At 43.0% G+C, this 67,550-nt stretch overlaps 1 protein-coding gene and 1 long non-coding RNA gene across 2 annotated transcripts; one reads left to right on the top strand and one right to left on the bottom strand.

Annotated features, from left to right (window-relative positions):
* The first annotated feature begins 14,447 nt into the window (after positions 1-14,447).
* On the top strand, positions 14,448-55,547 carry ATP1B3 (ATPase Na+/K+ transporting subunit beta 3). Its single transcript, XM_019532992.1, has 7 exons — positions 14,448-14,647; positions 34,949-35,077; positions 40,239-40,346; positions 45,468-45,655; positions 46,932-46,982; positions 50,238-50,324; positions 54,345-55,547. Exons 1-7 carry the CDS (start codon positions 14,539-14,541, stop codon positions 54,513-54,515), a joined length of 843 nt encoding a protein of 280 aa, XP_019388537.1. The 5' UTR covers positions 14,448-14,538; the 3' UTR covers positions 54,516-55,547.
* Positions 34,474-53,094, bottom strand: LOC109308596. Its single transcript, XR_002100646.1, has 3 exons — positions 53,084-53,094; positions 52,298-52,302; positions 34,474-34,538 (listed from the first exon to the last, which is right to left on the bottom strand). It is a non-coding gene; the product is annotated as an uncharacterized LOC109308596 (long non-coding RNA).
* Positions 55,548-67,550: the final 12,003 nt, after the last annotated feature.

Raw genomic sequence — 67,550 nt, 5'->3', positions numbered from 1 at the left:
GAGCCCCCAAGGTCTGGAACAGCCTGCCATCGGAGGTGGTTCAAGCACCTACACTGAGCACCTTCAAGAGCAAATTGGATGCTTATCTTGCTGGGATCCTATGACCCCAGCTGATTTCCTGCACTTTGGGTAGGAGGCTGGACTCAATGATCTTCCGAGGTCCCTTCCACCCCTAATGTCTATGAAATCTATGAAATCTAGCCTCTTTTTTGTAATTTATCCCCACCTTGAAGATAAATTTGTATTAATAGGTATTGTTAATTAAATTTCCATTCAGGCCAATGGCATTAGCATGGTCAAGTGAAAAATGTCCGGAAAAAAATTAAAATATTACACAGCAAAACTATGCTTAAAGAATATTAATGTTCCATAGCATTCAAAAAGTTAAGGTATGCCTTAATTCTGGTTGTCTGTGTAACCTTAATTCAGTCCATTTGTGTACATGCATTATGATAGTTTCTAATTAGAAAATAATATACAATTTTTTCATAGGATCCCTACCTCATGAAGTGTATAGGACTACTGGTGCTTTTTGAAGGAGCAGCTATACAATAGGGTTTTTTTCACCTTATTTGTGTGGCCCCATGTCTTATTTACTGTACGCCATTCAACTCCTGCTCTGAAGACAATACTAACTATCCTGGGGGCTTTTCCATGACACTTATTGCCATACTATCTCACTGCCTCCAAACATTAAAGATTTATGTTATAATTCCCTTGCATAGGTGGGAAACTTGTGGCACATAGAAAGTTTAGGTGGCCAAACTGGGACATGTCCTAAATTTTTGGTGTATTTACTATAATATACTTTCCTTCTTCAGTGTACAGTTCTCATAGACTTAGAGTACTCATTGTTTCTGCAAATTTGACTAAACGGCCTCAAGCTTAGCACCCAGAAATGAGGAACATATTATTTGTAGTTACCCATAAAAAGTCCATTCTTGGCAATTCCACCAGCTTCCCTTTGCATCTCCATGAGAGAAAGTACAGGATCCAGTTAGAATCAGAATCATAGAAAATTAGGGTTGGAAGGGACCTCAGGAGGTCATCTAGTCCAACCTCCTGCTCAAAGCAGGAACATTCCCAACTATATCATTCCAGCCAGGGCTTTGTCAAGCAAGGCCTTAAAAACGTCAGAGGATGGAGATTCCACCGCCTTTCTAGGTAACCTGTTCCAGTGCTTTGCCACCCTCCTAGTGAAACAGTTATTCCTAACATCCAACCTAAACCTCCCTTGCTACAAGTTGAGACCGTTACTCCTTGTTCTGTCATCTGTCACCACTGAGAACAGTCTAGCTCCATCCTCTTTCGAACTCCCCTTCAGATAGTTAAAGGCTGTGATCAAATCTCCTCTTAGTCTTCTCTTCTGCAGACTAAATAAACCCAGTTCCCTCAGCCCTTTCTCATAAGTCATACATCCCAGTCCCTGAACTATTTTCATTGCCCTCTGCTGGACTCTCTCCAACTTGTCCACATCCTTTCTATAGTCAGAGGCCCAAGACTGGCCACTGTATTCCAGATGTGGCGTCACCAATGCCAAAGAGCTTCATATTCATAGATGTTTGGGTTGGAAGGGGCCTTAGCAGACCATCAAGTCTGATGACCCCAGCCAGGTGCATGTCTAGCCTCCTCTTAAAGACCCCCAAAGTAGGCGAGAGCACCCCCTCCCTTGGAAGCCCATTCCAGATTTTGGCAGGCCTTACTGTAAAGAAGTACTTCCTGATGTCTAACTTAAATCTCCTTTCCATCAATTTGTGGCCATTGTTCCCAATTACCCCAAGGGGTACCCTGGTAAACAGAACATCTCCTATTCCTTGCTGTCCCCCCCGATGAATTTGTAGGTGGCCACAAGATCACTTCTCAGCCTTCTCTTGCAGACACTGAAGAGATCCAGGGCCCTCAATTTCTCCTTGTAGGGCTTTGCCTACAGGCCCCCAACCATATGAGTAGCCCTCCTCTGAATCCTCTCAAGGTTGTTCACATCCCTCTTGAAGTGTGGTGCCCAAAACTGGACACAGTACTCCAACTGCAGCCTGACCAATGTTGCATAAAGGGGAAGTATCACCTCCTTGGACCTGTTTGTCATGCACCTGTTAATGCATGATAAAGTGCGATTAGTTTTACTGATCACTTTGTCACATTGATGACTCATGTTCATCTTAGAGTCAACAGTGAGTCCAAGATCTCTTTCTGCTGCTGTGCTGCTGAGAAGGTCCTCCCCCAGCCTGTAAGTGTGCTGATGATTCCTTCTGCCTAGGTGCAGCACCTTGCATCTGTCCTTATTGGACTGCATCTTATTCTGTTCCACCCACTTTTCCAACCTGTGCATATTTGCCTGGATTCATTCCCTGCCCTCTGGTGTGTTAACTTTATCCCATAATTTGGTAACATCTCTGTCACAGGAAGAACACAAGGGATGGACCCCAAGGGGTCAAGGGGGACCCCTGGGGGCTGGAACACCCTGGGAAAGACAGAAAGAAAGAAAGAGTGAGGGAAAATCCCTTACCTGCAGCTGGAGCTGTGGCGAGACCGGAAGTGGCGGCAGGACCCACGCGGTTCGTTAGCCATGTCTTTTTAAAACTGCGGCCAGCTGGGGAGAGGGGGAAGGAGAGCCGGCACAGGGAGATAAGAGGCATGGCAAGCGAGGCAGAGGAGGAGAGAGCGGTAAGAGAGTCAACAGGGGAGGTACTCCCAGGACCCCTTCCTGAAGGCAGAGGAAGCAGGAACGCTTCTCACAGGGCAGAAGGCTGCCTCCAAGTCCTCCAGGAGGAAGACACCAGCAGCAGGCTAAAGAGAAAAGAAGCGGCCACGCTACATCCCGATGCAGGACCCTTGGGAGAGAATCCGGGGCATCAGAAAGTTGAGTGGGGTAACCTGGGTGGGTCCCAGAGAAGAAAGGAGAACTACGGGATTTGAGGCACCGAGTCAAGAGGGACCAATACAGGTTCAACCCAGCTCCAGGGACAATCCTAAGTGGGAGGCGGAAGGCTTAAGCAGTGACGGGGCTACTAGAAACAAGCCCCAGGACATAAAGCGGCCCAACGGGGAATAGAAAATAGCCTAAGCTGGAAAGGAGGTCGGGTTCTGCTTAGCTCATAGATCACTCTCCGCAGAAAAGGGAAGAGAGTGGGACTAGGGTGCAGTAAGGTGTGGGTCAGGGCTAATCAGGGAACGCTCGGACCAAGCTGGCTGATTTTGGTAGTTAGAAGGTCACGGGTGTTGTAAATATTCTTTTCTTTTGGTTTTGGTTTCCCACCTTTGGAGGGGCTGGGAGGTTGGTCACATAGAATCCTAGGGCCAACCCAGTAGGAAGAAGAGCTCTGCCATGTAAAGAATCGAGACAGTCAGGCAGACCCATAACACGTAGCTTGGATTTGGGTAATACAGTGAAGTCTAACATGTAGTTCTGGGAGAAACTAGGATACCTGCAAGTCAGGGTCAGGCCAAGAAAGATATCAGCAACCTGTACTGGCTGGGTTTAGGGTGAGGTACAGGGGAGGTTGGAGCCTTGCAGAAGACTTCCACCCCAAGGCCTTGGATATAGATAAGCCCCAGTAGTCAGACCCCACCACTGAAAGAATCGTCGAAGTCGTGGCAGGCGGGATTGGGGAATAGACTGGGCTGGGAAGGAACGTCTATTTACTAAGACCAGAGATGGACCGAAGAACAGCCATATATATCCAAAGCTGTGCAGCACAGGACCAAATGATCAAAGCCCAATGGGTGCAATCTGCAAATCTGGACAGAGTGCTTTCCATGTCCTCATTCAGTCACTGATGAAGACATTGAACAGCACCAGTCCAAGGACCAAGCCTTGTGGGACTCCACTGCCCACATCTTTCCAGGCTGATACTGACCCATCCACCACCATTTTCTTGGTATGACCTCTAAGCCAATTTGCCACCCACCTGACCATGTAATCACCTACATCACAGTCACTCAGTTTATCTATAAGAATTTAACGAGATATCATATCAAAGGCCTTCTTAAAATCCAAGTAGATGACATCCACCTTGATTCCTGCATCTAAGCATTTTGTGACCTGGTCGTAAAAGGAAACAAAGTTAGGCAGGCAGGATCTACCTGCTATGAATCCATGCTGGTTACCCTTTAGAATTGCTTTCCCTTCTGGACTCCCACAAATGTGATCCTTAATAATTTTTTCAAAGGTTTTCCCAAGGATAGAGATGAGACTAACCAGTCTATAGTTACGTGGATCCTCCTTCCTCCCCTTCTTGAAAATAGGGACCATATTGGCCCTTTTCCAGTCCTCTGGGACCTGACCTGAACACCAAGAGTGCACAAACAGCCATGCCAATGGCTAATGACACTGGCCAGTTTCTTCAGCACTCTTGGATGAAGATCATCCAGGCCTGTGACTTAAACACATCCAGCCCTTCCAAGTGTCTCTTCACTGAGTCAATGCTAACAGTTGGTGGGCTGGTTCCCCCTTTATGCCTGTCTATGATCCAATTGAGAGATTTCTCCTGATCCAAGTTCAGGAATACAGAAGCAAAAAACTCATTGAAGAGCTCAGCTTTGCCACCCCTATCCGTCACTAATTGCCCTTGTTTGTCTTGTAGGGGACCTGTGCTATCCTGCACCTTCTTTTTGCTCCCTATATACCTGAAGGACTTTTTGTTGTCTTTAATTTTTGTTGCCAGCCTAAGTTCCATTTCTGCTTTGGCCTTTCTGACTGCCTCCCTGCAAGTGTGAGTAAAGTAGGTATACTTTGCCTTTGTAGCTACTCCCTGCTTCCACAGCCGATAGGCCTCTTTTTTGCCCCAAGGCTTTCCTGGATTTCCCTGTTCAGCCAAGAGGGTTTCTTGGCCCCTTTGCCCCATTTCCTGCACAAGGGGATTGTCTCCTTCTGCGCCCTTAGGACTGTTCTCTTTAGGAACGATCCCTCTTCCTGGACTCCCATCTCACCAATTCTCCTCTTCTGCAGTGTCTCTCTAACTAATCTCCTGAGTGCACTGAAATTAGTCTTTCTGAAGTCTAGCACTTCTGCCCTACTGGTTATTTTTCCCACCCTAAGCCAAGAGGAATAATTACTTCCCTTGATCTGCTTGCAGTGGTCCTACTAATGCAGCCCAGTATGCTGTTAGCCATTTTTCACAAGGGCACACTCATATTCATTTTATTGTCCACTGTAACTCCCAGGTGCCTTTCTGCAGAGCTGCTGCTTAGCCAGTCAGCCCCCAGCCTGTACTGGTGCATGGGATTGTTTTATCCTAAGTCCAGGACTTTGCACTTGTCCTTATTGAACCTCCTGAGATTTCTTTTGGCTCAATCCACCAATTTGTCTAGGTTACTTTGAATCCTAGCCCTGCCCTCCAGTATATCTACTACACCCCACAGCTTGGTGTCATCCCATCTTCCAGATCATCAATAAAGATGTTGAACAAAACCGGCCCCAGGACCAAGCTCTGGGGTACTCCACTTAATACCGGCTGCCAACTAGACATTGAGCTATCAATTACTACCCATTGAGCCCGACAATTCAGCCAGCTTTCTTATCTACCTTACAGTCCATTCATCCAACTCATATTTCCTCAGCTTGCTTGCAATAATGCTTTTGGAGACTATATCAAAAGCCTTGCTAAAGTCAATGTATATTATGTCCACTGCTTTCTCTACATCCATGGGTGACTGGTGCCTCCCAAGTCTGGATGGGGGGGACCAGATCCCTGACTGAGGGTGAGGGGCAGTCCCTCAGCAGCCCATCACTGATCAGGGGGTGGGGATCCCCCAGCAGAGCCAGCAGCACAAAACGGCAAAATCAGAAGAGCACTTCCAGTGGCACTTCTAGTTTCGTGGCTGGCACTTCCAGGGGATACGTGGGTGATCTCAGGGGGTGCACCCCTTATGCATCACAAATGTCTACATCCACAGAGCCAGTTATCTCATCATAGAAAGCATTCAAGTTTGTCAGGGATGACAGTTCTCCAAGGCCTTCAGTTGCCATAACCATGAGACTTGTTTTGTCTACCTACAGTCCCCTACATTATTCACTCTGCACATTACAACTTCTGCACCAAATACAAGAAGAACAAGGGTTCCACAGACACAGCCTCTTTTCCTCCAGAAATCCATTCATTCCCTGAGCATGGTCCATCTCATGCAATGGTGGACAGTATGGCTACACTGGAATCCAGAAATGTAACTGTAGCTCATATGGGGATTTCCAAGCTAGTTTTTAACTAGCTGACTCAGATAGTAATGTAACTACAACAGCATGTGCCACATACTTATACATGGTCCTGCTTGGCTTCTGCAGCCATTCTGTCACAACTTCATTAGCTAGCTCAGGTACTGAGTAGCAGTTTAAAACTATCTCAGGAATCTCTGCCCAAGCTTTATAAACATCTGTGGGTTGCAGTGTAGATCTGGGTCCTGGGCAAACAAATATTGTGTTAAAGTAATTAATACATTTGCACAAAAGGGCCAAATTAACATTTGATAGGGAACGCTAATTCTGTCATTTTCAAACTTAAAAGTGCTTGACTCGGTAAGTTTAGCATTCTTTTAAAATAGCTTTTTTTGTGTCTAACCTATTTAAAAAAAAAGGCAAACTGACAAAAATAATCAAATGGATGCCACATATCATCATGTAACTGAATGTTTCATCAGCAGGATTGAAACTTGAAATCCATCCAGCAGACCTCTGCTACTAGAACTAATGGAGTAATTGTTAGTGATAGTAGGTTATCATCTTCTATGCAGGCCAGCAGTTGAGAGTCAAAAGTGGTCTTCATGGCTATTTGCTGATGATAGAGGAATGGTGAAACTTGAGGATCTTGGGTTCCATTCCAGGTTCTAGAGGACAATATGCATCGGTAAGAAAAGAATGTTGTAATTGTTGTCCCCATGCCTGACAGAGGCACTGTTCTGCCTCTGTTCCCTCTTGCTTGTCTCATTTTCTGTCTGTGCCTTCAACTTCAGTTTCTCATCCCCGTTTTCACCTGCAACGCTCCTCTGCCCTATCACAATCTCTTTGCCAAGTGAGTCCTAGTCTCCTTTCCTGACTTCTTGTCTGAATCCAGTCTTCACCCATAAGTACAAATATGTTACATTCTCCAATAAGTCTCCTTTCGCAGACAGACTTGCCATTCTCTCTGATTTTTCTTTCAACTACCTATCAGCTTAGAGCCTTTTCTTGTCTCTGTTCCTGCCTCACCATTTCCCTGCTCCACTCTCCTTCAGCCAGTTCTAACCTCCCCCACAGTTCTGTATTCTATCTCAAATCTGCATTGAACCTCACTGGGTGCATCTACATGTGCCATTAAGGTGACGTGATAAACTGCGGTTTGCACCAGAGAAAACTGGTCCCAGGCACAGTATTTGCATGTGCTCCCATCTATACTTTTCCCAGAGCCTGATAAAGGGACTTTGATCCTGAAAGCTTGCAGAAAAGGACAATTTTCTTGCTATTTCCCAGTTGTTCTAATAAAAGGTATAATTTTGGAACCAACAGTTCTAGTTTTTTGTATGTCTTCTTGTCTCAGACCAACACTGCTACCAAATACACTCCTAGGACTACAGCACTTTGAGTCAGAGCATAGCAGCCCTGAGTTGGCAGGAGGTCCAGGGGTCAGCCCCAAGCTTCAGGTGGTCACAGAGGACAGCGGAGGAGCTAAGTAGGGCACAAAAAGGGTGCTATAGTGCAGGGCTAGGTGGCAGGCAACCCCCACACTTTAGCACCCTGGTGCCCCAGCCAGCCCCTGTCACTGTCTACATGTGCATTTTGGTAGAGTGAATTACTTTGCCATAGGATAGTACTATCCCCAGAAGTACTATCCTATGGCAAAGTTATTTACTTTACTCAGCAAAGTTAATTACTTTACTCACCCGAATACATGTAGGGTGCACATGTAGACTGTGACACTTTATTGTGAAGCTAATTAGTCAATACCACAGTAAAGCACATGTGTAGATGTACCCACTGGCTCCAGAGCTCTCCAACTACCACGCCACCTAGAATGGATAGTTTCTGCCTAAATAATTAAAATTTGCAAACATTAGCTACAGAAATCAGGGTTCTGTGATTAAGCAACCTTAACTTCAGGCTACCAGCCCCGCTGATAATACTGTATTAGAGAAGTATTTTAGGGCATAGTGGGTACATCTACATGTGTGCTTTACTGTACAGCTGAGTAATTATTATCACCGTCTACACAGGCAGCTGTAAATTAATTAACTCCACAGTAAGATAGTACTGTCCAGGGACAAGTACTATCCTACACTGGACTAGTTATGTGCACTGAAACACATATGTCGACAATGATCAGGGCTGTCTGGGTCACAAGACTGCCACAGTGAGGAGGCTACCTGCCAGCTAACCCCTCACTGTAGCACCTTTGTGACTCAGCCAGTCCCTCTGAAGCATGTTGAGCCAGGGTGGAGCAGCCTAGCACTGGCAGGCTGACCCCCTGACTCCCTGCCAGCCAGGACTGCTCTGCCAGAGCTCAAACATACTGTGGTCCTGGGTGGATGTGTAAAATGCTTCACCTAGAAGCAAACTTCAGCACAAACTGCACCAGAGTTTATTAATATGTGCTAACTGCATGTGTAGATGCACCCAGTAAAGTGTTAATTTTCCAATTTTTCATTGGCTTAAGTGGTGTGACAATATATAAAAGCCTTAACAAACCTATACTGTGGCTTGTTGACATGTATCATAATGAAGCAAAAGAGGCATTTTTAGGCCCTGACTGTGCTACAGACAAGAATATGACCCATTTTAAATAGTTCTTGTTAACAACGGTTATGCCTGTGGCCTTCACTCAACTTTCAGCATTAGCTGAAAGTGTAGGTGAGATAAAGCTATTTTCAGAAATTGTGACGTACATCACAGTATTCCAAACCTTTCTCACATTTTAATGGTTTTGACAACACTCTTATTTATCTGCTTATCTTTATATCAAAAGCTGATTACATGGGATTTAATGTAAATTACAAAAATGAATAAAAACAGTAAGTCCTACAATGAACCACCTACAAAACAGAAACTCCCCAGTTCAAAACTCTAATTGCAAGAAAAGCAGCTAAATAACTTTCCACAGCAGCTAAGGGTTCAAGGAGATTTGTCACTGAGAATTGTCAGCAATGGGTCTTTTTCAAATTTGACACCCCAACAAAGCATTGAAGTGAGCAGGGGCTCATGAAAGCTTATGTTACCCACGTCTGATTTAGTTAGTCTATAAGGTGCAAAACTATCCTGCCTGCTGTCAGATTTCAGATTAACACAGCAAACTACCTCTCTCTTTTTTCTAGTATCAATCTACCTTGAGTATCTGAGCAACTCTCTCAGTAATGCAAGTCAAATCCCATTGGCTTGTCTGAGAGTTTCCCTGGTGTAACTAAGAGCAGAATCTGGTCTCTGTTTATAAGAGATGATGGTCTCAGTGGTGAGAGGATTTACACAATAAATCCATTTTATTTTACTATCAATTTTAGACATTCTGGCACTGGATTTATGACCCAGATACCTTGTTCTGGACAGACCTAAACCCTCAGACTGACCACAACCTCTCCATTCAATTATAGGTGAATTTTACTGACACACAATGATAGCAGATAAGAATTATGCAAACAGTTCTATATCTACCAGTCCCAGGGTTCACAGAGTCAAGGTATGTCTGGCCAATATGCAAGCTTCACTCTGAGGTTCTCTCTTGAATGTCAGATGCGAGCAGCCTGGAGGTCAGAGCCTGCACCCCCAGTGGGGTGGATGAGATGAGCTGGAAGTATGCCCTCTGTCCATGGTGGCCTTGGATTCCCCTCCTGGGGGCCCCTTGCTGCTCTGAAATCCCTTCTTTTGTATTCTTTCTCTCTTCAGATGATTCTTCTTCTTTGGGCATTGCTGATTGGTCTCTCTGTGGCTGTCATACTGTCCATGTTCTGTGTTGTCAGCATATTCCTTTGTTTCACAAACCCATCACATGCACACATCTTAATTTGGGCTTTTTCTGTTTTTTCCTAATTTGGTCCATCTACCAAAACTGGAAATCTTAAGGGCCCTGTAGTTGGGCACCATGACCTGGTGCCAATGCTGCAAAGTCCCTTATCTCTGTTATGGAACAGTGTGGTATATATTTTCAATTTCCCAGCCTGTGTGTCTGCTTGCCGCTTGCTTGTGTCAGACACAGTGGGCCTTGAAGGAATTTTGTCATAAACAGCTTTTTAGAAATCAATTAACCCTTGGTGTTGCCGTAGACCATTATTCTAATAGTGTCTACTTTACCTACAAGTGAATTCCCAAAAGCAAACTTCTAAATACCATTCTCTAGCCATCAAGACACAGTAGCAGGCTGCCAAATATAGGGAAACTGTTCCTGTGTTCTTTTTACTCATCCTAAAAAGTGGAAATTTTGTTATTATTTTTGATAGCTTGTAAAAATAAGCTTTCTACTTTACTGTACAAATAAGTGTAAGGCTGTCTCAGAGATTCTTTTCTGTCAACATGTTTATAAATGTCATCTTTCATGAGTTATGATTTGCTTTCTTTCTTCCCGATTCTAAGCTCTAGACTCAGCTGAGAATGAAGAGATACATATGGGTCTAACCTACCTGTTTACCTTCTCTCAGATTCAAGAGCTGGCTGGGCACATCTACATATGCCCCTGACTGATCAGTTGGTACTACCAGTACTGTGCAGTCCCAGTGGCGCATGGGTCGTTTTCAACCCTATATCACTGTAGCAATGAGCTACTGCAACATAGTGGCAGTGTCATTGTTGGGGTCCACCTACACTATATCACCATAGCAACGAGCTACGTCACTGTAGCTCATCATTATGGCAATATAGCATCTCGTGTAGACACGCCTGCTGGGAGCCAAATATGATCCCAGTGCAAGTCAGAGCAGTCCAGGGAAACATCATGATGACACATAATTGTCAGCTCATACCCTGCTTTGACTCATTTCCAAAACATACACAGGATGTATCTAAACATGCATTAATGTGCCTTTTCCAATGCGCATTAAATTTAGTACCTGCACTGTGAGGTACTAAATTAATACACATTAGGCTGTGCTAATCTACAGTAACATATTTGCACACTTTTTAGTGATGCTTAATGAACAGTAGACTATTTTACTGTGCATGAGCGTAATGTCATCGTTTTTTACGTGACACTTTAATATGCAGTAAAATAACTTAGCCATAGGCTTCTTATGGAATGCAAAAGGCAGTCTAGTTATGGATGATGCAGAGAAGGCTGATATACTTAATGCCTTTTTACTTTAGCTCTCACAGATAAAGGTAGCTACCTGATGAGTGTACTTAGCAGCAAAGATAGGGAAGGAGACGAACAAGTGAGAAAAGAAGAACAGGTTAGGGACTCCTTGAAGAAGCTAGATGCTTTCCAGTCAGCAGGGCCAGGTGGCATGCATCTGAGGGCACTGAAGGAATTGGCTGGAGTAATTTTACAGCCATTAGCTATCCTCGTTGAGAACTTGTGGCAGTTGGATGATTGGAAAAGGGCAAATGTATAATGCCTGTTTGTAAGAAAAGGGGGCAGGGAGAGGAAGGAGCTACCAAGAGCAACTGTGGAGTCTCCATTCCACTTTGCTGAAAAGTGCATAACAGTACTGGATATTGAAGTTTGACGATTTTAACCTTTGATATTTCCTAGGTGTAATGGTAATCAAATATTTGAATAGCAGAATAAAAGAGAAAGTGGATGTGCGTTGGGATCATAGCAAAGTAGGACAAAGTAGGGTTACAGTCATCTAGTCTAGCCTCCTGCTCAAAACAGGATCATCCCTGACAAAACCATTCCAGCCAAGCATCTGTCCAACCTGTTCCGGGTTGACCTTGTGTCCGACCCAGGACTTAGAGAACCATGCTCTCTTAACAGTGATTTAGATCAGTGCTCCTTTGTTATTTGCTACTTCCCTCCCAATCTATGTTTAGTTGCGGAAATGAAGAATATCCTCATCTGGGTCAGGGGTGTCAAACAAAAGGCTGTGGCCCACAGGTGGGTCATCTGGCCAAGGGGACTTTTCAGTAATGCTGCTGAAGCCACGGTGTCAATGTGGCTTACACCAAAAGGGTGAATGCTGCCACTAACTGTAGTGGTTTTGGTTGCCACTGGTGACTAAACGCTGCAGCATTTGCCCCTGGGTCCAGAGGTAGGCCCCCTGCTGGCTGGATCCAGAGGTAGGCCACCTGGCTTGAGAGGGGCCCTGTGGTCTGGATATGGCCCATCAACTTATTTGAGTTTGACCCTCCTGATTTAGATGGCAAATGAAAATATTAATTGGCTCTCAACCAAAGAACTGCTTGTAAATACCTTTCCATTGACAACTACACTTTGAAACGTCAGCAGACCTGTTTTTAATCTATGTAATATGTGCTTTCTTTAATTCCATATAAAGCAGGAAACTTTTAATCAAGGTACTACATGGTACTAAGCCAAATGGCTTGGAGAAAGCCAAGTGTACAAAAGCAGTACTGCTGTCTTGATCAACCTAACCTTTAATCCTGTCAAAAAAGCCATTTGACAAGATTTACATGCCATGAAAACATGCTGGCTGTTATTAATGTAACTTTTATCAACAAAGAATTAGAAAATAGAGTCTTAAACAGACTGTTCTATTTTATTTTACCTAGGATCAATGTTAGGCTAACTGGCCCACATTTCCTTTGGTCAACAACTTTAGATATTGGCAATCTGATCTTCAAAGGCAGTAAGTACTCCCAGTTTGAGCTCAAGTTAGTGAGGTCTGTCGAGATGCGCCACTTTTTTTGAAAAGCAGGTGGTTTTGCTCTTCCTATACTGAAAGCATTACACTTTGAACCTACTGAAGCAGGTCAGGTAAGGGTATTGTGTATTTTGTTTTAAATGAGGAAAATTCCAAAGACAACTTGCATGGTATTGTCTTATAGCTAACCTGATCTTCAGTTGTAACAAACTTGTTTAAAATGAACACGATAACATAATTAAAAATTTAATAGAGTATCTTGTTTTCCTTAAAAGCAATCTATCAAACCTTTAATGAAAATAAAAACTAGCATTAGTATCACTGTTAACATTGATTCCATTGCATTGTATGCCATATGAGAGATAACTAGCAGGGTGTACTATTCCCAAAGTGCCTCATGCAACACAACTAGCTGAGCAAAATGAGGGGAAAATGAATTTGGCAAAACAAATTAAGGGGCAGGAAGGTATTTCATTTGCTGTCCGTCTACATTTGCCAGAACACTGAGAAAAGAAGCTTGAAAACTTTCAACTTTGAAGTTGGATACACTGGTCAGTCAGACCTATAAGCCTGGAGTGATTTATTCTTTGCTGTTTGACAATGGTAGAAAATGGCATAATTTGTGCGATGCCTCTTTCCCTAGAAGAAAGGATAAAATGTTGGAATAGGAAGTTGGCAATTGTGGTCACAAGGTCTTCTGCTTCTCCTCTGGCACATATTTCACCATGAGGATCACTTAAAACAAAGTTTACATCAACGTATTTTTTAAGGCTTTGTTTTTTGTAATAAATGTATTGGTTTCCATTACAATCTTCTACATTGTAGCCCTAACTCTTTCAGACCCATCTTTACTCAAGATTTCCAGCTTATTGACTGAATGCTAAATGAGCCTCTCTTTTTTTTTCCTTACTAATATGGGAGCTCTCCTGCTACAGTAGCTGAATTTTTGTAGAGCCACTAATTAGTCATCCATCTAATATATAATGTATACAGCTAATATGTATCTATCTATCTGAGAGCTGATCAGAAGTTCTGCTAGGCTCTGGGCTGGCACTTCATGGGGTGCAATGGTTAAGGCTTTTTGAAAGGGGTGGGGAGCTCAGTCACTGGAGCCACAGGGAGTTACTTATCCAAGCCACTGAAGAAGTGGAGGTGTCCCTGTACCTTAAGGAGAGGAACTGAAGATGTACTTGCTGTCTACTCCTTGATTCCTTCATTCAAGGAAACTTAAAGGGAGAGCTGAGATATCCCCTGGCCAGTCATTTCTTTGGGTGTTTCTTTTCCCCCTTAGATATTTGTATTGGAAACAGAGCTGCCAGCAGAGCCTCCTCCTCACCCTGCAGTGCCGGCCTGGTCGCACCACCCCAGTGTGGCGCCACTGAGCTAGGGACCTGCCTCGAGGAGGAGGAAGGAGCGGTGCTGAGGCAGACGCAGCAAGCACCCCCCGTGCCAGCCCGGAGTTTCGGCGCAGATGCGGAGAGACGAGCCCGGCTGCGGGGTGGCGCAGGCAGAGCCGGGGCAGGCCAAGGTCTCTGGCTCCCAGTCCCGCTTGCCCACGGCTCTGCGGCGCGGGCAGAGAGCCAACTGCCCGTCCACCCGCCGCGCGCGCGCGCGCAGCCAATGCGGCAGGTCCGCAGCGCGCCCCGGCTGCCAGCGGCCTGCCTGCCAGAGCCAGCGCGGGCCCGGATTGGCTGGGGGGCGTGACGTCACGCGGCCGCGAGTTTTCTAGGCGCCTGGCGCCGACAACCGGGCCTTTCTCTCCTCCCCGGCGCCGGAGGGAGCGCGCCTCACCGCTGCGGCCGCAGCCTCCGCTCCGCGCCCGTCGCCATGTCCAAGGAGGAGAAGAAGCCGTTTCGCCAGAGCATGGCTGAGTGGCGGCAGTTCATCTACAACCCACGCAGCGGCGAGCTCCTGGGGCGCACCGCCAAGAGCTGGGGTAGGCGCGGGGGGCCGGGGAGCCCCGCCCCGCCCCGCCCTACCCTGCCGCGCGGCGCGGCCGTTACCCGCCGCGTTCCATTCCGAACGTGGCCTGAGCCTGACAGCTCCGGGGGGCGGGGCCGCAACCACCGAGCGCCCCTTCCTTCCTCCCCCCGGGGCCCGCACCGTGGGGGGAGCCGGGGTTGGTGCGGGGAGGGCGGCTGCTGCAGTGGGGCCGCTGGGCTTCTCCCTCCCTCCGCCGCTGCAGGAGCCCGGGGCGGGGGGATGCCGCGTGGCGCGCTCCTTACTGCTGCAGCCTCCGGGGTCCTCCTGGGGGGTGATCGGCAGTTCATCCGGCCCCTGAAGCTTCGCCCGGGGCAACAAAAAACCGCTGCTTTTGTTTTCCCGTCGACTCTCCCCCTTCCGGGAGCCGGGAAGGGGGTGAGGGAAGCGGAGGGTTTCTCTGCTGTGAGGCAAAATATTTGGCTCTTGGGCCAGTGTTTGTTCTGGAGAGAGCGGGGACATGAGGGGTGAAGCGTCATGTAGGCAGAGCGGCTGTGTTGGCTCCGGAGGGTGCCTGGGTTCTTTCTCCCGCTTTGGTGAAGCTGAGAGATTCAGGAATGGTGCTAAAACCAACAGACATCACGGCATGGCTAAAACCAACAGACATCACGGCATGGGGTAGAGAGAGTTGCTCAATGCAGCTGGGCCCAGATAAACTCAATGAATAATGATGTCCTGAAATAGTTAGGAGGAGCCAACATCAGAAAATGGGGGGGTGCTCTGCCTTTGTGGTGCCAAGGTCGCCTTGGTGTCTGTCAAATGCTGGGCTCTGGTGTGAGCTGCCCTGTATTCACATGGAAATGAGACCCTGCTGCTTGAATAGAGAAGGAAAGGAAATTTCCACTCTGCTGCTGTCAGTCTAGTGCATCTCTTCAGTTCATCAGCAGGTTTCCTTCAAGTGCGTGGGTTGACTTGAATGAGTGTGTGGTGAAATCCACTTGAGGCAGGGCTGGAGTGGGTGCTGGGCATGCTTCAGGTCTTTGAAAGAACCAACCATCTCTATCTTTTTAGCTAGACTGACCTTTAATACCACTAGCCTGGCTTATTTTTGTGCTAGTGGTCACATCTGGATTTCATTTTTCGTGACATAAATGACATGCCTAGCAGTTGAGTAACTATTTTGTAAACAGATTTTACAGTAAAGGATTCAGTCTCATTTCAAGTATGAATTTAGTAAATATATTGGGTAAAATACTCCCTGGACCTTTTATATAATGTTGTTGACTCTAATTAGTTCTGTAATAGGAATTCAGATAATAGGTGTATGGTAAGCAGATTAGCGGTTCCTTGGCATTGACATAATGGTGGATTGTTTGCGGTCCAGAGGGGTGGAATCTGTGCCTTTTCTGAACTCCTTTGTAACAGGGACATATGCAGCAAGGCAATAATTCTTCTTGCTCCTTTTGTGTTGCTTAGGCAGCGCAGGAGAGCATAGTGTAGCAGAGACACTGTCTCTGATTGTGGTCACCAGGGATCCTGGTTTTCTTTGTTTTAAATAGCAAAATTTCTGGTTTAAAAAAAAATCCAAAATTCTTATTAATTTCCAAATTCCGTGTTCTTCTGTGATTAAAATGAAACACTATTATATACGTAAGTATCAGTTGACCACAATATTTTATTGATATATTTACAATTGTAAAGCAATTTGGAATTCTACCAGTGCCTAAATCACTATCATAAATTATAAATATCTACATACTTTGGCACTTGATTTTGATTTATTGTAATTGTGGAAAATCAGAGCTCCCCTGCCTCCTTTCTCACCAGGATCTGGGTCCAGCTGTACAGAGGGGCCCCTAGTTGCCAGGGCTACTGGGACAGTGCCAAGGTCTGCAGCCACCTGCTTGTTCCAGCTGTTGTACTCAAGTGAGACTGGCTGGAGCAGAGCCCCGCTTTGGGGCAAAACAACTGGAGTGGAGCTGGGGGGTGCGCAGAAGGATGCGGGCTGCCCTGCAGTCTTCGTGGCCTAGTGGGGGGGACCCAGTGTGGGAGGGTAGAGCGATTGACACCACTACCAGAAGCCCCCGTCCACTGTGGGTAAGCTACTGCAGCTGCTTTCCATGTTGCCTGGCTGCCATGTGACTGTGTGCACAAGCGTGTGCACGTGGTGCCCCCTGCTTGATTACCATCCTTCTGCTTCTTCTAACCCCAAGCAGCCCCTTGCAGGTTGGAACTCTGCCAGCCTCCAAGGGGCACCCATGATTTCCCATGTTTTTCTCCTTTAAAGGAGAAAGTCTGTGGTTTTTCTCCCCCTTTTTTTTTTCTTAAAGGAGAAAGAGAGTCTGGTTTTTTGCAGTAAACGGAAAACCTGGATCCCTGCCAGTTACTCATCTCACTGAAATTATGCTTGATCAAAAGGCTGGACTTTATATTTGCTCTTGAACTGCAGATTTTTTTCCTTCACTTAGTATGTGCAACTCTTTCTCCTCTGTCTTTGAAATGCTAGGTTCTTTAGAGGGGAATCCCGTGGAAAAGGATTTCCTTAGCTTTAGGCTAGTTGCAAACTGTGTGTTCTTTGGGTGTTTAAGTTTGTTCTGTAAGTACAGTATTGGTGCAAGTCTTGGTCCTTTTAATGCAATGGAAGGTGTAAACAGGAAGGCTTATGTCTTGAAATCAGTTCTGGTGTCCCACTGGGAACTGATTTGTCAAGTGATGTACGCTGGTTCTGTCACTTGGTGGCAGATCTTCAGAAGTTCAACTGCTGCAGTTTTGGTCCAGTTGGACCATGTGTTAAAGCTGAAGTACTTATTCTACAAAAGCTAACTTGGTGAATGTAATGGAAAGGATAAATAGACATAAATATTCATTAGCATTCCTTTTGAAAAATGGGAGAAACTTTATACAAATAAATCCAGGTAACTTAAAAGATATTTATAATAACCATAAAATATATTGACTGTATTGAAGGATTATTTCAAGTGGCAGAAATGGGTATAAAATAAGTTAGTAGTCTGGGTACATTTAAAGAGAAGACTCACCAACTTTTTTTAGCTCTATGGGTTTTATAGAAGCTAAAGTAAGTTGTCTTGCTGGCTGAACCCAAAGAATGGGTAGAATGTGTATTGATGTCTTTACTATAGCATTTTTACCACTTTTTTTTTGACACCTCCAGCTTTCAAACGCCACAGGGATATATAATACTTTTACTTGAGATGTTCAGCTGTCTAAAACTACTGTAAGACAGGTGTACTTGCTGGACTGACTCCAAGTAGCTCTGTTATTCAAGTATCAGTCATTGTATAGCACATACTTTTCTTGAAGACATTCTGTTTATCTTCTGTGCACATCCTTGCTATAGTATCTTCAATAATAGTAATGGATTATCCATTAATATAGCATGTTAGGAAGTACTACAGTTAGATCATGATTGTTATCAATTTGTGGTACTGATTGCTTTTACTAATTTGTTTCTGTCCCCACTGAAGTGTTTTTCTTCATGCCATCTTGTTGTTTTGTTTTGAAACATTGAGCTATATCCCTTACTAATCAAATAGTGAAAAGTAATGTTACATGGATTCAGCATCTTTAAAAAAGGGAAGAGAGAGGACCCGGGCAACTATAGGCCCGTTAGTCTTACTTCAGTTCTGGGGAAGCTCTTTGAGAAGATTATCAAGGAGCACATCTGTGATGGGCCAGCACCAGGGATGATGTTCAAGGGCACCCAGCATGGGTTCATATAGGGGCAGGTCTTGTCAGACTAACCTGATTGCCTTCTACGATCAGGTCATAAAATCATTGGATGCACGTGTCACGGTGGATGTAGTCTTTCTGGACTTCAGAAAGGCTTTTGACACTGTCTCCCACCCCATTCTCATTAAAAAGCTAGGTGACTGTGGCATTGATGCCTACACAGTCAGATGGATTGCAAATTGGCTGAGGGGTCATACTCAGAGTGGTGGTGGATGGGTCATATATTCAACCTGGAGGTAAGTGGGCAGGGCTAAGGAGGTGATCCTCCTCCTCTGTGTGACACTGGTCAGGCTGCAGCTGGAGTACTGTGTCCAGTTCTGGGCGCTGCACTTCAGGAGGGATGTGGACAGCAATGAGAGGGTCCAAAGGAGGGCCACTCGCATGATCCGGGGACATGAGGAGAGGCTACGGGACCTTAACCTGTTCAGCCTTAGCAAGAGACAGCTGAGCGGGAACCTGGTAGCTGTCTATAAACTTACGAGGTGGGGAGCAGCAGGGATTGGGAGAGACCTTGTTCCCTCAAGCACCTCCCGGAGTAACAAGAAATAATGGCCATAAGTTGTTAGAGAGTAGGTTTAAGCTAGATGTCTGAAAACACTACTTCACAGTCAGGGCGGCTAGGATCTGGAACCAACTTCCAAGGGAAGTGGTGCTGGCTCCTACCTTGGGGGGGCCTTTAAGAGGAGGCTTGACATTTACCTAGCAGGGATCATTTGAGCCCAGTTTTCTCTCCTGCCCAGGGCAGGGGTTCGGACTAGAAGATCTACAAGGTCCCTTCTGACCCTACATCTATGAATCTATGAATCATACTCCATATTACATTTAAAAATACTGTATTCATTGCAATATGTTTCATAAAGATGATGTTACTTCAATAAGTACTGAATATGTAAGCATTACGTGATATCAGGTGCACCACAGAGCCCACTGATGACTCAGTGATTCAATACCTGGCATCATTTAAATACTTCAAAGGGTTATTTTTGTGGGGGCTGCTACCATCAGTCAGCAAATGCCTTGAGGTAGGGGCCTTATTTGTTTTATGGTACTGAGTGTACAGTCAGTTTCTAGCAATTAGGGCTTGTCTAAACATGGGACTTAATCAGAAGCTGACAGTCTCTTGGCATCCTATAGCTTAGCTGGCTTTAAATTAACACCCTACCTTACTTAAGTTATAACTATATTATATTTAGGGACCTACTTAAATCATGGTGTCATGATTTTTATAGAAACTGCAAAAAAATGGCAGTTTCTGTGATCACTGCGCAAAATGGTGTGTTCTTCAATTTTGTGCAGAATTGCCTTTTTTTAAAAAAAGCTTACTGGAATACAAAGAAAAGGCAGCAGTCCCGCAGTCCCTGCAGCTGTAGTGCATGTGGTTTGAGAGAGTGCTGCTGAGAGGCTGAGATAGAGATGAAAACTCAGTAAAGGCTCCAATCAGGGAAGTGAATGGATTTTTGGCACCATCTTTTAAGAAGATAGCTGCAATGTTGCAGCACTGCAACAATCTGAAAATGAGTGATTGGCTTCTTGGCCAATCAGCAGCAAGCAGCAGAGTTGCTGGGCCTGTTGGCCAATCAAGGTGTGTGTGTGTGGGAGGAGGAGGGGTGTCACTCTGAAAAGACTGAGAAATTGGTGCCGCATGCTGTGAGTGGCCCACAAAAATTCCTTTGGCTTTGCTGTGGTTTAGGTAGGTCCCTAATTATATTAAAAGTAGCATCTACTAAGATGTCATCACTGCACCTTTGTGTATTTACATGTAGGCTTCCCATTAAAGAACACTTTCCTGTCTTGGTCTATCCTTGTCTGGATCTGATCTTGAATTAGTGTTGTTAAAGTAGCAGTAGTAAGTCTTAAGTATTTTAAAGGAGGGAGAGGCAGGGGTGGGGCACAAGTTCTTCAAGGCTCACATGTCATGCTTAAAGCACATGAGTTTCTTTACCCAGCAGCACATGCGGAGTCATGTAGCTAGCATCACATTCCTTACTTTTGAATTCTTAGCCTGAATGACCAAGTACCCATTTGTTATCTGGGCTGATTGTTGTCAGCCCGTGGTACAAGCGCAGAGCAGAACTTGAATTTGTGCCTCTGAATGAATTTTGGTATACTATACATTTAAAATGATCAGAAAAAGGTGAGTTGGTTTTGTAATTGCTTTGCAATAAAGGCTTTCCTGCAGGTCCTACTTCCTTGCAAACATAGGAAGTGCTTTACTTGCATTTTTGGACTTGTAAATTTCCTCTTGGGGGCGGGGGGGAATGCGTTGGCACTGAAGTTTAAACACTTTCTGTTAGAATTCTTGTGCTGCAATCTAGAACAGCCTACTGCTAGACTTACTGAGTTATGGTGTACACTTTAGGTACTTCATTACTTTCCCTATAGGGTTTTTTTAACATGTTTTCTTTGGTAGCCAACCAGTCACAACAAGTTCCCCAAAGCTTTTTAGAACAGTGGCCTGCAGGGATTGTTTGTATATTTTGCATTAAGGAATTATTGGCTAAAATGCATACCATGTTGTGAGCTATCCAGGTCCTGGTATGAATCTGTCCCCTCTCTCCTTCCATATTTTCCCCCATGGAGGTACATTTGTCACTGAGTTGTGGAGGCATATTCAGTTTACTAACAGTAGATCAGTGCTCACCAACCAGTGGATCTTGATCCATTGGTGATCTTGATCCACTGGTTGACTCCAAGAGCCTCCAAGATCTGAGGCTGGGGTTGGGGGCTGAGTGCCTGCCTGCATGCATGCATGTGTGTCCCCCAGACCAGCAGATCAGTCCATGGGGGAGGGAAGGGGCAGTGGCTAGATTGAGGCCCCTGTGGTGAGGGACAGTGTTGCAAAGGCAGGAGCAGGGGTAATTTGAGTGGGGTCCCAGCTGGGTGGGACTTACCTGCTGGGGAGGTATGCCCCCAAATGATTTTTTTCTCCCTCTGCCTTGATCTGCCCCCACTTTTCTCCCCCCCACACACAAACTTACCTGCTGGGTGGGGGTTGGGGGGGAGTGGCAGTGGTGGTGGCACACAGTAGATCTTGGTTTGCTTTTAAATGCCAAAGGTGATCTACTTAAAAAGGTTGGAGACCACTGCATTAGACCCTTATGTCCTTCTCAGCCCAAGAGAGTCATAACTCAATTTTTTTGTAATCAGTAGGCTTTATATAGGCACCACCAGCAGCTCTGTTTTTTAATTGAAAGGACTGTGACGGGGGGGGCGGGGTGGAACTTAAAGCTTCTGGTGTGTTTGGCTTCCTCGTGACGTACTGGATCAGGCCCTTCAAAAAACTTAACTGAAGGGATGCCTTTTATGAATCCAGAATGTCCTTAGGTCTCCAGTAGCACTGAAATTCTCAGCTCAGTTAGCAAGCCCAGAGGCAGTCATCTTAGTTGAGCTCACCGCCATAACTTTTAAGTGCCAAACTTTTTGCCAGTAAAGTAACTTGGGTGTCTTAGCAGTTGGCAGGGTTTTTGTGGATTACACTCTTGGACTTCAGCAGAATTTAGGTGCTTAAGTTAGTTTGGGGATGCATCCAGATGAGTGCGCACTTTTGGTGTGTGGTGTGGCAGACCCATCTGCGGCACCACAAATGCAGGCATTCCCCATGCTACTAACTTGCAGGATGGGGGGTGGCGTTGACTCTGGGCTTTCCCGATTTAAAAACAAACAAACAAAAACAAAGCAAACAAAAAAAACCCTACTAAAAAAAAGCGGGGCACTGCATGTAGCAGCAGTGTACACAGCCCAAAATTGAAGGTTGGCTGGCCAGGGCCACACTCCAGCTGTTGGCCAAGTGCCCTGCTGCCAGATTGCCACTACCGGACCTGAGAGACCTCCAGGACCCTAGGAAAAGCTGCTGGTGTGTGTGCATGTGCGCGTGTTCCCCAGGCACAAGTAGCAGCAGCATATATTGTGTACCCTAGGTGCTAAAGTGCTTTTTTTTTTTGGCTCTAGTTTAAATGAAAGCTTCCATTTGAAAATGGAGAAGGAATTTGTGGGCAGAATATGGTTGCCAAACGTATTCCAGAGAACTGCAGCAGCATCTTTACTTGCATGCATTGTGTACACACAATGAATGTTGTCAGTGTTGTCTTGCCTAACTGTACGAGTATTAACTAAAAGGAAAGAGTGTCATCTGTTTACTCATTTTGTACTACTGCAATATCCTGAGCTCTTCTTATAGGTCCTGTATTCAAACAGTGAGCTTGTTTGCTGCAGACTAAGGAGATAGGGTATTACAAGGTACATTTCTACTACATTTCTATTAAAATCTATAACTTGTAATTTGTGAAGTGTGCAGGCCATTCTAAAACTTCTTGAAGTTAAATTATGGTGAAATGGGCAAAGTTCAGAGGAATATAGCAAAGAATGTCAAATTGTGGGCACTTCTCTTAACTTTTAATCACTTTTAAATTGCAAGTAGCGGCATGCATGGTGATTTTGTGTAAAAAAAAAAAAAAAAAAAAAATGTTAAAAGGAGACATTTTTAATTCTTAGTCTTGCTAATAAATAATCTGGCTATTCAAATGTTACACACCATGTACTCCACAAACAAGTCTTAAACCTCAAGGTTTTGGACTGCATGTTCACTCAGTGCATAATTTGATCTGGTCCTTTGTTCTTTTGTGTTGCTAGATGTACAGAATTTAAGTTTGTTTTTGGTTATGCAAATACATGAGTTTGTTGTGATGTCCCCATTCTGAGAAACTAGTGTCAATTAAAAATATGAAAACTTCTGGTGTACCCACTGGTGACTGGGTTGGTTGGTTACACTGGCTCCGTGGGCCTGATCTGGCTTGTGGGTCTTATGTTGGTCACCCCTGTTCTATAGGTTGGCTTAAGATGACATAGAACAGTGGTGCTCAAGCTTTTGTCCCTGTGGGCCAGATAAGTGGCATGGGGTTGACACCATGTGCCTGGATCAGGCATCACGTTACCTCAACCCCATGAGCCCTGTCTAGGGTACAGGACCACACTCTGGCCTGTTGAGCTCCCTGCAGACTTGGAAACTTGGCAGGAGGGGAGCAGTAATTAATGCTATCCTGTTCCACTACTACAAAACTTTCAGACCCCTGGAGTTCCCCCTGGGCTAAATGACACTTCTGCACAGGCTGGATGTGGCCTGTGGGCCAGTGGTTGAGCAGCCTAATATTCTAATATTATAAACGCCTAAGTCTCTCTGTCTGTCTCTGATGCTCTATTTGCACTCTGATTGGCAGGTGGTAGTGTTCGTTTTGTTTGCAGGAAGAATGCTTGGTGCTGACTTGGGCTAGATGGAGATATAAACTAGCTCTGCATGTATTAGCTTTGGAACTGGAAGTAGCATAGTCCCCTTGGAAAATCCTGACATTTGTGAAGCCATAGTCTTTATATTTCCTTTTCCTGTGTTTACCTTTACAATAGGAAACAGTCATGCATACTGATTTAAATACTGCATAAATACTCATTTGAAATGGGTGAATTTTCCATGTAGAGAGTCTTATTTATCAAATGGTTCAAATTGCTTAGATAATTTTGACAAACTGTAATAAATTCAGATTTACTGAAGCTTGTATTGTCTGCAGCTGATCCCTATGTCCAGTCATTTATGATTTGAATAAGCTTCAGTCATATTGCTGATAGCCAAGATTAGAATTTGTAATTGGATATGGACGTACTAGATAAGTTTTATGTTTGCAGACAAAAATCATAGGGCTGGAGGGGACCTCCAGAGGTTATCTTCTAGTTCAACCCCCTGCCTGGGGTGTAGGATCATCCCTATTCAAACCATTCTGTGCAATTCATAATCTGCATTCTCTGTAAGACTATCATCAACCCTGGCAACACAGACATAATGTTCTAGTCTGTTGCAGGTAGAGCAGTGTATCCATGGTAGCCAATGTCCTGCTCCTCTGACCTGTTGTCAGTATATACGCAAGGGATCCTGGGTAAAGGGCCATGTCCTCCACTCCCTCCCCTGTTATAGAGGAAGGAAGACAAAAGCTTGTACAGTCCATACCAGTCTGACCATGGAGTAAAATTCATTCCCAACCTGAAATATGGTAATCAGCTCGACCTTGAGTGGAGGGACAAGACCCTCCAGGCTTTGGTCCCAGCAGGAGCATTGGCATACCCCAGTCAGTCCCCCAGCCTTGGCTGTAGCCAACACCCAGTGCCTCTGAGGAAGGCATAAAAACACCTTGAAATATAACAGAAAAGGAGGGTGCAAACCACAGACCCACATCACACTTATAGGCTTGGCAATGCTACACTTGCTAGCACCACAACAACCAAGAGAAACTTGGGGGTCATGATTGACCACAAGATGAGCATGAGCCACCAATGTGATACTGCAGCTGGGAAAATGAACAAGACTCTGGCTTGCATCTACCAGTGCATCTCAGGCAAGACCCAGGATGTCATCCTCCTGTTGTACTCAGCCTTGGTGAGGCAGCAGCTGGAATACTGCATCCAATTATGGGCTCCATAATTCAGGAAGGACATGGAGAAGCTTAAAGAGTCCGGGAGAGAGCCACGCACATGATCAGAGGACAAGAGAACAGACCTTATGAAGAGAGGCTAGGAGACATGGGACTCTTCAGCCTGGAGAAGTGAAGGCTCAGGGGTGACCTGATGGCGGTCTATAAGTACATAAGGAGTGTGCATGAGGATTTGGGGGAACACCTGTTCACCAGAGCACCCCAAGGAATGACAAGGTCCAACAGTCACAAACTCCTGCAAGACTGTTTTAGGCTGGACATAAGGAAAAGCTTCTTTACTGTCTGAGCCCCCAAGGCCTGGAATAGACTTCCCCCAGATGTGGTGCAAGCACCTACTTTGGGTACTTAAGAAACAGTTGGATGCTTATTTTGCTGGGATCCTAGCTGACTTCCTACCCCTTGGGCAGGGCACTGGACCTGATGATCTTATGAGATTCCTTCCAGCCCTAATGTCTGTGAAATCTATGAAACGTTCGTGTATTTGTTTTTTATTATTCCCTGTGAGGTATAGCACCTTGCATTTGTCCTCATTAAACTTCATCCTGTTAGCTGTAGCCCAACTTTTCAATCTGTTGAGATCCTTCTGAATTGAGTTCGTATCCTTCAATGTGTTTGTGATCCTTCCCAGTTTCATGTCTGGAAACTTGCTCAAGAAACTATGCAAGTAACTAAATCATTAATACAGTGTTGAACAGTCCTGGGCCCAGGACAGACCCCTGTAGGACTCCACTTGAAATTTCTTGCCATTGACATGGACCTGTTAATAATATACCCTTGCTTGTGGCTGTTGAGTTAATTATCTATCTGCCTTAGTTTTATCTAGCCCAAACGTCTCTAACTTGTTTATGATAAGGTCCGGTAGGACCTTTTTAAAAGCCTTGCCGAAGTCCAGATAACAGTAGATCCACAGCATTCCCTTCATCCACCAAAGCAGATTTTTGTCAAAGAAGGAGCTCAAGTTTCTTTTATATTATTTGTCTGTCTTAAATCCATCCTGGCTGCTTGCAGTCAGCCCTTCCTCTAGGTGTTTGCAAATGACCTTCTTAAAATGCATTCCAGTAACTTTTCAAGAATCAAGATGAGGCCAACTAATCTGTAATTCCCTGGGTTCTCTTACATGCCTCTTTTAAAGAGGGGCACTATTGGCTTTTTTCCAGTCCTCTGGTACTGGGCCCATCTTCCACAACTTCATGAAGATTATTGTCAAGGGCTCTGAAAGCTTTTCTGCCAGTTCCTTCAGTATCCTGGGATGAAGTTTCTGTCCGTGCTGACTTGAATTCATTCAGACCCAGGAAAGTTCTCTGACCATCTCTTTTTGTTACCTCTTCCCTCAGCTTGCCCCCTTCCTTATCCAGATAATCCTTATTATTGTTTCACTGTAGCTGAATTTTAATGTCTTTACACTTAATCTTTGTTCCTGCCTTGCATATTTAAGTTAGAAGAAGTGTTTTATATAAAAGTTGTAAAACTTGCCTCCTGCCCTGGGCTGGATCTGGACCGAAACTGGTTCAGACTTAGCTGGTGCACGCGGTGGCTCTGGCAGTGGCAGCAGATTCAGCTCCAGCTTCTGTCTGGGACATGAGGTAGTTCTGGTAGTGGTGGCTGTTCCTGCTGTGTGCCACGTGCCCCTGATGTGTTTTGTGGTGGGGTGGCAGTTCTGCCTCTGGCATGGACGATGATGATGGTTACAGCTCTGGATCTTGCATAGGGCATGTGGCAGCAGGACAGTGGTCAGGGAGCTGTGGTTACTGCTATAGCAGGTCACTCCCTCCCGTCCCGTCCTTTTCTTCTCCCTCCCCCACCCCCCATGCTGGGTCACATTCCCCCAGTTTCTGGTGGACCCTCTGGTAAGTGGGTGGGTTGGTTACACTGGCTCTGGGGGCCAGATCTTATGTTTTGTCATCCATGTTCTACATGGTAGGCTTAAAGTGACATATAGAACAGTGGTGCTCAAGCTTTTGGCTGTGTGGGCCAGATGAATGGCATGGGGTTGACACCATATGCCTGGACTTGGAATTGCTTTACTTCAGCCCCATGGGCCTGATCTAGGATACAGGTCCACACTTTCTGGCCCTTTGAGCTCCCCGAAGACCTGGAAACTTGGTAGCAGGAGAGCAGTAATTAATGCTATCCTGTTCCACCACTACAAAACTTTCAGACCCCTGGGGTTCTCTCTGGGCTGAATGACACTGCTCTACAGGCTGGATCTAGCCTGTGGACTAGTGGTTGAGTACTCTAATATAGCATAATACTTCTGTGAGGTGTTCAGTCAGGTGATAGTGTTTATTTTGTATGCAGGAAGAATGCTTGGTGCTGACTTGGGCCAGATGGAGATACAAACAAGCTCTGCATGCGTTAGCTCTGGAAGCAGCATAGTCATGTCGCCTATATGCTGTATCTAGGCTAATAGCATGGGTATGCTGCTTCCAGATTTGGAGTAATGTGTGCAGAGCTAGGTTAAGCTATGGCTGTGCCCTCTGCGTTATAAACAAGTGGTTCCCAACCTGGCTAGAATCCAAGGCACCCCTTGGAAAATGCCAACTCTTAAGACTTCACTCTTTTACTATGGAAAAAATACTGGAACTGTTTTACTGTTGCAATGAACTTGGACCACAGCAGATGAGAATGTTATTGGTGCTACAGATTCCTATTTGAAATCTCTGGGTTTATCTTATAAATCCTATGTAAGCATTTGCACACCTAACAGCACTAATATTTTTGTGGCACCCTGGTTGAGAATCACTAATATCAGTGAACCCTTATTGTCCTGCAAAAGCAAGTGATTGGCAAACACATTTGTGAGTCTTTAAAATGTGTTATAAAAAGCTTATTACTATGGTACGGAAAATCTTAATGCTAGATAAAAAGGAGTATTGTTTTGGGAATTTTAATCACTTCCAGGAATGGCACAAAGGTGGTAGAGTTTTTGTTTGGTTTTTTTTGAGGGCGGGGGGGGGAAGGGTTGTTGACTTGTTTGGATTTTTTTATTTTTTTATTTTTTGGACATAGGAAAGGTACTGTTGTGGCTGGACAAAAAATTGAGCTTTTTTTATGCAGACTACCTGTGGCTTATTTAGAGGTTTACAGAAATTTCATTTTCTGTGTAATTGTCATTTGGCTTTCCATATCACTATCTATTGCATTAAACACTTTTAACTGCCATCCAAAGTCTTGTAGATGAGCTGCTTATTTGTTTTTAAAGGTGGACATGGGCTAATTTGTGAGCAAAGTTGTTGCGTTAGATTACTTTTTGAGGTTTTCATTCTTGCAAACTGAAGGCAAAGAGCTTGTACTCTCCATCTCTCAAAGGGAGTTCTAGTATAGAACAATCTTCAGCCTTTGTTGGCAGGACTGAATATTACGCTTGCAGGAAGGAGATACTTGATTCAAAACCTGATAATCACCTAGCATTGTTTTGGGTTGTACAGTATTTTTGCTTTTAGTTGAAAAACTTCATCTTGTTTGCTCAGTAGTATTTTGAAAGCTCACAAGAGCAAAAAAAAAATGCTTGTTACATATGACCTGAATTTGAAATTAGCATTTTTAAACTTCTTCTGGGGTTTTGTATTTGGCCATGACATTCTCCCTTACATTTATTCTCTTCAGTGTTCTAAGTATGGTCCTAAAGTTTGAAATGCATGACAGATGGGTTCAGTCCAATTCCAGAGTGATTTGTGACATGTGCATGATCTAATTTTGGAGTTGTAAATTTGTAAAATAGTTTCTGTAAATTTAAAAAGACAGTGTAGTGTAGTACAGGACAAGATTTTGGCCACTTCCTTGTGATTCTAAAACATTTCTGTGAATCAAAATCTTCTGCTTAAGAGTCTTGCATACAAGCCTATTTTGAAAGAAACTCTGGCTGCTACATTTGCAACAACAGTCAGTATTTTTTGTGCTGTGCGTATAATTTACGTTGTTCTTGTGCTGCTTTTAATGTGATGAATGAAATTAACACAAGTCCATGGAATGGAAGGAATTAAATGGAATGTCAGACTCGTACTAAAATAAACTTAAATTTTTGTCAGATTGTCTGTATACCCTTTGAAAATATCTTTATGTGCATCATCAGTGTTGGTTTATTCTAAGTGTGTTCAAGTATGAATATATAATAGATCCAAACCCTTTAAATTAAATAGTGCTAGTTACTTTTCACAGTCACTTTTCGAGGTTATCGCTACTGTTTAGTTATGCTGTCGTGTCAGTTAAATAAAAAGATCTTAATCTCTTTCATTTTGTCTCTTTGTTGGTGGGATTACAGTGGTAAGACAAATGCTGTAGAGGAGGATTTGACCACATACAGCTTGCTGAGCCAATGGATCCATTCTGCAGAGCTGGAGGGTGTTGCCTGCACCTGTGCTGCTGCCACCCAGTGCCTTGGCTATGTGCTCACTAAGCTTCCAGCCCAGTGGGGGTTGTGCTGGGGCTGGGGAGCTGCAAACTGCATATGTATTTGTGATTCTCCCAGCTGTAGTGTGGGAACAGTTGGAAGTTGTGCCTGTGTCACAGTTGGTGGGGGAGGGAGTGACAGTGGCATGGGTGCAGCTGGAAACTACTGCAATATCTGTACAACCCTGAAACAGCTCCTTTGCCCAGGCTTCCTCAACACAGTTTCTTGCTGCTCAGTCCTGGTGCAGGTGCAGTCGAAAGTGCTGCACCCAGACTGCAGTTTTCAGTTGTCTCCATACTGTGGCAGGATGAGGGGAGAGCAAAGAGAAGCACCACCACACCTGCAATTTGTAGGTCCCCTGTCTCAGTGGAACCTTCCACCAACTGAAAGTTGCAATGAGGCTGTGGGGTCAGGCCTGGGGAAAGCAGCAGCAAGGAGCATGGTATCTGCTACCTGTTTTGGGTAGGTGTAGGGTTAGCCCCCTGCCATCCCCTGGTTGCTGCCACCGAAGTGACCCAGCCTCCATTGTAGTGAAGCTGGGTTGTTCTGGTGCACGGCTTATTAGAGGTTGCCAACCATTGTTGCAGGATGTCTTGGGATTCAGAATTGCTTAACTTTTTCACAGTTTGTACCATATTCAGACATTCTCTCAAGATCATGCAGTATGCTTTGCTCTCATCTGAAATTAGAGGCAACTAGAGCAATTGTTCCCATGCAGGAATGGTAATAGGAAATCACTTAATCTATCTTTAGCTTCTTTTTAGTTAAAGAGATTGGTACCTTATGACTAGTTGGCTCTTTGTAACCACAGTTTGGGATATTTTTAGGGGGGTTTTTTTGTTTTTTTTAACTAATGAACATTTCATTTAAATGATCAGACACAGTAAGCATTGCTGCTCTTTTCTTATGTTTCAAGGTTTGCGGCGTTGCATCTTCTCTCCTTTCCGCTCCCACCTCCCCCAATTTCTTGGATAGAAGAGGGTTGTGTGTAGGAAAATAAATGCAAACTGGATTGAGACTGAAACTTACCATTTTATAAGTTAACTTTAGTTGTAACAGGTGGAGCTCTAAAGTCAATTTTTAGGATTATAAAACTTTCACAGTGAAGCAGAAATGCGGTAAAAGCAGCCTGTGTTACAGGAAAGGAGAGTGCAGAAGAGTTAGGCATTCAAAGCGGAGGAAGAAGCAATGAGCAAACGGTTGGAGACAAGTGGAAGAGAAATAGAAGAGTTTCTACTTTCTTTCCATACATAATGGGAGGAGAATTCCAGATCTAATAGCTACTATCTTAAGGTGAATAGGAGTGTCCAAAGGCTGAACCCAGCTGCAGAGCTGATGCATAATTTCCTTCTATCTCTTGCACTGTCCCCTCTATCAGTGCTTTTTTACATCTGCTATAAGATTTCTCATCTGAATTGGCCATGTGCTAGTAATTTCCTTATGACTCTTTAGGTCCTGTACCTAAATATTACAACATAAAAAATCGCATTCATTGAGGGCTATTTTTAGTACACTCTGGTAAATTGATAATAGCTGTTCCTCCTTAATTCTGAGTTCAGAGTTTAGATTGGGCATCTAGCTTCAATGTAAATGTCAAATTTTTAACAATTTTTATGCTCAGAAATACTCTGTGTTATCTACAGGAACATTTTTTGTTACGGTCATGGGATGATCTGAATTCCTCTAAAAGCTTACTGTTCAAGCTAAGCCTTTTTACTGTGGCTCACTAACATGGATAATTGCATCCCTTTACCCTCAAATTGATTTGTGATGCAGAACTTCTAAAGTGAAAACCTTCTGCCTGACTACATACCCAAGGTTTGCGTTAACAGCACTATTGCAGGGGCTGTCATTTTAGTTTATCATTTATATATGCAGTTATTTTCCTTGGCAAGCTGCAAAATAACAGGTCATTGGGTATGAAATATGCATTCAGGTTCATGACTGTCAATTTTACAACTCAGGTTTTTAAAAATCTTGCATGTAGTTGCTTTCTTCCAAGATTTACATGTTAAAGTCTCTCTGTGTTGGTTTCATTTTTTCAGAATGCTAAATCACTTGGTTACATACAGACAGACCACTCTTCAAAAGTTTGTTGTTTATAGGTAATTTCAGTATGAGTGAGAGAACAGTCCAGAGCTTGAAAATATTTTTTAAATAAAATTGGGGTTTGTGTGAATCCTGCAAGAATAAGAAGGATAACATGAAATGAAAATATACTTTTAGTAAATGGCTTGAATAATGGGCATATATTAGCTTTTGTTTTGGCTTGATAGGACATAGTATAACAGATTTCATTGCTAAAATACTATTTAGTTTGAGGGAGACACTAAACAGAATAGAAAGGGAAGCAACTTGTTAATGAGGCTGTGTGAATTGCAGATATGTTTGAGAGCTACAGAATATCTGTCTCTAGAATATTATCTTGTGGTTTGTTAATGTGAATTTATTCAGGCTAATTTTTCTGTAATCATAATAAAGACTCATCTGTAGTATTTAAAACCTTTACCTCCTTAACCTTACACTTTTCATTTTAATTGGGACCAGTTCATATGTCCATAGCAGTTTATGGAGGAGGGGAAGTCTGTCGCACATGTTTAAATGATCTGGGGGAGGTTTTTTTTCCTGGGTTGCTTTCTGAGTAGAAAAGTTTACCCAGATGTGCCTGAATGCCGAGGCCCTGAAGAGCACAAGACTTGCAGTGCTGATGCTGTACAGCCAGGGTGGTCCTGTGTACTAGTAGTGCACTGATACACCGGTCCATATTGTATCGGCACCAATAAAAGGAAAATTTATATTGCTGGCAATTGGCTTTTTTTGGCTGATGTGGCCGATTTTAATGTCGTCAATAAATGCCACATTTGCATGCAGGTGCAGCATGCATGCAGCCAGCCCAGCAGCTTCTTGAGGCCTTCGCAGTGAGGGAGGGAGTAGGGCTGGGCCGGGGCAGGGACAGGAACAGGCACTAGCACTGCCCAGATGGGGCAGGGTGTAGGGCAGAGCTTTGAGTGGCTCTTGTCTGGGAGGCATGCTGGTTGGGGGTGGCTCCCACTACTGCATGCACCCCTGAGGAAAGCATGGGGGGCATGTGCCTCCCTGGATCTGTGTAGGGTGAGGGGCAGGCAACCCTGGCCTAACCCCCACCCACCAGGAAGAGCCTAGTGCTGGCCCTAGCCTGCAGTGGCAGCCTGCCCTCTCTGTGCGCACAGATCTGGGGGCGTATGTTCCCCATGCCTCTCCAGGGGTGTATGCAGTAGCGGGAGATGCCTCCCCTCCCTCTGCCCCCTGGGTGAGCCACTTGTGGCTCTGTTCTGTGCTCCACCCCAGCTGGGCAGCACCTGCCCCTGGCCCAGTCCCTCCTTCACCTCAGGGGCCCCTTCCCCTATCCCCATTTCCACCCCCCAACAGACTTACCAGCTGGGTGCTGCTCTCCCAGCTGCCAGGCTGCATATTGGCAATCAGATCAGTATCAGTTGATATGGCTTGTTAATAATTGGCCATCAGTATCGGTCCAGAAAATCTTTATTGCTGCACCCTTACTGTGCACACATCTTGGGATGCGCTGCAGGCTCCATTAGTTTGCCTGGAGACAGATAGCAGCAGTGTACAGGGCAGACCTGATTGGCTGATCCAGACTGTCCAGAGCCAGTCCATCACCATGCTGCAGTGTGGGAATTGTGATGGGGGCATATTCTGCTCCCTGCTCAGCTAGAGCGGAAGAGTCCAGCAAGCAAAAGTCTCCTGGGGGAGAGAGTAGAAGCAAAACACCCTACGATTCTAGCTTGCTGGACTCTCCAGCCACATCTAGATGTGCAGTTTGTGGCACCACAAATGGCACACCTGAAATGTGTTAAAATGTGCAACACACTGCGGATTTGCAGCACGGGGGTAATTTGTGCTACTGGGAAGTCCTGGTAGCAAAAAAAGGAAAGGCTGAGAAAAAACAGCATGGCACATACAAAAGGAGCATGTGCCAGCAGACATGGAGGCTTGGTCTTCCCAGGAAACAGTCTGGCTGCGAGCCAGAGCATCTCCATTACTTTAGTCGTCCGCAGGGCTCCTCAAGGATTCTGGGAGCTAGGAGGAATGGGAAAAGGGCAGTTTGCCACACACCAAAACATGTGCAGGGGTGTGTGCTGCAGCAAAAAGTAGCAGCACAAATTCATGCTGGTACCTTTTTTACCACTGCAGATACATGTGCCTGCATGTAGGGTTGCATCCTACTGCTCCAGCTGAGTCGGGAGCAAAACACGCCCGTCGCAGAGTGAAAAGTTACAAGCCAAGTGACACTATGGCTGCTTGTACTTGCCACAGGGGTTGAATTCAGTTTTAGTTCTCCCTAAATTGAAATGGCGGTACGTGGAGGGGTGTCTACAGGGTGGGCTACAGCCACCCCAAAATTTGCTGTAGCTCCCCTTCCCAGTGTTGCCACCAACTCGGAGCACAGCCCTTGCTCAGCCCCCCTGCTGGGAAGAGGCTGGCGTAACCCTTGGCCCATAGCCCACAGCAGGCAGCTCACCCTCGCCCCACACACAAGTCTGAGGGGACACATGCCCCCCATGCCTCCCTCAGGGGTGTGTGCAGTGGACAGCCACCCCCCCCCCCCATGCTGCCTGGAGGAGCCACTTCCAGCAGGGTCACATCCGCTGCCCTGGCTAGGCAACATTTACCCCTGCCCCGCTCCCTCCCTCATTGAGGGCCTTGATCTGACCCCCCCCCCACACACACACACACACTCTCCTTCCCCCCAACAGACTTAATGGCCGAATGCTACTCTGCAAGTTGCCTGGCTTCATTCCTAGCTGTGAGCACGCATGCAGCATTTATTGGTGACATTATCGCCTATGCTGGCCAAAAAAATCTAATTGCTCATGATGTTAATTTTCTTTTTGTCAGTGTCGATCTGATATGTGGCTGATTTATATCGGTGAACCTCTGACTACAGTGGAGTCGCATCTTACATGGGGGTTAGGTTCTAAAGTCAGCACATACAGCGAAAATCATGTATAGTCAAAATTATGGAATCTTGATGGCACGGATGCTAGATTTTTTGCGGCCATATTTACGTGTGGTGAGATGCTCACGCTATGAGAGGCATGTGGGAACTGAGACTGATTGAGGGAACAGCAGATTTACATCTCCCATCTCACGCTCACTCCAGGGCATGCGCTTATTGAGTGGAATGGCGGGCGGAATCGCCTGCACTATTTAAATTGTTATTTTTCTCTCTTTTGCCGAGCACATATAGTTTAATTCGCGTAAGTTAAATGCGTGTATGATGTGACTCCACTGTACTTCATATATGACTCTGCTGGGAGTAATTCCAGACATAGCTAGTGTACTAGCTCTGTTGCACTAATGTACACACTGTACTTGGCAAGTACAGCTGACTTCCAGAAAACTGCTGTAGTACATCAAAGTATTGTTTGCAAAAACTGCATCCTATTGTTCAGAATATTGTGTGATGTGTGGGATCATGATGATTATACTAAGAGACTTCCTTTAGTTCAGTTTTTGTTTCTTTACTGATTCATGAACAAAGAATTAACTCTGTGCGTGTGTGTAAGAAGAATGCATGGAATTTGATTCCAGTGCAGATTATAGTTCTTGGCTTCTCGTCCTGATTGTCAAAAATAAAATTAGAATCTAGTTTAAATTTAATAGAGACATTTTGTTGATTTTTGCATTCTTTTAACTTTTACAGGTTTAATCTTGTTGTTTTACTTGGTATTTTATGGCTTCCTGGCAGCACTCTTTACATTCACAATGTGGGTTATGCTTCAGACGCTGAGCAGTGATATTCCCAAATATCGTGATCGGATTTCCAGTCCAGGTAACTATGTTTTTAGCTCTGTTTGGATTTCAAATTAGGATTAGATGAGTGAAGTTCTCTGAAGTTAAAGATTGAGTACATGCTGCAGTTAAATTGTTTAAGCTTTAAAGAAGGACTTTGACAGTGAATGTGCTGTTCTCTTATTGTAGACTTGCAGTATAAGCTCATTCAATAGCCTTTGGCATCATTTACTGACCTTTGACCTGTTAAGTGTCTTTGCTCAAGGTCAGTTCACCTCTATCTGTAAATGGTGATACTGATGCTCACTGCCTACATAAAGCACTCTGAAATCTACAGTTGAAAAAGTGCTATAGAAGAGCTTATTAGGTAGAAATTATCTATGTATCTAATGATACAGTAAAATTGGATGCTATACACAACAGGGTGCAGCTTGTGAAAAACCAAATGCGCTTAGTACTTCAAAAGAACCAGCTTTTTAAATTAATAGTGGGAATAACTGTTTATTATTGGAAAAATAAAACTTATGGATGATGTATTGAGTTTGACACCTGTCTCAGAGTTTTGCTCTTGAGGACAGAGCAGAGAATTGTTGAGTATGTTGTTTGGCCATTCAGCCTGAAGTTTTAGTCTTTCATTTCTAATGCTTTAGGGGTTCAAATAAATGTATTTAGACAAATAGTATGCAAACTGTTATAGAGTGATACAGAGTTATATACATAAGAATAACTTCAATCTAAGGGAGTTTGACTAAAGTGAAATATGTCATGAAAATACCTTGCTGTGTTCTAAGTAGCAGCCCGATTTTGCCGGTGAAGATGGCTATAAACTATATAGTCTGTCTGTGCCAGAGAAGCCTAAAGTGATTTGTAGGCACAATTTCAGAAGAAAGTATATGCGACTTAAAATCTTGAACCACCTTACCACAAACATTACAAGCGGTTGGATGGGTTTGTGTATGGGAGGTGGGGATGGGGGTGGTCCTTTAGAAAATTGCATCCTTAAGCTGGGTTTAGTCCTTGTTTGATTAATATTAAACTTCTGGTAAGAGTGAGCTCAGGATTTTTAAAGGTGCTTCAAAGTGTCCAAGCTCTGTGTAGGCTAGCTGGAGTTATATATGATTTTATAATTGCATTTGATCTATAATGTAGAGCTAGTCTGTGAGTAATATTGAGGTCTGAGGGCCAAAACACAAGATAGATGGGCATTTTGAGTTCTAAACAGCTGTTTGGTTAGATATGGGGCCCATCTTTAGTAACACTGTTTTAGTAAGGGGGTCAAGAGTTCTTTGGAACATGCTATATATAGTTTTAAGATGTAAAAATGACATGTTTTAGATGGTTTTTAAAAAATACAGGAGTGGGCAATTATTTGGGCCCAAAAGCCACTTAGGGCATTTTGGTGAGCTGTTGCAGGCTGGGTCAGCACCACCTCTCCATCCCCTTCCCCCTCCCTCTCCCCCTGCAACAGCTTGCCTAAACTCCCTAAGTGGCTCTGCTCCATGCTTGGCCAGGCAGCTGGGATGGCACCATGGGTGGGCAGTGCCTAGGCTGGGAGTGCAGGGCTGTGACAGCGTGAAGCCAGGGCAGAGCCATGATCTGGGCCCTGCACACTGCTGCACATGGAACCAGCGCCTGTCACAGGGATGTGCAGGGAGCAGTTTGTGACTTGGCCCTGGGCCCCAGCCCCATGCTGTTCCCACCCCATGATCTCAGCCCTGTCCTGTTCCTGGACCCTACTGTAGGGTCCTACTCTGTGGGATGCCTGCCCACAGCCCCATCCCATCCGCCTGGCCGAGTATGCCCTACCTATGCAGGTCCTGCCCCCAGTGGCAGGTGCAGGGCAGATGGGTCTAGGTGCCCAGGCAGCAGGGCCTGGTCTGGCAGCAGCAGCAGAAGGATAATGCTGCCAGTGGGGAAGACAAAGTGAGCTGCGCTGCCATAGCTCTGCTGCATTTGCCTGGAGGCACAGGACCGGCTGCATGTGCCATATCCCGGGCTGTCCCCAGGACTGGACCAGGCCGGAGGTCTCGCCATAGGCTGGATGAAGTCCACGGGCTGTATTTTCCCCATCCCTGATCTAAATCCATCCCATCTAGTGCGAGTTTGTCTTTTCGGAATGACTTTCTTTTCCTGCCATTGTTTTTTTACCATAGATTCTGTTCCATAGTCTGGTGGAATACTATGGTGATAGTGATAATCCCAATATTTTGTGATTATTTCCCCCCACCCCATGATACAGGCATAAAGGAAGGTAAATTTTTAAAATGGGTCCCATTGCATGCTTCTTACCTTTTTGCTATTTAGGATACTTTGTCTGTGCCTGTGCCTATTTTCTTTGAACAATGAACCTTGCCTTTAAGGTTGTATCCAAAGTTTTACCAGGTATGTTAACTTTAATTTGTTTCACATACTTTTCTAACTTATTATAGCAATAAAAGTTTCTTACAGCAATTCATTTTTGAATAATTGAAGATATCAATGAAACTGCCACTTTTTCCAATCACAGTACAGATATCATGTTCCTGGCTAAAAATGTTAATTTTATAAAATTCCATGTGCTAAACTTGGATGGTGTAGGTCAAGGGTTTTATTTTCCATGTTACAAAAATCAAACTGACTTATTTAATTCATATTGTGCATTGGGATATAGCAATATCTGTCAAATAAAAATGTATTTGACATCTAGTCAGTTCATGACAACTGTAAAAATGTGGCTTATCTACTATTTGGAAGTAATAACAGATCATGAATCTTGGTTTGTTACAAGTTAGGTGAGCTTCCTGTTGAGTATTCTTCCCAAACTGCACTCATGGAGCCAAATTTGCCATTGCACACATTTTTTGGCTAGTTATTTCTGGAAGAAAGTTTGCTGTCCTGTTCTCTGAGGCTATATCTAAACTGCCTTTCAGCCTAAACCTTACTACATTGCATTAAGACATTTACATTAGCTTGCCTTAGCCTGCCCTTTCCCATCCCCCCCCAGCTCTCCTAAATGTCAGGTCTTAACAAATTCTTGTTTTAAGTCAGCCTCTCCCTCCTAGCTTATGTTTGGTTCTCACCCAAGCACTCTAAGCCACATGTAATTTTGTCTTGCGTCCTGACATTTATATAATTTTTTCATAGATTCATAGATGCTATGGTCGGAAGGGACCTCAACAAATCGAGTTTGACCCCTTGCCTAGGGAGGAAAGATTGCTGGGGTTAGATGACCCCAGCCAGATGCCTATCTAGCCTTCTCTTAAAGGCCCCCAATGAATAATTAAATAAAATAAAATTAGACATATAAACATAATTTTATATGACTGTTCTTTGCAGCTTGGGCATCCTTTGTATTTATGTATAGTATATAGGTATAACTAGATATAGACATGAAGATGCCTGATCTGTGAGGAATAGCCACTACAGGATAAATGTGGATGGATAAGTGGTAGTTGTGGGTTGGAGAACTTGACAGCCACCCTTGTGGTCTACACTTTATAGCAGTCAAGATGCACTCAGGAGATTTTATGCAAGTCCTTGGGATGCAGCTTCTCTGTCTAGCACTCCTTCTGACATGTAACTGTCCTTTTTGGGTCTTATTAATTTTTATAACATCTCTTGGCATCCTGATTCATTGTGGAGGTTAAAGGGTAACAGTGAAGCAGAAGGCAGTTTATCAAACAACAAACCCCATTCTGACTGTAGATGTATATTTAGTACTGCTGGCATTCAGATAGGAAATAAATTGGCTACTGGGCTCAGGGGTTTCATAGATGCTACGGTTGGAAGGGACCTCAACAGATCATCGTGTCTGACCCCCTGCCTAGGCAGGAAAGAGTGCTGGGGTCACAAGGTGTGCTTTTGTGAATGCCTTAAGAAAAATTACTGAGTCAAAGTGCATTTAAAAAAGGACAGTATGAAATCCAAAGGAGTTTTTTTTTGTCAGAAAACTTGTCCAAGTACTTTCCCTATTTTTAACAAATTACGCTACACCAATTTCTTTGCCTTCCTAAGGTTCCTCCAGGCAATTAAGTAGTTCTTTGATAGGTTGCTCTCTCTAGTTGCACTTTCTATGTGATTTCTGAAAAATCTTTTTAATTATTTAATAACTTTGTAGTATACATATATGTTATATTTACAGATGAGGGGGGATTTTTTTTCTGTTCCTCTTTGCTTTTTAAATTGTATAAAGAGGCCTACAAAACATTGGGAGGAGTTCCCTCTACCCTCCAAATACCAGGAATGTCTAGTGTAGTCTTTCTTCATTTTACCAATAACTTTTTGGGTGTTTCAGATGTGTGGCCTTTCTCAGCTTTAACTAAAGATGGGGTGAGTGGATAATGAATTTTTAACAATTTTTTTTATTCCTTCTCAAAACAGTTAAACAGTGTGAATAAAAAGTACACTCTCAACAAATCAAATGTTTTAGTTCTACTAAAGAAATAGCCCTTCCATCTGCACTTCTGGTGTGTAGTGAGAGGGCAGAAAGGAACACTTAGCCTTTTCAGGCTGGGCTGGAGAACCTTTTAAGGCACCTCCATGCATGATAGAGAGACCTGAAAATTTGTCGTTGAGATGAAAATTTGTATGTTTAAAAAAAAAAAAAGAGAGAGCTTTTTCCATTACAGCATGCTTTAAATGTTTGCAGCTTTGAACCACTTCTTTTAAAACTGGCATATTACAAACATAGAGAGGAAGTAACTGGAAAATAAAATTGTCTCATTACTTTGAAACAAATGTATAATGGAATTAAGAGTATATAAGAATAGCCAGATTTGTTCCCACATAGCTGCAAAGAAACTGAAGGCATGAATAGTGTATTGTGGGCTGTTTTGTTGAACTTGTTTTTATTGTGTAAAACTGAATGTGATTTACCCTAAGAATACATGGTAAAATTATGTTTGAAATGGGAAGTGTAATGTCAAACTGGAATCAATAAACTTATTGAATGGAAGCTTCAAGTAATTAAGTTGCTAATTTTGCTGTTCAGTCATTTGGGTTTTGATGGCGCGTTTTAACTGAATATTTTAGTTTTTAAGGTTCTTCTGATTTTTGATATTTTATACAAATTAGATGGATATAGCAAATTGAATTTTAAATGCTATAGGGATTATCCCAGTATATATCATATTCATAATTTGAGAAATACTTTTCTAAAAAGTGAAGGTCAGGGGAAAAGTTGTTCAGTTCCTTACTTACACTTTTTTTTTTTCTCTCTTAAGGACTTATGATTTCACCAAAGCCAGTCAATGCATTGGAATTTGCTTTTAACAAGTCTGACTCTCGGTCGTATGAGACGTACACTGCTTCACTTAGAAATTTTCTTGCATGTAAGTGCAAATGTTTTATTGTTATTTAATGTTTTAATTAAAACCTTTATAACTACAGTAAAGCTGCTCAAAATATTCTTCTTTAGGGCATACTTACTGTAAAATGTATTTTCATTTGGTCTGCTACAAGGTTAGATAAGTTTTGTTTTGAAGTTAGTTCTTGGAATGTTACTAGGTGCTTCTGCTAGATTTTGGTGGTATTTATCCATAGAGTCCAAGTGTTTTACAAAGGAAGTAAGTATCATTATTCCCTCCTCCAGATAAGAAACCTAAGTAACAGAGAGGGGTGATTTGTCCAAGTATTCCAGTAGCAAGCTGGTAACAGTATCCAAATGTTTTGAATTCTGGTGGCCCACTTTGAGCACTGATCGCATGTCACTTGTGATTTTTGAAAATAAGGCTTTAAGACATCTGAATTTTGTCACCTTTTTCTGTTTCAATATCAGAGAACTCTATGGTTGCACAAGCAAGGGAGAAATTGCCTCATATAGCAACAAGAATTCAAAAGCGAGTTTAAGCTGGTTTAAAAAAACAGATGTGCACAAACACTGCATAAAAATAGTGCACAGTATTTCAGTGTCACAGTGGTACATGATATAGGCATATAAATCTTGACAAAAAAATCACAATCAAAGTTAGAACATGGTGAGGGAAGATAACATCAGGTGAGGTGAATGAAGAAAGGGCAGTTACTTTAAGCTTATTCATGGTATTCACTGCGTTGGTTTCTGTTTTTTAGGTAATATGGGCACATGAGTAGAGCTTAAGTTGAAAGAAAGTAACGGCTGCTAAGTCAAGCACTCACTTTATGACAGCAAAGATAAGATGCTTTGTGTCCATTATGACACTTTATTAAATTACATGACTTAATAATGCTTTTGTCACAGGATGACTGTTTTCTTCAGTGCGCAGGAGGGGGGCAGCGCTCACTTAATGAACACTACTTTGATGCTCTTGTTCCATGTTCTGAAGTGAGGTGTTGGTGGTTTTTTTCCCTCCTTGAAGATAGTCTGTGTTATTTGTCACGGTATCAGTTTACAAATACTGTATTAATTTGTTTTATTTTTACAACTTACCTGTCAAATGAAACCTTGGTACTTTGGTTGCAGATGAGGGGTAGCTGTACAGACATAGATGTTACAAATAGCTGATAATTCTGTGTGCCCAGTTTGAAGAGCCTAAGACCAAACTCCCCTCTTCTGCTTCTGCCACAAACGAAGCTGGAGTTCCTCTTATGTCTTTTCAATATACTACTTAATTTGTTCTCAGAGTAGATAATTTTTGCATGTAAATGAGCAGGTCCTTGCTAACCTTCCCTTATCCCAGTCTTATCTTTTTTCCACCCTTTACTCCTTCATCCCATTTTCTCTTGTCCCCATCTATGTCGTCCTGGTGTCGCCCTTTCCCCCCCACCCTTCTCCCCACAAGCTAGTTCTCCTTCCCCTGCCCCCCTTTCCCTCACTGACACCCACTTTTGCCCTTTCATTTGTCTCAATTTGTGGGCAATCAATGCAAGGATTCTGGCTCCTCACTGCTGGAGAGCACCATGCTGCTTCTCCCCATTCCTAGCCTACCTGCTCCTTGCCTGCCTTATTTGATCTTTGTCTCTGCCATGGAGCAGTACTATTTCACTGCCCTCTCTTCCCATTTCCCTTACTGGTCTCTGTCCCAGTGCCTTCCATACTCTAACTCCCAGTCACTTGCATCTTCCTTAGTACTATAAGTTCTGTGAGATGGTAACAATGATCACTTTGCACTACGGGTTTCTTTTTCTTTGATGGCAGAGGCAAAAACTGTAGGCTTTGTACTGTACTCTTGTTGTGGCAGCATATTTATAAAAATGTACAAAGTACTTGTAGCTATAGGAAAGAGATCCAAAGGAGTTGAATGGTATCTTGGGATACCTTATGCTGAGTGCTTGTCACTGAGACCTAGGACTCGTTTTCTCTGATGGTAGTAAGTGTTCCCTCTAAGGAGTAGTGGTCTGTGAGTGTGCCGCCTCGTTCTGGCATGGAACACTTATTGCTGGGGCCTGGAGGCCGGGGCAGGGGGCTAGCGCAGGCTCTGAGGAAGTGCTCCACTCCTGGGCCCTGATGTGGTAGAGTGGAGCGCTTCCCTGGAACCAGCGGAGCCCGCGCCAGGCTCTTGCCCCAACCTCTCCTGGTGCGTGGCCTTAAAGTGTGGCCACTCACAGCCTTTTCAAGTTGTGCGCAGCTGCGCACACGCGTGGCTTAGAAGGAACCTTGATGGTAGTCAGCTGGTTTATCAGAGGCAATGTTTTCTCAAGCTTAAACTCAAGGCATGCCTAGGAAAATAGTGGTTGCTGGCTTACTCCTTTAATTTTCCATAATCAAAAAATAGATCAGTTCTTTTTTGCTGTAAAGACCTCAGACCCCAACAGGTTAGAATGTTTTTAACACTATGAATTTCTATTTAAAATCTATTAGGCTATCTAATGAATTGTGTAGGCATTTGTATACCTAACAGTGCTAATATTTTATTGCACCTTTACAAGAATCTCATGGCACCTTGGTTAATAATTGCTTATCTAGGGAGCTCGTGGTGCTGAGAATTCTGTATACTGCGTCCTACCAGTGAGGAATAATTTGAGGGACTTATGTGTGTCAGAGTTGGGCTAAGGACCCAAGAGTCCTAAAAGGCTCTTTCTCCTAGTACCATGATAGTTCCAGGAGAGAGACTTGCTGGTCTTAAAGACTTTTTTTTATACCTCTTGTGTTAGAATGAAACTATCATAATGGTGTTCCCTTGCCATCAGGTAACCTTTGACAGGTTGGTCTCTATGCTTCTTTAACCTTTATCAACTGCAGCAGCAGTTTATTTTTACAGTTTGGTTACCATTTAGGCCTCCTCACTTAAGTTTATCTTTTGTCAGTTACTCTGAGACAGATTCTATAACATGGAGGTCTTGACCTATGCTTGAATCTTGCAGTCTTTTATTTTGAGCTGCCAGGTCCCAGTGTCATTGCACAAATGTAACTCTTCAATCGCATGTTTTAACAGCAAGAAGTAAGAATTGGTTGAGACTGTTCACATCTGACAACATTAGAATATGCAAAGCTATAGCATATATCCAACCTGCAGGAAACTTTGTAAATTTCTGTGACTTGTATGCAGAAATGCATGCATCTTTCAAAATCTGGTTCCATGGTCACCTATTTTAGATATTGCTCCTAGATTATTTCATATTTTCAACAATTTAGCAGATTAGAGGCTATTGGTATATTTCTGTTTTCTACAGTATCTCCTTTTTGCCAGTAGTTGTGCTAGTCTTCTAAAGCATATGAGAACTGCATTTTTCTGCTGTCAGTAGTGTGAAGTCCTAGGAAGAGTTTTTTGTGTCTTGTGATTTATCTGCTTCTACAAGACAGTAGTTGCAAGACTGGTAGTTCTGTCCCCATGTTATGGTACATCTGCTCAGGGTACACCTGTTTTCTGAGTGGTGGTGAAGATGGCACATTGCTCACTTGTTGATTTAAGCTTTTTGTGACCATCTGATTTATGTACTTTACTTTCTCTTAGGTTTTTCTGCTTCCAGTGCACTTCTAACAGTACTGATACTGTGATTTGAAATGAAGGGGCTTGGGAAGTAATTTGAAGTCCAGCTTAATATATGTAAATTGCTGACGTTGTCTGTTAATAACAATATACCTCAAGATAGGTTTTGCTACTGTGTATATCTGAGAAATTATTTTCTTATTTTCAAGCTGAAAACTTTACAAATTTATATTGTTTTTTTTTTTAGGCTGTGCTTTATGTAAAATTGTTCATCTTAACATTATCTTGCAAACATGTGTAAAGCAATGAGAATAAATGAGATTTAAAGTACTTTTTTTTTCTTGTTTCCTTAGTTAGAAATTAGGGCTGTGGTTGTGCTAGCCTTGATTTTTTTTTTTAATTCCTCACTCCCCAGAGGCACCCTCCACTTCAGTGTTTAAGTTACCTATATACTTTTATTTTAAAGTCTTGTTTTGCTTATACTGTTAGAAATTTGGGGCAGAGAAGCCCCGTTGCCTGCTTATTCAATTTCATTGCTTTATATGCAGCCCTTTTTCTATCTTGTGTATAAAGAGAGGGTAGAAAACTTGTAAAAAGGTTGCAGTGTATTTTGGAAACAAAAGCAATACTTTATTCTTGAAATCTACTATAGTTCAGATTTGCAATTGAACTAGCAAAACCAAATTTAATTTGCCTTTAAGTCCAGCAGTAAATATGCTGGCTCATGAGGTGGGTGGACCTCAACCAGATGTCATCTAATACAGAGAACTGTTAAGTGCTCCATCTGGGGAAAGAGAATCCACAGCATACTTGCAGACTTAGCAGCGCTACACTTGCTAGCACCACATCTGAATGAGACCTGGGTTTTGTGATGGACAACAAAATGAACATGAGCCGCCAGTGTGATACCGTAGCTGGCAGACCTAACCAAACACTGGCATGCATCTACCAAGGCATCTCAAGCAACGCTAAGGGTGTCATCCCCCCTCTACTTGGCCTTGGTGAGATCACAGCTGGAGTTCTGTGTCCAGTTCTGGATGCCACACTTCAGGAAGGACATGGAGAAGTGTGAGAGGGCCATACGCATGATAAGAGGCCTAGAGTCCAGGTCCTATGAGGAGAGGCTACAAGACTTGGGACTGTTCAGCATGGAGAAGAGAAGACTTGGAAGGGACTTGGTGGCAGTCTATAAGTGTATCAAGGGCATCAGGGCCTGGGGAAGCATCAGTTCACTAAGGCCTCCCAGGGGAGGACAAGAAATAATGGGCACAAGCTCATTTGAGGATTGCTTCAGGCTAGACATAAGCTTTACAAGTTGAGTGCTGAGGGTTTGGAACAGGTTCCCCTCAGTCATCCACCCTGGTGATCTTCAGAAAGCATCTTGGCACCCATCTTGCTAGGGTCATCCGATCCCAGCAGTCTTTCCTGCCCGCATGCATGGGGGCTGGACCCAATGATCTGTAAGGTCCTTTCCAGCCCCTAACTATGAAACTATGTAGTGTTTTGTACATTGAAGCTAATAAAGTCTTAAGACCTTGAAGTAGCTTGTTGTTTGGCATTTTGTTTCTGTAGAATATATAATTTTTTATTTTATTTTTTAAATAGCATATAATGATTCAAAGCAATCCAGAAACGTAGTATGTACTTCAGGACAACTGTTTGAGCAGAAGGAGGATCTTGGTAAAAAGGCATGTCGATTTAATCGTACTCAGCTTGGACCATGCTCTGGACTTGAAGATGAGAATTTTGGCTATGCTAAAGGAACTCCATGTGTACTTGTGAAAATGAATAGAGTAAGTGCATAGACTGATTGTCTCAAGTTTTAAATTTTACTTTTTCTACATACTTAAAACAAAACAACCTACTACAGAGAATGGCCAGATTCCCTTTCCTGTCCGTTTTAGTGTAATATTTCTGTATTATGAAGTATATGTCCATTTACTAAAATAACTGAATTGGAGGATAGACAGGTGCTTATGAAGTTCTTAAATCCCTAATTCTTTGTTTCCCGTAGTCAAAATTCCTGAAATCCTAAGATGGTGCTCTATGCCCACTGTTCTTTCTAGCAGGCTTTACAAAAGCTTGAAGTGAAATACAATTTGTGTACAATACTAAAATGTATTTGAGTCAGGGATATGTAATGGTATATACTTAACTCTTAAATTGTGTTGAACACCAAGTAGGTAGGTAAATGGGTATTTTACTTGCCAATAATTGAATGCGTACGTCATAGTTGGCTGTTTTTTACGTACCATATGGATTAACCTATAACATTACATGCATAATTTGAAGTAAAGAGTTCCTGGTAACTGTGGCTATTAGACCTATTTTGAGGAGTAATTGGGTATTTTGGATATTACTTCTAATCTTGTTTAAAATGGGGCTCTCGTTCAACAAATTTGTGTGTATTCAATTATTTTCTTTAACAAGAAAATAGGGATTTGGGTTATTTTGCTGTTGCTATTTTTTCTTCTGCAGGACCAATACAATGTAAAGAGTAGACGGGGAATTCCATTTCTAATCGTGCTTCATCAGAGTTCTTTACTAAGTTCTAAACCAGGGGTGGGTAAAATGCGTCCCGCGGACCGGATGCGGCTTGCCAGGCCATTCTGTCCGGCCCATGGGGAACCTAAAAAAATTTAATATTTATCTGCCCCCGGCTGCCTATCATGCGGCCCTCCATGGCTTGCCAAAACTCAGTAAGTGGCCCTCTGCACAAAACAATTGCCCACCCCTGTTCTAAACAGTTGCACTTTTGCCTGCCCATCTACACTAAATGGCACAGCATAAGTGAAACAGAGGGTCTGATCCAACCTCTGAGAATCTTTTGGCACTATTTTAGTTGGGAGGGGAAAATGCAATTTTGATGTGGTCATGAATTTTACAGGGGCTGCAGAGCTGGAATTTGGTGACTGCTTTGTGTGTTTTGCACAGTTAATAAAGATGTTCAGATATATACACACATTACACAATAATACTATTTATCACACTGCAAATACATTCAGCTTACATAACTAAAACAGGGAAGATTTCCATAAACAAATATTTTTTTTACTTTCTGTGTTTCAGATAATCGGATTAAAGCCTGAAGGAGAACCATATATACAGTGCTTTTCTAAGGTGAGTTTGGAATACAAGATAAGTATCTGGTTACTTTTTTTTTTTCCCCCCTTCCTTTTAGAAAGGAGTGAAAAGCATAAATGCTAAAAATAAACATTATGGATTTTTTTCTTTAAAACTCTTAAGTCCTCCCTTTTTTCTTTTATTGGATGTGTTTGTATGTGTAGGTTACCATTTTAGTATATTTAATGAATTTTTCATAAAGAGACTGCTTGTTCAAAAAGGTCTCTGTGTTTCATGGCATTAAGACTTGATAGATCTTTTCGATTTTTCAGATTAAAGCAGAGAACAAAAGCATACATGTAACTTCCCATTAACATTTCAGTTTTTGTATTTTACTGTAGTGCAAGTTGAATTTTGTTTTCCCATTTCATAACCAATATTTTATTTTTTTTCTGCATGCTGCATCTTAGTTATATAAATGATGGGTAAGATAAATTTGCAGTGTGGAGTTTCAGAATTAATTTTCAGAATAACATTTTTCTTCAAGTATGAGAACTTTATAAAATCAAATCTATTTAAGTTCACTGCATGCCTTCAGATGTGTGTGTTACTTCATACAGGACAAGTCCTTGATTTATTTAGCTGTTGTATATTTATGATGACAGCAACTTCTAACTACGTTGCACTCCTTTTATCCATTAGATTTCTTTCCAAAAATGTCCACCTACCTACCAGTTTCCTAAGCTTCTTTTAGGTCTACTTTTAAAAAGTCTTATTCTGTAGTTCCCTTTTCTTTAGTGTGCTTTAGAAAAACTGCTGCTGTTAATGTATGTGGAAAAGCCATTTGAAGGGATGTCTGTGGGGTCATCTGCTTTTCTAGAGAGACCACCACCTCTTTCGACTTAATGGTGTATTGTATTTTCCATCCTACTGTCAGGGACAGCTAACAACCTATTTTATAGGTATCCACTGTCTTGCTGTCTTACTGGGGAAAAAAATCCAGTAATCTTTTTGAGGTAATAACATTTCTTAATGCTAGATATGAGTTCTTAATGGGGAGAATTTTAGCACCAGGGCATGCATATCATAGAATGATGATGATCTTATAGGTCCCTTTCAGTTCTACAAGTCCAGTCCCCTGCCATGGGCAGGAAGTTATTGGGCTCGGACAAGCTCAACAAGGTGCCTGTCCAGCCTCCTCTTGAACACCTCCAAGGATGGTGACTGTACCACCTCTGCTGGGAGCGTTCCAGATTCTGTTGACCCTTACAGAGAAGAAGTTCGTCCTTAAATCTTTTAAAGTTTTATGGATAAAACTTCTAATTGTTTTGACTTTTTTCTAGTTTTGTAAACATTACTCTTCCTTGGATATACAGAAGATTGCACACCTGTATATGAGACTTGTAGTTGGCAAAGAGAGAGTATTTTATTTTTGAAGCCATTTACATGTTGGATTTATATACTGTCCTTCCCAACAAAGGCTCGGGGCAGATTACAGTAAGAGGAAAAATTTAATTCATAAAAACGGACTCAATGCTAAAATAAGATGTATAGCAAAGACACATAACCAGTACCCCAACTTAGTTTTGCTTCCTAAATGTCTGTCCAAATAAAAGGTTGTGCAGTACTTCCAGAAGATGTGCCAAAGCTGAAGAGTGACTATCAATAGGGGGGGGGGCATGCATAGATGCAGACACTCTCCCCTTCTGTTGTCAGTTGCGAAAGGAGCCCCAGAGCTGTTGCAGTTATACAGGTTACTACAGGAGCTTCCTTTTTCTTCTTTCCACTCCCCTGCTGTTTTCCTGATAGCCAGGAGCAATTGCTAGAAGGAGGAACACACTCCCTGTCACCACTGTTGACACAAGCAAGTGGGGAGCCTGAGAGCCCCGCTCTGCCGTGCTCCAGCTGCAGGCAGCTGTCCAGGGAGCTGAGTTTTATCCAGGTGCAGCAGCAGCAACACTTGGGTTCTTCCTTATACCTGCTTCTGGACAGTGGGAAACACCAGGGGGGAAGAGAAGGCTGTGGGAAGTTAGCCAGGCATGGAGCTGGGGCTGGCTGAGCCTGGCTCATTAAAGTCTGTGGCTAGAGTGGGCCAGAAGTGGCTTTGGGGCTGGGGCTTCCCCCATATCTGGGTCACCAAGGAACAGTGGTGGTGGCAACAGGGATTCCCTTCCTCCCCTCCCCCCTTCAAGTGCCTGATCCCTGTCTGGGTCCTCTGTCCCCTGCTAGCCCAGGGGCTTGGCTACTTCTCACTCTTATCCATCTCATGGTCTGAGGAGTGGTATAGCATACTTCTACCCCTTTTGGAAATTCTGGGTCTGCCTCAAACTGCTAAGGATGATTCACTTGTCAAAAATGTGTGGGAAGCTGGTGTGCTGATAGTACTTGCAGGAAATTGCTCTCAGCTGACTGGAGGGGTCGAGATGGAGCCCAAGGGAAAGGTGGTCCTTTAACTATGTACATAGGGCCTCATAAGTCAAAACCAGCACCGTGAATTGCACCCAGAATGCTGTTTGAAGTTACTGCAGATTCTGGAGCACTGAGTTTTATATGCAGCTGTCAACCTATCCCCATGAGAAGATGGGACACCTGCATTCTGCACCAGTTGCAACTACCAGATGGTCCACATGTAGAACACATTGCAGTAGTCTACCCTTGAGGCTACAAAAACATGGATAATGGTGGCCAGATGAGAATCTGAAAGAAAGGTTTGTAGGCTTCTTGCCAGATAGACTTGGTTAAAGGTGCTCCTAGCCACTGCTGCTGCTGGAAGATCTAGGTGCAGTGAAGGATCCAGGAGCACACCAAGGCTGCAAACCTGAGAGACAAGGGGAGGCAAGTTCTGTCAAAGATGGTCCCAGTCTCCCCCTGTCCCTTCTGCTCCCCCACAGTTATGAGGTGTGTCCACCACCAGCCTCACTGTCTTGTCTGGATTCAGCTTCAACTAGTTCATTCTAATGGAATCCCCAATTACAGCCAGGCACCAGATAAGGACCGAGACTGCAGAGCCTTGGTCAGATAAGACAAAAAGAGAGCTGGCTGGGGTGTCAGCACCAGTAGACAGCCTCTTGAATAAGGACTGGACAGTCACAGACTTAAGAATATTGGCATGCTGTCCTCCTGAAGTGAGGCATTGACAACTTCTGCCAGCAGTGGCCCCAGTCTCTCCTGCCTGCCTTTTACCAGCTATTGTAGTACTACAGTAATCCAATATTGGTTTTGCGGGTTTGCACCTAATCATTAGTTAATTAAAACAAAAATCTAAAAAAAAATATTAATAAAACGTATCTGTTGACTTTTCTTCAACCATAGGAAGAAGGCAAAGTTCAGATAACTTATTTTCCTGCTGGGGGTACAATTGACTTAATGTATTTCCCATACTATGGAAAAAAGCTGCATGTAAGTATTTTAACTGATCCTTTTATTTTGTGTATTGTTACCACATTTCTAGAATGGTTCATTTTATAGTGTTCAGGTTGAGAATTTACAGTGAAGTATACATGTATAGTATTCTATATGCAGATATATTTTATGTAACCTGGTAAGACCTTGGGTTCAGTTTTCCTAGGCACAGGTGAATAAATTGAGCTTTATTACCTTAAGATAATAAGCCATATTTTTTCTAATGTAATTTCAATGTACTCAGTGTACAGTGTACTCGCTGTTTTACTAGGCATCCTTTGGACATAAAAGCAGGCATTCCACATAGGCCAGCTTACTGTTTTTAATAATTAGTAACTAGTTATTGCCATTGTGCCCACATACAGTATAGTTAAATGTAGTTAATAGCTGTGTTAAACTTAAGTCTTTGGTTTACATCTCAGCTTGTACATTGTTTTAACTTAGATTCGTTCAGCACACACATTCTTTATTTATTCTGTCCCTTGTGAGAGCTGCATAGATATTTTTGTATAATTTGCTGATATGCTGTTTCATACTAAATGTATGCAGACAAACATAGTTATAGTTTTGGAAACTCTGCTGCATAGACTCGGTGAACAGGCTTATTTAAAAGGAACCCACTTTTTTGAATGATTACAACATTTTAGTTGAAAGCTGTAGGGCCATAGGGTTTTCCCTTTAGAAATCTGTGTCAATTCCTTTCATAAACTCACCAACCTCCAGTTTAAAACAAGTTAGGATGTTTTTTGTACTGATGTTGGTGGGCTGTTCCAGAATCCCCTGTGGTTAGAAACCTAATTACCAACCTAAAATTATTTTTGGTTGGTTTGTACTTTTAAGAAGCTGTTGCTTATCTTGCTGTACTTATGGAGTACAATGTTTTGCTAGTCATAATAAGCCAAGTTCTCCTATGATGTCCATTCACCTGATCACCCTACTAGCTCTCCTGTGCCCTTACTTCTACCTGAGTTCGTGTACCTTGAACAGTGAAGAAGCAGAAGTGGATGTGGTATTTCATCTAAGGCCCTTCACCCAGGCAGGGAGTCAGACTTGAAGATCTACAAGGTCCCTTCTGACCCTACTTCTATGATTCTGTGATTCTATGATGATTCAATACTACTTCTGGTGGCATTTTTAGTATTTCTCCGTCTCTGCTTGAAATGCTTTGACAAATGCATCCTAAGACTGCAGCTATGAAAATAGCAAATTTGTCAGTGTGGTGGTTCATGTCATTATGTAATCAACTAGTACACCAGGTCCTTCTCCTTTATTATTTCCAACTTTTGAGCTCCCACTCAATCAATGGTGGTTCTAAATATATGGCTTTGCATTTCATGCTACTGAATTTCATCCTGTTCCTATTCCAGTCTTTAAGGTCAGTCGGTTCTTTTCTGTAAGATGCATCGATCCTCATATCTGTTGATTTTAAATTTCCCAGCTTTGTACCATCAAGTTAATTTGACGTGTTCTTTTTTGTACCAGCTGAATGAAAATACCACTAGTATCCTGCCTCTGCCCAATTAGCACAACCTGGTGTTTTTTTGTGTTTTGTTTTTTGTTTTGTACCTTTCATTGGTTTCTTGCCCACCTGAAGTTGTACTGGTCATATTTTTTTCTAATTTAACTACGACTTTTTCTCTGTGATACTAGTTTACTTGTTGTCATACGTATTAGATTTACTGCTCTGATCTGCTGGTGGGGCAGCTCCCCTGCAGCTCTTTCCAAGCTGTGTGCCTTGATTGCCTGATCGGGGCATGGGACTGGGACCTGCTCCTGACAGGGACAGTCCCTGGGCTGCCCAAGTAAGTCTGCGTGTGCAGCCTGGAGCTGGTTAGTGATTGCCCAAAATGGGACAGTCCCCAGCCACCTCCAGGCTGCATGTGCTGACCTCCCTGTACAACCCAGGGCTACCTGGAACTGTCCTGGTCATTGGTGGCAGGTCCCAGCAAGCTCCAGGCTGGACGGGGAACATTTCCTATGCAGGGAGCTCCCAGCTCCTACTCTGTGCTCATGGAGCAGGGGCTGGGAGAGTGTTTAGAATCATAAAAAATTAGAGTTGAAAGGGACCTCAAAAGGCACGGGATTTTCTGCCAGGGCTTTGTTGAGGTGGGCCTTAAACCTCAAAAGGATGGAGATTCCACTGTCTCTCTAGGTAACCTGTTCCAGTGCTTCCTCACCCTCCTAGTGAGAGAGTTTTTCCTAATATCCAACCTAAACCTCCCCTGCTGGAACTTGAGACCGTTGCTCTCTTTTCTGTCACCTGCCACCACTAAGAACAGTCTAGTTCCATCCTTTTTGAAACCACCATTCAGGTAATTAAGGACTGCTATCAAATCCTCTGTCTGTCTTCTCTTCTGCAAACTAAATAAACCCAGTTTCCTCTGTCTCTCCTCATAAGTCATATGCCCCAGCCTCCGAACCATTTTCATTGCCCTCTGCTGGACTCTCTCCAACTTGTCCCCACCCTTTCTATAGTGGGGAGATAACAATCTCTCCCAGTCTCCACTCCTTGATTGCAGAACAGGGGCTGGGAGCTCCATGCTGCTGGGGTCAGGGGACATTGTCCCCATCTGGGTTTCTGTGGTGGAGCCCACCCTGGCAGCAGGCAGCTCTCCTGCTGCCTGGTGGACCAGGAGCAAATATGCTCCCTTTCGGCCTTCTATGTGTGCCATACTGTGCAGTAATTACTCCCGAGTAAATTTGCTATTTGTATTTACAGCTAGCACATTTTACTTTTATTTATTAGAGGAAATTACTGTGCAGTGAACATCTACTTGTGTAGACAGTGATGCTTACTGTGCAGTAATTTGCTCTAATCTTGAGAAACACGCATACACAAGACTTTCCCACTATTTGCTAGATCTAGCTACACAATTTGTTGCAGTAATTGAGTTGATAGTCTTCCTCAGGCCACCACCTTTTAAGGGATTAATTGCTTTGCAGAGTTCTAAAAATGTATTTCTGTACCTCCTAACTATCCATCTTTTTTAATCTGGACCTTTTTTAAAGTGTCTTAAGTTGTTCAGCCAAAAATGGATGCACTCGGCTACTAAGAACTTCTGAAATAACTAACCTGGATCTATATAAGCACTGATAACAGCATGTGTGTAAAATATGGGTTTACTAAACTGATCCTAAAGCTATTAAAATCATTTTTTTGCTAGCTGAATCTCTATAATGAACTTTAAAACTGTTCTCTGAAAGTTATATATATTGTAGTTAATAGTTCCATATTTGCAATTTGATTTGGATTATTTTTAGTTGCAACATTATTTTTAGTGTAATTTCTTCCCGTATTTTAACTTTGACAGTAGGAATTGATTAAAAAACTATAGCTTCTCTAAAGAATAACCAAGACCAGAATGTAAAGTCAGCATGTCTGGGAGGATTCTACCAAAAACTAGCTTATTGATACTTTGGAAAGAGTGATTGCTAGTTAAGTTCCTAAAGTCGAAGTCTAAAAAATGTAAATGTTAGCTCCACCATAGGCCTTTAAGCATACCATTGAAACATGAAAAAGAGTAATGGATGCGCATAAAGAAAGAAGCTGAAGTACAAAGGGGAACCTGTTGCTACATTCAAGTTCTTAAGAAGCTACTTTTTAAGAAGTATCTATCTCTTTAAGAAAAATGGACTTTAGATGCAAGTGAAGCAGATATTCTTTTTGAGCTCACACAGAGGCTTAGATTTTTCAAAGACATGGAAGACAGAAAAGCTTTTTTTATTCATTCTGTAGAAACAGGTACCTAATTCCCATTTGCCTCTTCACAATCTTCTCTGTTACTGTTTATGCAGAATTAGTCAGTTGATCATTAGCATGAAGAACTTAAGCCAAATTATCTCACTCTTATACAAAACAAATTGTAACTGAATGATTTGGCATAAGTTTTGTAGAATTTGGTCCCTTTTGTTTGGTCCAGTACTTTAGTTGGTGGAATGGTATTGTAATCTTAATTGTTATGTTTGGTGATGAGCTGTAGTATCTAAAACCTGTTTTTCCCCATCTCTGTTTACCAGGCTCATTATCTACAGCCACTAGTGGCTGTTCAGCTAGCAATTAACTCCAACAGTACCAAAGAAGAAATAACAATTGAGTGTAAGATCCTGGGCTCACCCAATTTAAAAAATGAAGATGACCGTGACAAGTTTCTGGGACGAATTTCCTTCAAAGTTCAGATGTCTGACTAGCAGTCAGAAAATCACCATAAAGTAAATATTATGTTGTCTGTCTGGGTTTTTTAGTTTGTTTGGGTTTTTTGGTTGGTTGGTTGGGTGTTTTTTTGGTTTTGTTTTTTTCTATCAACAGGACCTGCCATTTTAGGATTTAAGATCACCTTGAAGAATTTTGGGGTGGCATGTGGCATTCAGGGTAGCATAATAATGTGCTTCCAAACTGCATTTAAAATCCCACGTAAAATAACTGTAGTCCATGCTTCTGTTTGCCTCATTGAACCAGTGTACAGACCATAATTATGCCGTATTAGGAACCTGTAAATAGCTAATGCCAGACATGTAATAATGGTGGTCTTTCTCCTATTTTAAAAATATGGTTTTATCCCCAAGTGAGTGTCTCAAGCTTATGTGCTATGCTGTGTAAATATTGTACTGATTTAACACTGGTTTAACTGTCATATATGAATGCTGACACACGTTTAGGGATAAGTGATGAGAATAAATGGTATCTGACCAAGATAAAGAAAAGAAAACCACAAAACTTTGCAAGAATTTTGCGTGTGTATGTATGTGGAAATGCCTTAAGTTCTGTATTGGGTGGGTGGGGGGAATGGAAATAAAGTGGATTTTAAAAGTGTTGGTTTGGATTTTTGAAATTTATTTAAGTGTTCAACTAGTTTGTCTTGTGCTGTCACTGTGCAGGTATTGTGTATACATGTAATATTTGGTCTTCCAGTTGAGGAATTGAATCTCACCATATTGTTAGTTGCTTGCAGTATGTGGAGCACATATAAAACCTATACAATGTCATTTTAAAACTTTTTTTAGTTCAAAACTATCTGTATGAAACAATTTCTTTTAAAATTGTTAATGGCATAGTGTCCTGGTAACAGTTGTACTTCAGAGCTGCTTGAAAGAAATGGTCTCATTTATTGTAAGAGTAGGTTTTACTTTTCCAATAAAAATTTTAAATTCCCCAAGGGGAAGAACTTTAGATTAAAAATAAAATGAGAATTGTCTTGATTAAACATTCCTTTATTTAATTTATGCTTTGTTTCCTTGCATCATTTCTGCCACTTCTGGTATTTTCTTCCTCATTGAGTTTTGTGCATGCTTTCTCATCCATCTTTTGAGAAACTTGTTTTTGCCCACCTTCCTACCTTAAAACTGCCCAACAGTTTGTGAATAGACCAACTTTTCTCAACATGGCTGCTTATGCCAAAGTAATTTGCAGCCATTTAGATTTCTGATTAATTCCAAATCCTGCAGTCTTTCTGATGCATGATCAGTGCTACTTTTCCCTAATTGTTTGTGTAGGCTTTAATCATGAAACAGCTCAGTCTGAACTAGAAGAGATTTCTATACTTGGTCAATGAGCATTAGGCAACAGAATTCTCAGATTCTGTCTGTGCTGAACACTGGTTAGCCATGGATGGATAAATAGGGGCTAAGAAATTGTTTGTCACAGTTTCTGGGGACTGCTGTAATCCTAAGCACACTAGGAAATGCTTTTTTTCTTAGAATGTTGTCAATTCTTGCCTGCCTTTCCCCTGGCAGATGTATGCAACTGAAGAGTAGAAGAACAAATGTATGTCAAGGGTGATGGGGATCTGTTCAGATGCATTAAAAAAAAAAAAAAGGGCTGGTGAGTTTGAGGGTGGGGGAGGCAGGGAGTGCTACAGACAAATAGCTGTTGGAGAGGAAAAAATAGCGAGATTAGAAATGAAAGGCTCTGTTTACAGCCACTGTAACCTAATCCTTTCTTGAACCAAGAATGTTTCAGTTACACAATTCATCTTATGTTGAATAGCTCTGAAAACCACTGGCAAAATTATTTCTCCTGCCTCTGGTAGCTAGTTCTTGTAGAGCAGTGATGGCCAGACTTTTCTAAACATGTGCCACAAGCTAATCTCTTCCAAGTTAAGTGCTGTTCTGATCTCTGCCTCCCAGAAATGTACCTGATACAGCATTCCCTGTGATGCCAGAATGGATGGGAGGGCTCCTGCTTCCAGCTGTGTGAAGCAGGGGCTGGATGCTGCTGAGAGGAAGTGTTACTACCAAGAGCTGAACTGTTTCTTCCCTGGTCCTGAACCTGCCTTCCTCACTTTATATGATGAGTTGAGGACCTAAACTGTAATTTGGCAGTGGTTGCAGGGCTAAGGACTGATGAATCTGGCTCTTGGCTGTGACCTTTGACACCTTTTCAGCAGTATCCTTCACCCTCTGCTCTAGGCAGCTGGAGGCTTGAAGTCCCCTGCCTCCATTCCAGTACTTCCTTTTTACTGAGTGTCTGGGGCTCCTATACCACACAGTAGCTACCCATGCCACTTTGGGGGTGGCCAACCCATGGCATGTTCCAAATCTAGAAGGATGATAGCGTGTTGCTTGTTGAAGTGAACTATCTTTTTTCCTACAACACTCTGCTTCCACAAGAGCACAAGATGCCAAATCAACAGGCAGTGGATTGGAGTTGTTAAAGGAATGCATTTTGTAGACCCACCATCTAATGTAGCAGAAATTGAAATATATGCTGGGAAAGAGGTGGAGGACTGAAGGAAAAGAGAGAACAATTTGTGATTTGCAGTTAAAACCCACCCTGACTTCTCCCTGGAAAATCACTTAACCTCTTCGCAGGTGGCCAGAAACTGATGGTTTACTTAGTGTACTTTAAGGCCCCCAAGTGCCTCTTTCCCCCACCCTTCTTCCTCCTCCTACCTCCCACCTGAATCTAGTTGTATAGAGCCTACCTTTCAGCTTATGCACCCTCCCTTTCCTGCTTAACCACAAGCTGAAACCATGGGTGCTGCTAAAGACTGGTCTGCATGGTAGATATATGAGTTTGAGAAGACCTAAAACCAGTTTCCAAATGAAATGGGAGAAAAGCAATGTTGCTATCTGCTAGCTGCTCTAAAGAAAGTTTAGTGGAACATCAAGACCAGTGAAAAGAGGAAAATATTGTTAATACCCATGGAATGAAGAACTATGAGCTGTTAAGTCAATTGACTCCCCTTTCCCTTTGCTGTCCGAATAGAAATGGCACTGCTTCTGGGTGGAGTGGTAATCAGTAGAGGTGTTTGTATTCCAGGCAGAAAATCAGTTTCCCTACCCCAGTCTTGGGGGATGACTTTTTTTTTTTTTTTTTGATGGATTAAGTTAGGCTTTCAAAGTCAGTCCATAATTTGGATGATCTCAGTCTTAATATCTTATTTTAATTTTTAGCTGCAAATTGAGAGCAGTTACACCTGCTTCTGCCATGGGATTGTGAAAATATATTCATTAATATTTTTGTGGCTTTCTGATGTTTGATAAGTGACATAATTTTCCCCTGTGTTTTACTAATACGTACATTCTTCAGCCCAGAGTTTGGCTGATGAGCAGTAAATGAGAACTGATGAGAATAAAAAGAAGTACTAAATTCAGTATTCACTCAGTGAGTATATTCCTTTCAGTTACTGCATCAGGCAGGAATTCTATAGGAAAAAATTTAATCATACAATTAAAGACAATATTACAATACATTAATATTGGGTTTCTAACTCAGTGTTGTACAGCAGCTGAGTGTTTGACATTTCCTAACTATCACTTTGCAGTCTAAACACTTTTTAAAAATAACAAGTGTCTAGTTCAAGGGCTGTTCCCCATAGCCAAAACTTATTTTTATTGATTGGCCAGTTTTGTTTAAGCACTTCATAGTGGCTCAAAGAAATTGGAAAAAGTTAATAAATATTTGAACATTTAATACTGATTCTAAAATGAGACTATTAATTTAGCCTACAAAAATTGGTCTAGGGAAGAAGGGAGCCTCACTTCAGAAGTTTAATTGACTTTATTCCATTTGGCTAAAAATGTTAGTTTGATTTTTTTTTTTTTTTGCCTTCAGTAATCAGCAAGCACAACATCTATATAATGTATGTTCTTCTGCTTCTGTAAATTTTTTATTTGTACAAGCATTTTATTCTTTACAATTTGAGTCACATACCTCAGTAAATTTCTTTAGTAGCCTTTCTGTCAGGACTAGGAGCAGGTTAGCGGAAAACTCCCACCCCTTGCCCTTGCTTCTAGCAGATCCTGCATGCTTGCTATCTTTAGCAACAGTCTTTATTCTTTCAAGTTGGTAATGCCAGATACTTAAGACATGTCAAAAACAGTGCAAAATCAGTGATAGTCCACTGGTGGTCTACACACAGTCACTGATCTTCTCTATGGCAATACACTCTTATTTAGTCTATCCTAAAATTACAATTTTTTTAAACTGCAATATCATCTAAATAATCTCATTTATTGTAGGGCTGCCGTCTATGAAAATTCTATTTGTTTAGGGTATACATTGTGCTGTTAGAAACAATGTTTCAAACTTTTGGATTCTCAAAGTATAAAAAAGACTGGAAACAACTGCTTGTTGTTTGTTGCCTTTTAAGCTTTAGCAAGCCAGATCCTGACCCCTGCTGTGCCTCTGCATCACTCGGGTGGAATGAGAGGCTGGAAACTTGTCCTAAACTTATCTTTGCAGCAGTAGGAAAATGATCTGGGGACTGCTCAGGGAACAGAGAAATCCAGTTTTGTCTGCTGCTTTTATGCTGTGTCTTAAACTGGTACATAGCTCAACCCTCATATCTTTTGATTAACAGTGAACTGTTTTAAAAAAAACAAAAAAAAACCACTTTTTTTAGGGTGTCTTAACTATGCAGCAGTTTTTGCACTCTTCAGAGAGAGTGATACAGAACTACCTATCTTTTCTTAGGTTATTGCTCTTTTGGTTTTGCTTTCAAGTCTGAAATGGACTCAGAAAGCTTGTCAATATCTATTATTCTCACAGAAGGCAATAAAAGTTGGGAGTTCTCTGAACCTTACCTAACTCAGCATTTTGTAGGTTCAAGGCTGATTTAATAATAAATAAAAGCATGTTTTTCCGTCGGCTAGCCTGATTATTTATGGTTCTTATGGTTTAGATTTTAAGCGTCAGAGGGAAAGCTGAAATGTTTAATTGTGTACATGATATTCGATATGACTTCTGAATAGTTGATGTCAGAGGTAGCTTTAATTTCATAGTCATTTAGAGGTGGGAGTAGGTACTTGGTTTGTGGACAAATAACTCATTTGAAAGGATGGTTGGAGAGTGGGTCTGACCCAATTGAAACAATGTTAAAAGATCCAGTTCTATATTCTAGATGGCTAATGAAGTTTTGTATGTACTATGGAAGGATGAGGGTATGAAAGATGATCAACTGAATGTGATGCTATAAGTTTTTGAACAAAGATTCAACTTTGTTCTGTGACTTGTGAGCATGGAAGTGTTCTTCTGGGGGTTTTTTTCTTCTGATTTTTAAAGGGAGTTCCTGTGGTGATAATTTCTCTAATATTTATTGTACCTAACAAGGTCTTTCACAAACCTGCTGTGACTGTTGATCCTGACTCAGCAGCTGCCATTATACTGAAATTCCTAATTGAAAACAGGATAGAAACAAAAACCCACATATCCAACATGGTTAATATTTAAAGTGGTTAACATCAGTGGCTGCTTGGATACAGCTCACCAGACATCTATATAGATTGGAGGCTTTAGTAGGGCCTTTTTGGTGCTTGTATCTAATAGCTAATTGAATCGGCTTTAGGTAAAAGCATCAAAAAGTCCTGCTGGAGTGCCCGATCTATACAGGTGCTGCAGAACCAGTCGAAGTAACACACTGCTTCTTTTAATAAAGTGGTTTTGGTTTTATTTTTTTAGCATCTGTCTGTCGTACTAAATTGCAATTATTCTTTCAGATGTGGAAAGGAAACAGGTTAATTCTTAAGACCTTTTCTGTAACTGGGTTTTTAGCCATTGGGTTGACTGTACTGTTTTCCTGTTTACATATAGCTTACGTTGGTTTTAGAACTCCATTATTCCATTCTAACTCAAAGAGGAACCCTATAAAGAGTGGACACTTTGTCATGATACTAAGAAAGAGTATAAGGATTACAGGGGCATGCTGTGAGAAAATTAGGAAGTCTAAGGCACAATTTGAGAACTGGCAAGGGATATAGAATCCCTCTTTATTGCTTTTACAAGCAAGTCCCTTGTAGAAAGGGACATACTTGTAGAAGGAAGACCAGAGAGACCATGGGTCCCTTGCAGAATGCAGAAGGCAATTTAGTTGTGTATGATTTGGAGGAGGCTGAAGTATTTAGTGCCTTTTTATTTCAGTTTTCACAAATAGGGACAGCTACTGGGTGATGGATGCAGTTGGCAACAAGGATGGGAAGAGACGAACAGCCTACAGTAATGGCAGAACAGGTTAGTTATTGTTTAGAGAAGCTAGAAGATTTCAAGTCAGCAGGGCTGAATGGGGTGGACCCAAGGGTACTGAAGGATTGGCTGAGGTAATTTATAGGCCTTTAGCTATCCTCTGAGAACTTGGTGGAGGTTATGAGAAGTCCTAGATGACTGGTAAAGTGCCAGTATAGTGCCCATCTTTAAGAAGGAGGACCCAGGGAACTACAGACCAGTCAGCCTGGCCTTATTACTTAGAAAGATCATAAAGCAACTTGTCAAAGAATCTATTGTGAAGCACCTAGAGGAGAACATGCTGGTCAGGAATGGCCAGTATGGATTTGCCGAGAGCAAGTTGTGCCTGACCAGCTTGCTTTTCTTCTGTGATAAGGTAACAGGCTCTGTGAATGAGGGGAGAGCAGCGCAGTATATCGACTTTAGCAAGACTGTTGACATGGTGCCTCACAGTGTTTTCATTAACAAACTAAGCAAATACAGGGTAGATTACAGTACTGTAAAGTGAATATATAACTAGTTGGACTTCATGCTCAGTGAGTAGGGATCTACCTAAATCATACCAGAAGTGTACTGCACAGCAGCTCCTTTTAATGTTGCTCTTTTTGCTGCATGCCCCCTGCCTGCTGATGATAGGTGGAGGGGTCCCAGCAGCCCTGCCTCTTGCTGCTTGCTTCTGATTGGCTGGGAAGCAAAGACTGCCGGTTTAAATATGCCACAGCATTTACCTCCCAGCTGATCAGCAGCGAGTGGTGTGGCTGCTGGAGCTCCTCTCCCAGTCAGCAATGGAGGGAGCACATGGTGAAAAAACCAAGATTAAAGGAGCAGCTGCATAGCACATTTCAGACGCAATTTAGGTAGATCCTTATCAATGAGTTGTCCTTGATGGCTCTCTGTCTAGTCAAGAGGAGGTTCCCTAGGGGTCTGTCCTGGGTCCAGTATTGTTTAGTATCTTCATTAATGATTTGGACAATGGGATTGAGCACATGCTTAGGAAATCTATAGATGACACCAAATTGGGTGGAGTTGCAGGTACTCTGGAGCGTAGGGCTAGGATCCAGAATGATAGATGTAAGCCTATCATTCTGGAACGATTAAGAATAATCTGGATAGGCTGAAGAAGTGGTCCACAATTGATCTGATGAGATTCAGTAAGGACAGATGTGAAGCCCTGTACTTAGGCTTCATTTGTGCATACAATTATTCTGTCCTGGGGAATGAGTGCCTGTGTTGTGGTTCTGCAGAGAAGGATATATGGGGACCTTAGACCATAAGCTGAATGTGAGGTAAGTGTGATGGTGTGTGTGTGTGTGTGTGTGTGTACATAATTGCATGTATAGATTTCAAGTAATAGCATGTTGCATATTAGGAGAGAGAGACGAACAGAAACGCCATTATGACTAAGCCATACCAAGAACTTTCTTTGAAAACTCTGTTGGACAGGAGTGGGCAAAAATTAGCCTACAGGCCATATCTGGGAGCCTGAGGAGGGTGGGTTGTGCCCTGCGCTGCTCTGCTGTGCCACAGCTGGGGTCAGGCTGGGCTGCCCAGCATGCATCGTGCAGACTCCTTCCCTACCTCCCACCCCCTCCCCAACTGGCTTCCTGTTGGCACTGCAGCTGCACAGTCCTGGCACTGCAGCTGCTGGCAGCTGGACCTGTGCAGGATGGTGATGCAGTGTGCTGAATAGCCATCCTGCCTGCCCACCTACCGCAATGAACTGCTGGAGCGCCAGAAGGAGGTGAGTTTACCTCTGACCTTCCTGGTGCGGCATGGTGGCAGCTCTTCATTATGGCGAGCAGGTGGGTGGGATGGCTACTCAGCCCCATCCTGTGTGGGTTCAGATGCCAGCAGGTGCTCTGCCATAACTGAATGTGTGATGCTAACAGACAGCTGGGCGGGGGAGAGATGGATGTGTGGTGCAGAGGAGTCTGTGTGCTACCTTGCCACACCCGACCCCGGCTGCAGCAGAGTAGAGCAGTACAGGGTGCAGCCCTCCCTCCTCAGGCTCCATGAGGTGGCTGACAGGCTGGATAGGATTAATTAGCATCTCCTTGTGCCCACTTGCCAACAGTTCACAAAACTCTGTTAAGTGGCCCTCCACCCCAAATAATTTGCCCACCTTTTCTAGGATAATGAGCCCTTTTAGCCCTCCAAAAATAGGTCCAATCCCCTTTTGAGCTAGGTTAAGCTACCAGCCTCCGCAGTATCTGGTGGGAATGAGTTCCACAAGTTACATTACACTTTCCCTGTACCATTTAATATCTATGTCGCATGCCCCTTCAAGTGTGTTTTTTCTAAGCTAAAGCATCCTAGCTTAGTCTTTCCTTAGATTGAAGCTTGTCTGTTTCCCTGATTATCCTGGTTGTCCTTCTTTATGCCTTTTCTAGCTCTTTTTTGATATCCATTTTCAGGTGTGGGGATCAAAACTTCACACAGTTCTTGGCTGTGCAGTTTCTCAGCTGATCTGGTTTAAAGCTAGGTTTCTTTACACTGGTAGTTCTACACTGTACTGCATTGTGCAGTTTAAATGTTCTCCCTCTTTCCCTAAGGTTGTGGGTCTAAGTGAGAGGCAGGGTGGTAGCTGTATCCACAGCAGCTGTGAGAGGAAAAAAGATAATGGACAGGGCTTGTGTGGGAGGCTTCAGAGCTCTGTTTTAGATGTACTGAATTTATGTTGGTTGCTAGACATCCATAAGGAGATGTTTGATGGAGCTAAGTTTGCTTTAGATGAAAGGAGATAGTATTGGAATAGAGAGAGATCTGAGAACCATCAGTGCAGATACAGTAGTTGCTTGTGGTTGTTGATTAGATGAGGTATAAAAAGAGCAGAGAAGAAGAGCCAGGTAGTCATGCAGGGGCCCCTAAAGAAAGGAATGAGGATGATGAAGATCCATCAAAGGATGATGTGAAGAAGTAAGAGAAAAACCAGTACAGTGATGGAAACCAAGAGGGGACAAGATTTCAAGAGGAGCATAATTGTGTAGAAGGAAACTGACAGGTCTCAAGGATCATAAGGATGGAGTACTGGGTCTGAGATTCGGCCAAGAAGACTCAACCAAAGACCTTGTCAAGAGGTCACATTGGAAAGGCTCTAGGATGGAACTGGTGATGCATTCTAGACCAGGAGTTGGCAATGTTTTGGGGCAGAGCACCAAAAACACCCACAACCTTGACTTGTAAGATGTTGGCATGCCAGGGCAGACAACAGGGAAGCCATGAGGAATGTGATCCTTATTGTGGCAGTGCAGCCCTGACCCCTTCCCTGCTGGCCGCCCCGAAGTGCGCATGCCAAGCACAGTGCCTTTGCTTCCACACTCTGACACCGGTGCCGGGGGCTGCCTACTCCCGCTCTAGACAGTTATTATAAACAGTGCATTCAGTAAGCTTAGAGGTGAATGGGAAAAGGGAAATGGAACAGAAACGGGAAAGGCAAATGCAATTGTGTGCTTTTTAATTTTTAAATGGTAGAAATTAAAGCATGCTCAAACTATGGGTGATTAACAGGAAGGGATGAAGTAATTTGGATCAGGGGGTGTTTTAGTTGAAAATATTTGACTCCTTGATATGAGTACAAGCAATTAACCAGCCATTGCAATTAGAGGACTGAAACTCTTTAGGAAAGGAAATAGGCTGAAGCAACTTTATGTACATTTTGTTCTGAATCTGGAAAATTAATTGACATTTCTTCCAGTGAATTGTTTAGCTGAAAACTAATCAATTTAATACATACTTAATATATATGCATATACATGTTATAACAATATACATATAGTTATGATTCACTGAGGAAAAAAGGTGTAAATTTTCCAGATTTAGAACAAATTGCTCTATAACGTGAGGTAAGGGGTTTTTTTGTGTGATGTCATCTTTTTTTCCCCCCACAAACTGTGTGGCTGGGGGAGACGGTTGATAAGATTTGGGCACAAAGAGTGCCTGTACATAAGCATGGAGGCTGCTCTGACACACTGTAATTACAGCGTGTAGGAGAAGACTTGATTAATCAGGTCTGCTGCAGCATGGTAATTACTGTGCTTCAGCAGCCTCCCGTATCGGCGTCCCTGAGCTTCAAAATGGCAGTGGGGGTGCTTTATCTAAAGCTCACTAAAGAAGCCATTTTGAAGTCTGGGGAAGCTGATACACGAGATACTACGGTGGTTTAATTAGAGTGGCTCTTGGAGCCACTTTAATTAAAGTGCCACCCCTGGAGCACATCTACAAGTTCCCAAAGAACCTTCTTTCAAGCTTCCATCACGCCGTCCCCTTCTGGGGCTTTTCAGTGCATTGTGCCTGAAAACTTGTCAGCCTTCTTTTCCAACTATATAGTTGGTGTAATAAAAGTTTCCGCAGAAAACTTTTGCCTCATACTTTTTTGGGGTCATAACAGCTATAATGCCCCACCCCTTTTCCTGAGTCTGCTTTGCAGGCAGATATGAAACAAGTCATTAGAGATTTTAAAAAATCTGAGCTTCCAACTTCATTTCAGTGTTACCAGTCCCAAGCACTGAGAAATCTTGAGTTTTTAAAATGGTACATTTTGAGTTCCCTTCAGGGTCTGATTCAGGTTTTGTTCAAATAATTTTTTTTAAACTTCTCTGCAGTCATAAGAGCTGGATACTTCTAAAATGGGAGCTGACATGTATAAGTTTAGAAATTGGGGCTTTCCCATAAGCTACCATGTATTGCAAAGCCTGTGAGAATTAGCAAAAGTGCCACATTTCCTGACACAAAGTAGTTGGATAACTAGGCTGCACTAAGGACTCGGCCAACTGCCCCACCCCCATCACCCGCCCTCCCCTTCAGGTCAGTGCAAGTCTTTACGTTGAGTCTGATGCAAGTTAAATTGGACTTGAAAATGGGGTCAGAAAACTACTTGTCAGTGGGGAATTCCTCAGGGGACATGGAGTAGTCTTTCCCTTTTAGAGTGTTAACCTTGAGTATTATTACTTGGGGGACAGACTAGCTAGATATGACAAAACATAGTAAAATGCTGTTTTCAGATCCCATCTCAGCCCCACCCTGGACTATTGCTCTTTCCCCAGAATGGTGATTCTCAGAGCAGGATGAGCAACCTCTGCCTCCTGGCTTTGGACAGCATTGCCTCTGGCCAAACTGGAAATGGCACCCACAGCTTCATCATGGCGTGCCCCCGGGTAAGCTCTGCTCATGCAGTCTGCTTGGGTCCTGCGGTGATCAGTGGTGCAAGTGAAAGGACAAAGCTCAGCCCCCGGTCTCCCACTTCTCCCAGGTTCACTTGTTTGCTGGTACTATTTCTAATTGAAAAAATATACCGAGTGTCCAGCAGCACAAGGGTTAAATAAGTCTTCATTGCTGTGTCCCACAGTCAGCTCTCACGGAACAAGCGTGCTCTTGTCCACATGTGTCTGTATTGCATGCATCTGGTACAAGTCAAAACCTGTGTTGAATATCATGGGAAGCAGCAGGAGCAACAATAATTTCTGGCACAAGTGAGTGCAGTAAATTTCAACTTTTACTCAACAAATTTAGCTTGGAGAGATGGATTGCCATTGCTAGAAATAAGGGCACTTCTGTGGAAAACATGGTAATAGAGGCTATATAACTTAAGTAACTTGATGCTGGGTAAGGTACCAAACAGGGGCTAGATTGGATAAGTGGTTCTCAACCTTGTTAGACTCCAGGCCTTCCCTGCTCCCCTCAGAAAATGCCACCTCTTGGGTTTCATTTTTTTACTTTTCAGTCATCTAGAAAATAACAACAATTCTTCTATTGCAAAGAACTCAAAGATCACAGCAGGTCAGAATATTTTTAACATCTAGATTCCTATTTGAAATCTTCAGGTTTATCTTGTGAATAATATTTGCACACCTAACAGTACCAGCATTGCATGACAACCTATGGCATCCTTAAAAGCACCTCAAGGCACAGTGGGCTGCCATGGCAGCCTGGGTTGAGAATCATTGCTCTAGATCAAGGGCGGGCAATTATTTCAGGTGGAGGGCCACTTACTGAGTTTTGATGAGCCATCGAGGGCTGCATCACAGGCAGCCAGGGTCAGATAAATATTAATTTTCTAAATTTTGGGGGGGCCCTGCGGGCTGGATAGAATGGCCCGGTGGGCCACATTTTGCCTACCCCTGCTCTAGATACACCCTGTTCATGTGCTCTCCCTCTAAAACATCCAATCCTGCCAGAAAATATAGGACTAGATGTCCCCCATGGAGTGGTCTAAGCGAATATGACATTTTTTTAGGGTCTTAACTAGTGGTGGAATGGGAAAACCACCATCCTTCCCACTTTCCAGAATACACCTGGGCTATATCACAGGAAGCAGAATGGCAGCAGTTCCCCCTATGTTTTTCCTTTTCTTCTGCTCTACACAGTTGCTGTAACACCTGCTCCTCCACTGTTCTTGCTCTTCCTTTTTGTCAGCCCAGTAGGCTTTTCTGTTCTGGGATTATCTTGCAAGTCCCCCATGGAGATGGAGCACTGGACTCCAAGTGTGAGGTACAGGTGGCCTCTGGCTGAATCCAGACAAGTGCGGCTGTGTATATGGCACTGCAAACACATTTGTGGCACCACATACCACACATTTAGATGTTCTTTGTGCTGCAAAAGCATGCTGACCATGCATGTGCTACTCTTTTTTTTTTTTTTTCCCATGGGTTTTTTTTGACCCCTGGATCCAACAAAAAAATAGAGGAAAAAAAAAAGAAGCGGAGCAGCACATGCATGGCCAGCGCACACCGCTCAAAAGCAGAGTGGGTCACCTGGAGCTACGCTCCAGCTGCTGACCAGGCTCACTG

Source organism: Crocodylus porosus, unplaced genomic scaffold, assembly GCF_001723895.1.
Source record: "Crocodylus porosus isolate Cpor-Errol unplaced genomic scaffold, CroPor_comp1, whole genome shotgun sequence".
In the NCBI taxonomy this organism is placed as follows: domain Eukaryota; kingdom Metazoa; phylum Chordata; order Crocodylia; family Crocodylidae; genus Crocodylus; species Crocodylus porosus.
Note: the sequence above shows the minus strand (reverse complement) of the source record. Positions and strands in the feature narration are given on the sequence as shown.

Excerpts from the sequence above, each read along its gene's own strand:
- ATP1B3 (XM_019532992.1), top strand. The coding sequence starts at position 14,539 with ATGTCCAAGGAGGAGAAGAAGCCGTTTCGCCAGAGCATGGCTGAGTGG. Across the intron at positions 14,648-34,948 it reads GCGCACCGCCAAGAGCTGGG|GTTTAATCTTGTTGTTTTAC; the intron begins GTAGGCGCGGGG and ends TAACTTTTACAG. Across the intron at positions 50,325-54,344 it reads ACTATGGAAAAAAGCTGCAT|GCTCATTATCTACAGCCACT; the intron begins GTAAGTATTTTA and ends TCTGTTTACCAG.